Here is a 72,089-nt window from a genome sequence, read left to right on the forward strand (position 1 = left end):
CTCCCCACAAGAGAAGATTTCCATGCTGGTCCTGACCCCCACCCCTTCCCGTGAGTTTTCAGGGAACTCTTCAGTGGCCCCAGAATGTACTTTGAAAAAGCCAAGCTTAGATTTGTATGTATTTTCTCTTCAGACACACCGGTACGTGTGTCTCCGTGACAGAGAGATCAGCTTGTTCCCAGCGACAGCAGCGATCAAATATGCAACAGTAAAACAGCTTTGAGTCAGGTTCTAGTTGCGGGGGGGGGGGAACCAGCACCTGCAAAAAAGCAGTCTCTCCATGCCCCCCCCTTCCGCTCAGAAAGCTGCCTCTTGTTCTCAAGAGTCTTTGCAAACCCAATCAGCGGTGAAAATAAACCACCTCAGCTTCTGTGCCCAAAGCAGCCCTCAAAACTTTTCGGTGACATGTTCCCAAGAGGGGGAAGGGAAGCACAGGCAGTGAAAAATAGAATAATAATAATAATAATAATAAATCTGTGTTGACTCCTTAGTTGTGCTACTAAACTTACGTTTATCCCGGTAACAGGTATGTTATTCTATGCAGCTCGAAGGGACGCTGTGTCACGATCTAACTCGGCTTCATATCAGGGGAGAGAAAAGGAGGCAAAGTGGAGTTTCTCAGACTGAAGGAGGGGAAAGAGAAGAGGGGATATTTATTATTATTATTATTGTTCTGAGCCTTTCCATCTCTTAATTCTAGACCCATGTTGGGTGTGAAAGCTGACTGGATAACTTTGGGCCAATCGCCAGGAGATTGGGAGTTCTAGTCCCACGTTGGGCATGAAAGCTGACTGGGTGACTTTGGGCCAGTCGCCAGGAGATTGGGAATTCTAGTCCCATGTTAGGCGTGAAAGCTGACTGGGTGACTTTGGGCCAATCGCCATGAGATTGGAAGTTCTAGTCCCATGTTAGGCGTGAAAGCTGACTGGGTGACTTTGGGCCAGTCGCCAGGAGATTGGGAGTTCTAATCCCATTTTAGGCGTGAAAGCTGACTGGGTGACTTTGGGCCAATCGCCAGGAGATTGGGAGTTCTATTCCCATGTTGGGCGTGAAAGCTGACTGGGTGACTTTGGGCCAATCGCCATGAGATTGGGAGTTCTAGTCCCATGTTAGGCGTGAAAGCTGACTGGGTGACTTTGGGCCAGTCGCCAGGAGATTGGGAGTTCTAATCCCATCTTAGGCGTGAAAGCTGACTGGGTGACTTTGGGCCAATTGCCAGGAGATTGGGAGTTCTAATCCCATGTTGGGCGTGAAAGCTGACTGGGTGACTTTGGGCAAATCACCAGAAGATTGGGAATTGTAGTCCCACTTTAGGCATAAAAGCCGGCTGGAGACTTTGCGCCAATAATTAGGACATGCTGAATTCTAATCTTGCCTTAGGCATGAAAACTGGCTAGGTGACTTCTTTCTCAGCCTAGCTCACCTCACAACAGTGTTGTTGTGGGGAAAATAGGAGGAGGTAGGAGTAATAGATACTGTATGTTCGGTGCCTTGAGTTATTTATAAAAATAATAAAGGCAGGAAACAAACAAACAACAGATATTTCGAGTTAGGTCTTTGAAGGAATGCTTGCTGTAGGAAACCAGTCAAAATGAGGGTCAACCCATGGATTTTGTCAATATTTTGACACTCACCTAACATACCTTCATTTTGCGTAATGCAATGCCGCTCAGAGTCACCTTAAACCATGGGAGGGGCAGCAAATAAATCTGATAAATTGTCATTGAACTTCACGCTACAGGTAGCCCCCAACTTACAACCATTCCTTTAGGCACTTGACCAAGTTGTACCCTTGCGGCCCCTGACCCGGTGCAGATCCCAGCGAGCTCCATGGTTTTCCGTGGAGCTTCAGGAGATGAAGCATCGGAGACGGGGCCTAGAGAGCTGTTGGAGGTCCAGCCGATCCGAATCCGACCGATTGTGACCAAGAACCTATATTAGGTCTTATCTCGCAGCGATAAGGGTGGCGAGGTCTAATCACTTCGCTACCCTTATCGCGTCCGCAGATAACCGCCCGGCCGCCCTGTTTAGGGTGACCTGCTCCCTCCTTAATCAGGAGGTGAGGAAGGAACCCTTGCAGGGTTGTGCCGAGGAGTTTAGTCAACATCTGTCGGACAAAATCGCTCGGATTCGGACCGGTCTGGACTCCGACTGGGCAGAGTCTGACGATCAGGACACGGGTGGTCTTGTCAATGTTATCTGGGAGGAGTTCGATCCTGTGACTCCGGAGGAAGTGGACAGGATTATGGGGAGGTTGAGCTCCACCACATGTTTATTGGACCCGTGTCCTTCCTGGCTGGTTTATGCAGCTCGGGAGGGGACACGAGGCTGGTTCCAGGTGGTTATATCTGCCTCTTTGAGTGAGGGTAGTTTCCCCACCGTCTTGAAGGAGGCGGTGGTGAGACCTCTCCTCAAGAAGCCTGCCTTGGACCCAGCTGTGTTAAATAACTTTTGTCCGGTCTCCAACCTTCGCTTTCTTGCGAAGGTTGTTGAGAGCGTGGTGGCGCATCAGCTCCCTCTGGTTCTGGATGAAGCGGATTATCTAGACCCTTACCAATCGGGCTTCAGGCCCGGGTACAGCACGGAGACGGCATTGGTCGCTCTGGTGAATGGTCTCTGGAGGGCTCGGGACAGGGGATATTCCTCTGTCCTAGTCCTATTAGACCTCTCAGCGGCTTTCGAAACCATCGACCATGGTATCTTGCTGCGGCGTCTCAGGGGATTGGGAGTGGGAGGCACGGTCCTTCAGTGGTTCTCCTCCTATCTCCTGGGACGCTCGCAGTCGGTGTTGGCAGGGGGGCAGAGGTCGACCGCGAGGCCTCTCGCTTGTGGAGTTCCTCAGGGGTCGGTCCTCTCGCCTCTCCTGTTCAACATCTACATGAAACCGCTGGGTGAGATCATTCGTGGTTTTGGAGTTGGGTATCATCAGTATGCTGATGATACCCAGCTTTTCATTTTGACCCCAAACCACCCCAGTGATGCCCTCGACGTGATGTCCCGCTGCCTGGAGGCGGTTTGGGTCTGGATGGGGAGGAACAGGCTTGGACTCAACCCTGACAAGACCGAGTGGCTGTGCGTACCGGCATCTCGGGATATTCAGGATATCCCATCTCTTTCTATGGGGGGGTGAGTTATTACCCCCCATAGATAGGGCTCGCAACTTGGGAGTCCTCCTACATTCACAGCTTTCTTTAGAAGACCATATAGTAGCTGTGACTAGGGGGGCCTTCACCCAGGTCCGCCTGGTGCACCAGTTGTGGCCCTATTTAGACTGGGATGCCTTACATACGGTCACTCACGCGCTCGTGACCTCTCGTCTGGACTACTGCAACGCTCTCTACATGGGGCTGCCCTTGAAGACCACTCGGAGGCTCCAACTGGTATAGAATGCAGCCGCGAGAGTTGTGTTGGGAGTTTCCCGACACTCCCATGTTACACCTCTGCTCCGCGAGCTGCATTGGCTTCCAGTTGTCTTCCGGGTGAGATTCAAGGTGTTGGTAATGACCTACAAAGCCCTACATGGCATGGGTCCGGAATACCTTGGGGAGCACCTGCGGCCGGCGTCAACTTCCCTCTGCCCAGTACGCTCCCACAGAGAGTGCCTCCTCAGGGCGCCACCGGTCAAAGAATGCCGACTGGTGGCCCCCAGGGGGAGGGCGTTCTCTGTGGGTGCGCCAGATTTATGGAACCATCTTCCGGTCGAGCTCCGGATGGCGCCTGACCTCCGCTCCTTCCGGCGTGATCTAAAAACTTACCTCTTCGAACAAGCTGGCCTGGCCTGATGGGATGGGGTTGGGTTTTATTAATGTGTTTTAACCTACTTTTTAAATGTGTTTTAACTTATTCTAAGAGTTGTGGGCATTTGTTTAATCTTTTTTAATTTTTGTATTTTGTCTTTTAATATGTATTGCCCTGTTCACCGCCCTGAGTCCTTCGGGAGAAGGGCGGTATACAAATAAAATAATAATAATAATAATAATAATAATAATAATAATAATAATAATAATAATAATAATAATAATAATAATAATAATAATAATAATAATAATAATAATAATAATAATAATAGTGACAGTTCACTGTTATCACAACACTGGAAAAAATAACTTAGGACCGATTTTCATCCTTAGGACCACTGCAGCATCCCCATGGTCACGTGATCAAAATTTGAAAGCTTGGCAATTGGCATGTATAGGGTTTCCTGCCTGAGCAGGGGGTTGGACTAGATGACCTCCAAGATCCTTTCCAACTTTCTTATTATTTGTCAACGCTGCTAACATTGGATGTTCCCGCTCTGACAACTGATGAAAATGCAGCCATTTTCTCTATTCCTTTAACATGCTTTTTCTTACTTTAGAAATTAGGTGCAGAGAGGGGGGGGGTTGGAATAGAAGCTCAGGTAGCCATAATAATAACGCTGCTGTGGGAACCCAAGGACAAGTTGATAACGTTTTGGTGGCTGTGGAGCTGAGAAAAAAGCCTGCGCTTTAAGCAAACTGGGGAATGTGATTTATGATAGTTCATTGGGGGTGGGAGTTGTACTTTGTTACTTTGTAAATTGGGGAAGGGAATTTAGTTTTTGGGTTCAACTATGTAGTGCCGATACTTTGTTTCCCGAATAAATGTACTTCAAGGAAGAATTTTGCCTCGAAGTTCTTTTGATGGGTTTCATCTATCGGAACCATAACATTATTATTATTGTTATTATTATTGTTATTGTTATTATTATTATTATTACTACTACTACTACTACTATTGATCATCGCACAGTCAGCCAGATGTTCAGACTGGATTTGGCATTTTTGTCTACCTATCGAGTCCTTACCAAGGACCTGGGATAGGCAGATGTGGATGTTTGATGATATTATAGATCTCGTTGCAGGATGGAAGCAGTTCCTAGTAAGGCCGCCTTTTGCAATTCACTAATGGTGAATTTGTCAATGCTGATGATGGTGTTCAAGTGGTGCTCCAGTTGTTTTGGGATTGCACCCAAGGCGCCTATGACTATTGGTACTACCCTTGCTTGCCTTTGCTACAGTCTTTCTATTTCTATTTGTAGGTCTTTGTATTTTGTTATCTTCTCCCGTTCTTTCTTGTCTATTCTGCTGTCTCCAGGCACTGCCACGTCCACTATCCAGACTTTTTTGTCTTTCTTATCGACAATTGTTAAGTCCGGGGTGTTATGTTGCAGGTGCTTGTCTGTTTGAATTCTGAAATCCCAGAGCAGTTTATCATTTTCTATGACTTTCTCTATTTTATGATCCCACCAGTTCTTGCTTACAGGCAAATGATATTTCTTGCAGTTGTTGTTGTTGTTGTTGTTGTTGTTGTTGTTATTATTATTATTATTATTATTATTATTATTATTATTATTATTAAACTTTTATTCATAAAACATGAACCTCAGTCAACTGAACATTCAAACTGACTGCCACTGATGGTTGACACGGGTTGCTGCCAGCATCCTAGGTATCAACCAGGTATCTCCTTAAAATGTAAGATGTTCTGAGTAGCGCAGTTTTTTGTAGCTTTGCTGGAGTTATTGCAGGAAGCTGCAATTTCTTGATGTATTATTATTACTATTACTATTATTATTATTATTATTATTATTATTATTATTATTATCAAGGGAGCCTCTTTTGACATGAAAAAATGTTTGTGGGCATCACAATAAATTGGTATGGTTTGAGGATATTATGCTAGTAGACAGTGGACAGGGAAGAAGAAGACAGACCAGCCAGCTACCACCGGGATCCGGTTCACCCAGCCTTGTCCTCTTCAAAAATTTGGAGAATATGCAGCTTTTTAGATCAGCGGTTCTAAGCCCTTGATCTTGGACAAGTGTGAATTCCTTTTGAAAGGGCAGACTCAATGAAACCGGAGAGATCTAAATTAAGCTCAAGGTTGCCTCAGGGATCATGCTAGTCAAGCAAGCAGCAATGAATCCCATTTTTATTTTTTTTTGCATGTGTGTACCAAAAGGAAATATTTAATTTGGAAATTTGAATGGTGTATACTAGTCAAAGTCCCATTGCACCATGAATTTAATTGGGATTTGTTATTTGGTTCTAACTGTTCAGCTAATTCGGAAAATTTATCCACATCTGCTCGTTGAATCGCATTATTTCTTCTTGGTCTTTTGTATCAATTTGGGTGGGGGGGGGAAATAAACTTTGTCCATGCACAGCAGTCTTCCCAGATATGGTGGGTTCAGTTCAAATGAAATAGGTGTAATGTATTGGGCCTTTTACTTGAACTGTTTTCACTTTGAATGCTGCTTGAGATTGCTTAATTAACGGTCACTGACTGCCCAGACATGCAGTCTCCAGGATGATCATTGGTTGGCTCTGGGGCGGGAATAGGTTCCTTTAAACCTATTGGCCGCCGCCTAGTGGCCAACTGAATAAGTAGCTGCGTAGAAGCCTCTGATTCAGTTTTTCCCCTGTTACTACAATAAAGCAATGTTCCTGTTTGAACCCTCTCGTCCTGCCTCCTGCTTCCCAAGAATCCACTACATAACAATAGGGTCCCCTGCTTGAGCAGGGGGGGGGGCTGGACTAGAAGACCTCCAGGGTCCCTTCCAGCTGTATTCCGATTGATTGAATGAATGCATTTTTGATAACATGGGTGATTTTCAGTTGCTGGTAGATGGGGTTTAATTTCTCCTTAAGGCTGAAGTCTTTCCCCTTCTATACATCTGGAGGAAGCTTTTGACATATCACGAATGGGGACAAAACTATCTTTAATCTGAGGCTCAGCTCAGAACATTTTTAACAACAGTCCTTGACTTACAACTGTTCGCTTAGTGACTGAAATTACAACAGCACCGAGAAGCGGCTTATGATCGGTCCTCACACTTAATGACCGTTGTAGCACCGCCACGGTCACGTGGGCAAAATTTGGGCGCTTGGCAACTGGTGTGTATTTACAAGGGTTGTGGGGTCGTGTGATCACCAAGCGCAACCTTCCCAGCCAGACTTGCACAAGCAAAAGTCAACGGGGCAGCTAGATTTGCTTAATGACTGCACGATTCATTTAACAACCGCAGTGACTCCTTTAACGACCGTGGCAAAAAAAAAGGTCTTACAGTCAAGCACCACTCGTTAAACAACAGCCAATGGAAATTGCGGTCCCAACTGTGGGTTGTTAAGTCGAGGATTGCCATTCCAGGGTGGCTGTATCTGTTATGTGTGTTCAGAATCCTCCGGGGGTTTGCATTAGGAAATAATGAGACTCTTTCTTTGGCCGTTTGTTTGTGATCAACACAATCTGGGCTGGCTTGCTGCTCAGCTATTGTTTAGACTACTCGAAGATCATCTCAAATACTGCATCCAGTCTTTTTTTTTTTTTTAAAAAAGAGCCTGGATAGAGTAGAATGAAATGCAAAAAAGGGAAATGATCAGAGGATTGAAAAGAAAAAACCTATAAGGAGCATGTTTACAGAATAACAGAGTTGGAAGGGGTCTTGGAGGTCTTCTAGTCCAACCCCCTGCACAAGCAGGGGACCCTATACCAGGGGTAGGCAACCTCGGCTCTTTTATGACTCGTGGACTTCAACTCCCAGAATTCCTGAGCCAGCTGGCCTCAGGAATTCTGGGAGTTGAAGTCCACGAGTCATAAAAGAGCCGAGGTTGCCTACCCCTGCCCTATACCATTTGAAACAAAAGGTTGTCCAGTCTCTTCTTTAAAACTTCCAGTGTTGGAGCATTTACAACTTCGGCAGGCGAGTCGTTCCACTGATATTTAAATTGTTCTGTCAGGAAGTTTCTCCTTAGTTCTAGGTTGCTCCTCTTCTTGGTTAGTTTCCATCCGTTGCTTCTTCTCCTGCCTTCAGGCGCTTTGACCCCATTTTTTGTGACAGCCCCATAGATATTGGAAGACTGCTGTCATGTTGACCCTATTCCTTCTTTTCCTTAAACTAGACATACACAATTCCTTCAACTATTCTTCATGTTTTAACCTCCATTCCCCTGATCATCCTTGTTGCTCTTCTCTGCACTTTTTCTAAGAGTCTCAACATCTTTTTTACATCGTGGCGAACATGTGTCAGGCAATGTCTGAATCAAATCTGCTGGTTGGGTGATTAAAAGAGGGCTTCCTTCAAGGCTCCCTCGTGAGAGGTCCATGCTACATGGACAAGTTGACTGGACCTCTTAACACTGGCCGTCTTTCCTTGGAAGACACTCCCAAGTGAAGTTCAACTAGTCCCAACCAAGCGTTTCTCAATATTGGTAACTTTGAGATGTGTGGACTTCAACTCCTAGAGATCCCCAGCCAGTACTCCCCAGTCCACCTCTCTTAAAGTGGCCAAAGTTGAGATTCCAAGGTCTGGAACAGGAGTCTTCAAACCTGGCCCTTTTATGACTTGTGGACTTCAACTCCCAGAATTCCTCAGCTAGCATGCCTGGCTGAGGAGTTCTGGGAGTTGAAGTCCACAAGTCATAAATGGGCCAGGTTTGAAGACCCCTGGTCTGGAATCTCAGGCCTAGTTCTAACCCTTTAGGTCAGACATGTCAAACTCGCGACGTCACGTGACACTGCGCGACGTATCGGGAGTTTTGCCATTGCCAGCAATGGGGTGGGCGTGGCTTCTGCGTGACGCATCCGGCACATGGGCCGGCAGTTTGACACCCCTGCTTTAGGTTTTCAACTGACCCTCCCAATGTGCTTTTAGTTTGTTTTGCTTCTTCGCTATTCGGTTTCTCGGATGGGTGGCCTTGTAAATTGCGCTCTGCTCATAGGGCGAGTTACCGGTTGACCTGCCCCGGTGGGCCATATTATTTCTAGTTGTCTCGCATCCGTTCGTGTGCTTTTGGATTCGGGAATCGTCGCCCCTCTCATTGCCACTCTCCCTGCCTGCCTCATTCATGTCTGAATACACGTTACTGCAAATTGGTCCCCTAATGTCTCTTGTCCTATAGCCGCTGCCCCCCCCCCATTGTATGTGTGCCATCTCTCGCCTTTGATTCTTGCACAAGACGCATTGGGGATTTCTCCCCTTTACCGGTCATAGTTCTTTGCTGTAGCATGGGCCAGCAGTTCAGTTCTTGCACTGGCGGTGCTGGTTGCACTCGTTGTAAGTTGTTATGTTGTTCCTCCCACTTCCTTAATGCCTGATAAGCAGGCAGTAGATCGATGTGGCGATTAACTGGGTGCTTGTCTGACAGCCAAGCGTCCTTCAGCAGCTGGCCACCCTTGGTGGAATCCTGGGCAATGGTTTCTGTACCTGCAAGGTGGAACGTGTGGTTGTTGCTGGCTGTATGGGCCCACACCTGTGATCGTTGTTCATGCCGTCTAATGGCCAGCTTGTGTTCATGAATCCTGGTTCTGAGCCGTTTGGTCGTCTCCCCAACATAGTTACAGTGACAGTCCTTACATTTCATTCTATATATCACGGAGGATCTTTCTTCGTTGGGAAGCGGTTCTTTGGGGTGCATTTTAGCACGTAGGGTTTGGTTTGGCTTATGGGCAATACTGATGTTGCATGGAGATAATATCCGTGCCGTTGCCTCTGACACACCGCTGACATACGGCAGTGTTGTCCATGCCATAGGTGTGCCTGTATGTTGATTCTTATGAGGCTCAAATGGTTGATCTATGAGCAGAGCGCAAAAACAGCAAGATTTGTCCAAGAACTATATCTGATCATAGTCCAGTATGGTTAGAGATAGAAAAAGATAATAGGGATAGACGGTCCTGGCGCTTAAATGAAAATTTGTTTAGATGTCAGGAAAATGTGGAAGAGTATAAAAAACAGATGAAGGAATTTTTTAAAATTAATATGCATAAAGGTACTTCTATTCAGATGGTTTGGGATGCTAGTAAAGCTTATATGAGAGGTGTATTAATATATTTGAACAATAAATATAGACGTAAATTGGAATTTAGGAGGAAAGAATTAGAGGATGAAATTAAGGAAAAAGAAAAGGCTTTAATTTTGAATCCATCTGATGGGAAGATTAAAGAGGTACTTTATTAAGGGGTCAGTTTGATAAGTTAATGGCAGATCAAGTGGCAACTAATTTACGGTATGCTAGACATAATATTTTTTGCAATGCTAATAAACCAGGTAGATGGTTAGCGTATTTGTTAAGGAAGAAGCAAAGGGCTTCTAATATAGATAGAATAGAATATAAGGGTAAGGTAGTGTACCAGCAGAGTCTTATCAAAAAGACTTTTGTTGATTTTTATTCTAAGTTGTATGCTAGAGATAAGATTAGAGACGCAGATATAGATAACTATTTGGTAAGAGCTAATATTCCTGTTCTTACGCAAGAACAAAAGGAAGGGATGAATCAATTGATAACTGATGAAGAAATTTTTTTAGCAATCAAACAACTGAAAGTGGGCAAAGCGCCGGGTACGGATGGATTGACTGCTGTGTATTATAAAAATTTACAGTTAGAGATGGTGAAGCCTTTAAGGGAATTGTTCCAGACAATTCAAATGGGAGGAGGGGTACCTCCATCTTGGAAGACTGCTTTTATTTCTTTGATCCCGAAGGAAGATCAGGATGTCACCCAAGCAAAAAATTATAGGCCAATATCACTTTTGAATACGGACTACAAGATATTTGCCAAAGTTTTGGCTAACAGATTAATGAGGGTAATACAACAAGTAATTCATGGTGATCAAACTGGGTTTATAAGTGGTAGACAAATGAAGAACAATGTGAGACATATAGTAGATTTGTTGGAATTTTTGGAAAGAAACAATCAGATCCCTGCAGCGTTGATCTTTTTGGATGCTGAAAAAGCCTTTGATCAATTGGATTGGCAATTTTTGATGAAAGTATTAGAGAAAATGGAATTTGGGGATACATTTTTACAACCAATCAGGGCAATATATCAAAAGCAAACAGCCCGCATAATAGTTAATAATAGTCTGACTGAAGTATGTAATATTGAAAAAGGTACAAGGCAGGGGTGCCCGTTGTCACCTCTATTATTTGTTTTAACATTGGAAGTATTACTGATTAAAATACGTGATTCGGATAAAATTAAGGGAATTCAAATTAGAGACCAAGATTATAGATTGAGGGCGTTTGCAGATGATCTGGTTGTTACAGTGACTCAGCCTGATTATTCAGTTGTAGAATTGATGGAGATAATAACGCAATATGGGAAAGTTTCTGGATTGAAGGTCAACATACAAAAAACTAAAATGTTGTCTAAAAACATGACAGTATCACAAAAGGCTGTTTTAGAAGAGCTAACGGGATTTGAAATAGTTAAGAGGGTTAAATATTTGGGGATATATTTGTCACCCTCAAATGTGAAGTTATATAAAAATAATTATGAAAAGTTATGGGGAAAAGTACAAAAAGAATTAGTTGGAAAAAATTACAATTATCCTTATTGGGAAGAATTGCAGCAGTGAAAATGAATGTTTTGCCAAAATTTTTATTTTTATTTCAAATGATACCTATACTTAAAAAGATTTAAATTTGGAGGAATGGCAAAAAGGAATTAACAAATTTGTTTGGGCAGGGAAAAAGCCACGAGTTAAATTTAAGATAATGCAAGATACGCATGAAAGAGGTGGTCTTAAAATGCCTAATTTCAAATTATATTATGAAGCTGCTGCTTTTTCAGCGATAAGTGACTGGTTTAATTTAACACTAGCGAGATTATTAAATCTTGAGGGTCATGATTTGTTATTTGGATGGCATGCATATTTATTGTATGATAAGAAGGTGGATAATGTGTTTAAGATACATATTTTAAGGTATGCTCTGTTGCGAGTTTGGAAAAAGTACAGACACAAGTTAAATTACAAGATACCTATTTGGGCAATACCTAAACACGCAATAGAAAATATAAATGTTGGATTTAAACATGATGTGATTACATATAAGGAAATTCTAAGTTTTGAGAGGAATGTATGGCAATTAAAGTCATATAATATTTTAAAAGAAGAAAAGATTGTACAAACCTGGTTTCAGTATGGGCAATTGCAGGCTAGGTGGAAAGAGGACCAGAAAACTGGTTTTTCAATGATTGATGAAAATTTGGTAAAGCAAATTAGAGATCAAGGTCAAGCACATATAAAAAGGATATATCTTGCATTGATAGAAATTGATTCAGAGACGGAGCTTGTTAAAGATTGTATGATAAAGTGGGCTCAGAATTTTCAAGAAATTATTACAATGGATACTTGGGAAAAGATCTGAGTGAGAAATGTAAATTTACACAGGCCCAAACCTTAAGAGAGAACTTTTACAAAATGTTTTATAGGTGGCACTTAGATCCTAAAAAATTAGCAAGTATGTATCCGAACTGCCATCCCAAATGTTGGAGGTGTGGTTGTGAGGATGCAACGTATTTTCATATATGGTGGACTTGTAAAAAGGTTAAAGCTTTTTGGATTAAAATTTGGTGGAACGTGCAAAAAATATTTAAGAAAAGGATAAAGTTTTGTCCGCAACTGTTTTTATTGGGTATTATCACAGATACTACTGTTGTGGACACTAAGTTGATGTTGAATTTAATTACGGCAGCGAGACTTTTAGTGGCGCAATATTGGAAGAAGGAAGAACTGCCAACTATAGAAGAATGGACTTTAAAAGTTTCCAATTTGGCGGAAATGGCAAAGATCTCAGCGTATTTGAAAGACCAATCGCAACAGAGAGATATTGTGGAGTGGAGAAGATGGATTGATTATATCCAGAATAAATATGGGACTAAAAAGTTTCATTTAGCATTTGAATAAGTAGTGGATTTATATGATGTATAATTAGCTTGTAGTTATTTTATTGAGAGTTAAAGCGATAGAATTTAATATTTTATTGTTGTTTGCATATTTTAGATTATGTTTGTTTGTATTTTTATACCCTGTATCTAGCTCTGGGAAGTCGGGGAGGGGGAGGGGAGAGTTGGGGAGGTTTGGGGAGAGGGGAGGGGTTTTGTATTCCAAAATGTACTGTAAAACTTTTCAATAAAAAAACAAAAAAACAAAAAACAGCCAGTTTCATAAGCTCCCAAACCTCCGGCATTTTTCTCTGACAACTAAGCTAAGTTTATTAAACAGTTCGTTTATATTCATCCTAGTGTTCCAACTAGTTTTCTCAACATGAATGTACCTGGGATTCGTATTTTGTTTGTGTGTGTCTGTGGCAGCCAAGTACTTTAGAGAATAAAGGGAAGACAAGAAACGAAGAAAACAGGAAAGAGAAATGTGTGTATGTATGTTTGTGTATATATATATGTGTGTGTGTGTGTGTGTGTGTGTATGTATGTATATATGTATATAAGGGACGCGGTGGCTCAGTGGGTTAGGACGCTGAGCTTGTCGATCAGATGGTCGGCAGTTTGGCGGGTCGAATCCCGAGTGCCGCGTAACAGAGTGAGCGCCTGTTACTCGTCCCAGCTTCTGCCAACCTAGCAGTTCTAAAGCATGTAAAAATGCAAGTAGAAAAATAGGGACCACTATGGTGGGAAGGTAACAGCGTTCCGTGCGCCTTTGGCGTCCAGTCATGCCGGCCACATGACCACGGAGACGTCCTCGGACAAGCGCTGGCTCTTCGGCTTTGAAACGGAGATGAGCACCGGCCCCTAGAGTTGGAAACAACTAGCACACATGTGCCGGGGAACCTTTACCTTTGTATGTATATATGCATATATTTATTTTAAAAAAGACATAAAGTCTCCTGTTTGGTTTTTCTTCCCCTCCACAAACTTATGCTTTTTATTAAATAAATAAATGAAGGGTATTCAAGGCAATATCACTTCACAGTGGAGAACCCTCCACAGCTTCAGCAGTGGTGGGGCAGGGAGAGAGGCAACCAAAAAATAGGATGAAAAAAAAAGGCAACAAAGATAAATGAATGCTTTGTAACAAAATAAAGGAATAAAGAAGCTGTCCTTATTTTCTTCTTTTGAGGAACAGCCTTCCTTCCTTCCTTCCCTCCCTCCCCATCACCACGGTATTCCTTAAAAAAAAAGATTCCCCCCCAATGTAAACAAACTTGGAAAATTCATAGTATAAATAAGACATTTTCAAATATTAAAACAGAAGGAATGAAATAGGGCCATTCCAAAGGAAGTGAGGGGACAAGATATATATATATATATATATATATATATATATATATATATATATATATATATATATATATATATATATATATATATATATATATATATATATATATATATATATATATATATATATATATATATATATATATATATATATATATATATATATATATATATATATATATATATATATGTATATTTTGAGAAAGGGTATTATGAACAAAGGGGATTGTATGGAGATCAGTGCTTCTTAACATATGTGGACTTCAAGTCCCAGAATTCCCCAGCCAGCATGGCTGGCTGGGGAATTCTGGGAGCTGAAGTCCACACGTTAAAGTAGCCAAAGTTGAGAAGCGCTGCATTAGATGGTGTTTGATTGGGGTAGGAGGATACATCCATCAAGAAGGGCCCAAACATATATGGCCCAAGACCCCTCTAACATATAGCAAAGGTCACACGAGGACTTCCCATTGCAATTGCAACTTTCTGCCAATAGGGGAAACCCGCCGGCAGACCTCTGCCCCCTGCTGGTAGAATCTAGGAATGCAGAGAAGAAAAACATTCTGGACATTGATCTAAAAGGGGAACCCTTTTGGGTGACCTACGGAATCACGTACCAATATACTGTCCTGGGTGGATTACGTGATCCTGTTGAAAGTTTCTGAGATCGCTGGACATATTAAGAAATCAAAAGTTGTTATGCCCCTCAAAATGACAGACCCAGCCCTTTGCAAAGGAATGGACAGGCATTCTCAAAACTGGGGGAGGGGTGTGTGTTTCACCCGACGGCATCCAGAACAATGATTGAACGTGTGAAGCCCCTTGAAAAAAAAAATGTAACCCTGAGAGCTACAAATTGACCGGCCTGGAGCAAGAGAGGGTGACCAAATCCAGAAGCTCCAGAATAGTCGAGGATTAAATGAGGAAGAGAAAGGCGGGCAGAGAAGTGGGAACTAAGAAAAGAAAAAACTATGGTGAAACTCAGTAGAAACCAGGGTTTGTTTTTTTGGGGGGTGGGTGTCACTGAATCCAGAGGAGCACTGAACGCTAACGAAGAACAGGAAGAGAAAAAAGAAATACGTTTCTCGGATAGTCCTAAAAGGGTTTTTTTTTAAAAAAAGTCTCTGCCGAGCTGAAAGGAACCTGTAATTGTGGGGCATCTAACTAACGCTCAGCTGAACTGGCCTAGGGCAGGCATTGCTGCTTGCTTCGCTCCATCCACCCACCAGCGCCGTGTCCCTGAGCGGATCCCACCATCTTGTCCTCCCCACTTCCATTTTGGAGCTGGCTTTCCTTCCCCGGTGACCTAGCGCCCCAGCTTTGCAAAACTCTTTTTTCCAGAGGCTCTCTCCAAGGTCTGTGGTGGGAGACGCGTGAGTCAACCAGCGACCTTCCGCTTCAAAAAGAGGCCGGGAAGATGAAGGACAATTAACTCTGTGACTCGATCCGGAATGATTAAAAATAAAAAAAAAATCAAAAAAAATCAAACCATTTCTGGCTTTTCCCCCCTGCACCCATCTTCGCTTCCCCGAAAACCATCCGGAGCAGAAACAGCCAACAAAGGATGCTGTGGTGGTTGGAATGGAAACGAGGTAGGGGATTATGGGGGTGGTGGGTGGTTCTCATCTCCCGCTTCGCTTCCACTTTTAACAGTTTTAAGGCTCCAGTTGTACAAAATTGGGGGATAACTGAAAAGCTCCCGCCATTTCTTATCGCACCGAGCTGGGAGGGGCAGGGAGGATATTATCCTTGAGGGTATAAATGCGATAACCCCCCCCCCCACACCCCTTTCAGGACTTCACAATTTAAAATTAAAAAAACAAAACAGGAAAGGATCCGACACCACAATCCAGTAACACCACCATGGAGAAGAGAGGTGTGTGTATGGCACTGTCTGTCCTTGCTAATCCTGCCAACATTTTTGACTGGTCGAAACAACCAAGCTTGGAAAGGGGGGGGGCGAACTCTATATGCTCACCTTCCCTCTCTTAGTCCTCTCTGACCCCCCCCCCCGCCCGCCCCCAAGTCTGTTTGGCACACCGAAGAAGCAGCAGTGCTAGAACTGCCACAAATGGACGACTAGGTTGTGAAAAATAAATCTCTCTAGCAAAAATAAAAGACATTAAATCAGGGGGGTGGTGGTGTTGCTTCCCCCCCCCAAATCTCTCCCTTGCCTGAAATTGCTCTGCTAATGTGTAATGTATGTTTTTTGGGGGGGTCAGTGGGTAAAGAGGTGGGCAAGGAAAAATCGGGGGGGGGGGCACTGAATACCATCCAAAGAAGTTGCTAGGCCAAATTCCTCTCCTCCCCCCACCCCCCCCGCTCCTTACTGCTTCGACTCCACGCTTTCGCCGACCCTTCACTAAATGTGGCTTTACCGTCACCGGAAAGCCTTGCAACCAATTAGTAACGTAGGGCAGTGTGTTTGAATTACGGCAACTTTTCAAGAGGCGTGGACTTCAATTCCCAGAATTCCCCAGCTAGCATGGGCTGGCTAGGGAATTGGAAGTTGCCAGGGTCGAGAAACACGAGGATCAGAGAGACGTGCCCACCCCCCCCCCCGTTTTTCTGCCCCAAAACTGCAAAACTGACTTCGAGGAAGCCCCCAGCAGATAAGAGGTCACAGGGAGGACAAACGGGACCCAACGGGGTTTCCACTCGTTCTAACGCAGGGCGCAGTCACAACATTTGGCAACCAAGTCGCCCCATGTACGCATGTGTGCCTGTGTGTCTGTGTAGCCACCACACTCAGACGCGCTCACTCACCCACCCGCACCCAATCGGGTGTACAGAAAAGACCCCAAACAAGAGAGGCACCAGTCCTGACACTGATGAAACTAAAATTTAGGTATTTTTCTACCCCAGGGGTCCTCAAGACTTCGTGGACTTCAACTCCCAGAATTCCTCAGCCAGCAAAGCTGGCTGAGGAATTCTGGGAGTTGAGGTCCACAAGTCTTAAAGTTGCCACGGTTGAGGACCCCTGGTCTACCTTGTTTTGTTCTGGGGATTAGGAACCCCGATGCATTTTACCTCTAGTTCTGCACTCCAGGATACCTTGCGGTCCACCCCGCTCCCGTCCAGCCCCTCCCTCTTCAAAGTGCTCGTGGTTAGCCTTCCTTCCTAGAGAGTGTCCATTCTGGGGCCAAAGCACACCCCTCCCACCCACCCCATCAAAAGTGAGGTGTTTGGCTGAATCTGGAGACGGCGCGTGGGGGGAAGACTCTTCTCTGTCCCACTTGGCTTTGGGGGTCCCCATCCGTGATGACCCCATGGGGGCCACAGTTCCCTTCTGCCAGCTCCTGGCATAGCTGCACAGGAGATTTTTGTGACGGAGGCGTTTGGTTTTGCTGGAGACACATTGGAACTTTTTGGGGGGGGGAAAGAGGGAGGCTAGAGGGGAACCGGTGCTCCTTGGATTTCGGAAGGGGGGGGTGAGCAGCAGCACGAGGTTTTTGTCACCAAGGGCCAGGAAAAGATCATCGCCAAGCCAAGATTTCCCATCTCTCGTTCCCTCGCCTCCCCCTGGAATCCGAGTCAGCTCCTGGCCTACGACGGAGCTCTCGGTGGCCGCTGTCACTGAGAGACTGAGTCTGAATGGGCCACGGGCGCCGGACAGGACGGCTGAGTGTCCAGGAGGCTATCGACTTCTCCAAGACCCAGGAGGCTGAAATCAGGGACGGCTAAGGACACTTGCGCGGGGGCCACCGATGTCTCTGGATCGCTCTCCAGTCCCGTGTGGCTGGAAATTAAAGGTAACCTTTCGGTGACGGTCTCGGGGAGCGGGGCGAAGTCCATGGGGATCGCTTCTCCCGAGCACCGCACGGGCTCCTCCTCCTCCTCCTCCTCCTCCTGCTTGTCCGCCCCAGCCACCTGGTAGAATCCAGGGTCGGGAGGATTGGGTGGGTGCTGAAGGTACATGGGGACACGGCTGGCGGGAGGCGCCTCCTCCGGGGGATCGAAGGAGCAGTTCGTTTCTGAAGGGGTGCTGCATTCGTAGCCATGCCCGGATTCGCTGGTGCTGCCCAGACTGCAGGCTGCGCTTTCGATGCTCAACGGCTCTGCAGGGGATGGGGGGGGGGGTAAGGGGGGGGAAAAAAGGCCCAATTCGTTCAGTACAGGTTGTCCTTGACAAAGGAACGCCACTGACTTAACAGCTGCCTTGCTTTCTGTTGTTAAGCAAGGCGGTGGTACAGTGATTTTCGCCCTGTTTGATGACGTTTCTTCTCACAGTTGTTGAGTTAGCAATACGACTGCCTAGTGCAGAGGTCACCAACTTTTGTTGGTTGGCGGACTGGAGGAAAAGGGAGGGGGAAGCATTTTACATGCGTGCGCGTGTATGCACGCGCATGGGGCCGTAAGCACGCACCGCCAACGGGGCGGGGCTAGCACTCGCGTGATATTCGCTAGCCTTGCCCTGTTCTTGCATGGCACGGTGCTTTCTTTCTGTGCCCTGTGGCGCCCCAGTGCCCGTTTTTGTGCCTTGCAGCGTGGCGGCATCCAGTTTTTGTGCTCTGTGGCAGAGCCCTGTTTTTGTGCCCTGTGGCGGTGGCCCATTTCTGCACCCCGTGGCGTCCATTTTTGCACCTTGCAGTGCGATGGCGGCCCATTTCCGCAACCCGTGGTGTGGTGGCGCCCCTTTTCTGTACCCTGCAGCGCGACGGCATCCCATTTTTGTGCCCCAAGGTGCAGCGGCGGCCCATTTTTTTGCCCTGTGGCGCGGCGTCCTGTTTATGCGGCTAGCATAATGTGATCCCACGATCCCAGGACGCTGCAGCAACTGTCACAAATATGAGCCACTTGCCAAGCGTCCGAATTTTGACCAAGTCACCACGGGGATGGTGCAAGGGTCGTAAGTGTAAAAAACAGTCATAAGTCACTTTTTTCAGTGTCCTTGTAACTAAATGATCACTAAACAAATGGTTGTTAAGTTGAGGACTAGCTGTACCACTCATTAGCCTGCAATTCATAAACTGCCTGACGTTGTTTAGGCCTGGTACCTAAGGCCTGAAAATGGTAGAGAGTTTCCTGCCTGAGCAGGGGGTTGGACTAGAAGACCTCCAAGGTCCCTTCCAACTTTGTTTATTCTATTCTATTCTATTCTATTCTATTCTATTCTATTCTATTCTATTCTATTCTATTCTATTCTATTCTATTCTATTCTATTCTATTCTATTCTATTCTATTCTATTCCTTATTCCTAATTCCTAATTTGAGGGAACACCTGCTGCCGGCATCAAACGCCCTTCGCCCAGTGCGCTCCCACAGGGAGGGTCTGCTCAGGGTCCCGCCGGCGGGTGACACCCAGGGATAGGGCCTTCTCAGTGGGGGCGCCTGCCCTCTGGAACCAGCTGCCGGTGGAGCTGAGGACTGCTCCCGACCTCCGATCATTCCGCCGGGGCCTGAAGACCTGGCTCTTTGAGCTCTCGGGCCCAGGCTGAGGAGACATTCATTTTAATTGGGGTTTTTAATAGTACAGGGTTGATTTAATATTTTTTAAATTGGGTTTTAACTTTTGTATGGTTGATTTGGGGGGGGGGGAAATTTTCAGTCTTGTATCCTGTTCTTAGGATACAAGCGATCCTACTTCCTCTTTCTTTCTGTGTACCCGCCACGCAGAAGTAACCACCCAGGTTGTCTGGGCTTGAGAAGAGGCGCCATCTTGTAAAGATGTACCTGTGGTCTCCATTGTTAAATGATCCGGGTTGAAACAGGAGTCCAGGCAGCTGGTGGCCGACGCGATGGGCGGGGAGCTTCGTGCGCGGCCGGCACTTTCCACTTCCCCACCATCCAAAAAATTATCCGCGTAATCCCTAGAGAGACCCAGAAGACAAAAGAGGGGCAAACATGTAGGTGGTTTTTCCACAGGAACAAAAACAGATTACAGGTAGTCCTCAACTTACAAGCACACTTGAGCCCAACATTTCTGCTCTTAAGCGGGTTCTGCTCCATTTTACGACCTTTTTTTGCCTCGGTTGTTAAGCGAATCGCTGCGGTTGATAAGACAGTAAGCCGGTTGTTAAGCGAATCCGGCTTCCCCACTGGCTTTGCTTGCCAGGAGGTCGCAAAAAGGGGATCACGTGATCTCGGGAGATAGCCACGGTCATAAATACGAACCAGTTGCCAAGTGTCTTGAATATTGATCACGTGACCGTGGGGGATGCTGCGAGGGTCGTTAAGTGTGAAATATGGTCCCAAGTCACTTTTTCCCCCAGTGCCGTTGTAACTTTGAAGGGTCACTAAATGAACTGTTGTAAATCGAGGACTGCTTGTAGTTTTCATAGGCTTCCACATTCCGCAATCCCACAAGAGTTTGTAGGATTAAACCAAAGATTGACATTTCCCATCGATGGGAGACTTGGCTATATTATGCCCCCCCCCCCAAAAAGGCCACATCAGAACTGGGTAGGAAAATATTTTAGATCCTTGACAGAGAAAGACCCTCTTCTCTCTCTCTTTTTTTAAACTATTAAAATAAATCTTAAATTTCTTCTCCCTCTTTCTTTCTGCCAGGGATCCCCTTAAGGGTGCCACTTCCCTCTTGTCTACAGAGGGTGCTGCTTTGGTGTATAATCAGGGGTAGGCAACCTTGGCTCTTTTATGATGCGTGGACTTCAACTCCCAGAATTCCTGAGCCAGCATGAGGGAACTATGGCCCCTTCATGACTTGTGGACTTCAACTCCCAGAATTCCTCAGCCACCATGGCTCAGCTTGGAAACCTCTCCCTTTCCCCTCAGCATGGCTGGCTCAGGAATTCTGGGAGTTGAAGTCCGCGAGTCATAAAAGAGCCAAGGTTGCCTACCCCTGCTGTATACGTAGTCCTCAATGTATAACCTGAACTGGGGGGCAAAGCTTTTGTGGCTAAGTGAGTGAGTTGTGCCCAATTTTACGACTTTTCTTGCCACAGTTACAAAACGAATGACTTGACGGTTGTTAAGTGAAACATGTGGTCCTTAAGCAAATCCAGCTTCCTCCACTGACTTTGCTTGTCGGAAGCCGGCTGGGAAGGTCGGAAATGGTGATCACAAGACCCCGGGGGACAGTACAGGTGTTATAAATACATTATCAGTTGCCAAGCAGCAGATTTTTGATCATGTGACCATGGGAACTGCTGCGGCAGTTGTAAGTTTGGACTGGTCATAAGTCTCAGAGGCTTGGTGGAGCAGTGGGCTAATGCCTCCTTAAGTAACACCAGCTGCCTGCAATTAGTGCAGGTTCGCATCCCACCAGGCTCAAGGTTGACTCAGCCTTCCATCCTTCCCAGGTAGGTAAAATGAGGACCCAGATTGTTGGGGGCAATTAAGCTGACTTTGTAATAATGCCGCTGGGGGGGGGCGAAAGCCCTAATAAGCAGGCATATACATAGAATGAAGGCTACTGCTAAGCTTGTAAGCCGCCCTGAGTCTTCGGAGAAGGGCGGGATATAAATGGAATTAAAATAAATAAAAAAATTGTAACTTTAAACGGTCACTAAATGGATGGTTGCAATGGCGATGAATATCGGTAGCTCGGGTGGAGGATGAGGGTGGATGTTCGTTCTCTGAGCTTGTGGGTTTGGTTTCTGAATGTTTCATTACCAGGCTAGGTAACATTTTCAGCGGACTTTAAGGGATGTTGGTGTTCTTCTGTTTGTAAGGGGTTCAGCTATGTTCAGTAAGCCTTGTGATGGGTCAGGTGTGGGTGTGTCACGCGAGGGTCTTGTGACGGGTCAGGTATGGGTGTGTCACGCGAGGGTCTTGTGATGGGTCAGGTGTGGCTGTGTCACGCGAGGGTCTTGTGACGGGTCAGGTGTGGGTGTGTCACGCGAGGGTCTTGTGACGGGTCAGGTGTGGGTGTGTCGAGGGTCTTGTGACGGGTCAGGTGTGGGTGTGTCAAGTGAGGGTCTTGTGACGGGTCAGGTGTGGGTGTGTCAAGTGAGGGTCTTGTGATGGGTCAGGTGTGGGTGTGTCAAGCGAGGGTCTTGTGATGGGTCAGGTGTGGGTGTGTCGAGGGTCTTGTGACGGGTCAGGTGTGGCTGTGTCACGCGAGGGTCTTGTGACGGGTCAGATGTGGGTGTATCAAGCGAGGGTCTTGTGACGGGTCAGGTGTGGCTGTGTCAAGTGAGGGTCTTGTGACGGGTCAGGTGTGGCTGTGTCAAGTGAGGGTCTTGTGACAGTCAGGTGTGGGTGTGTCAAGCGAGGATCTTGTGACGGGTCAGATTAGGGTTGGGGGGGCTTTTAATTTTCCTATCCTGGCTTCCTGTTGTCAATTGCCTATTTGCAAATTTCTGGACACCCCTCTCCCCCCAGGTTGGGATCTTGTCAAATGCTCTGGGCACAACTATATATTTTTTTTGTTTTAAGCACCCTGTAAACCGCCTTGAGTCCTTCGGGAAAGGGCGGTATATAAATGTAATAAAATAAATAAATAAAATAAATAAATAATAAATAAATATGGGGATTCAGGCTTGGCCGCCTACGGCCAGCAACACCAGACATCATTCTCTGACAATCAGGAGGACGTACTTCTTCCTTCCAAACCGTGTCTGTTGGGTGAAGTAGTCGTATCGCTCCGACTTCTTCCATATGTAGTAGTATTCTACGCACTCACCCACCGACCGGGTCCGGACCTGCAAAAACAGGAAGAAGGGTGAGGAGCAGTTTGGAAAGACCGGCCTTCCAGGGACCTGCTAGGAATGGGAGACAAGATACCAGGATCCTTTAAAACAGGGGTCCACAACCCCAGGTCCGTGGACCGGTACTGGGCCGCAACATGCCAGCAATCGGGCCGCGCAAACAAGCAAAGCCCCATCTGTGGGATGCAGGCAGCACACAAAACCACGCACTCTCTGGTCTGCGAAAAAAAAACCCTTCTCCACGGAATGGGTCCCTGGTGCCCAAAAGGTTGGGGACCTCTGCTTTAAAATGAATTTTCTCTTCAGGCCAACCAAGGTATGGGAATCCTCCTGCAGGGGGCAAGGATCAGTATAAAAAAGTAATCTTCAAAAGACTTGCGACGACCCGTTACGACTCACACTTCTGACTGTGATGGGCAGGCTTTGTTACGGCCGTAGGCCAAGGGTTACCTGTATTCCAATTTGGGATTCTGTTATACGGCTGGTCCTCGGCTTACGAGTACAATTGCTAAGCCATTGCTAAAGCCGATACCATTTGTAACTTCAAATGGCGACTAAACAAATGGTTGCAGGTTGAGAACTACCTATGTAAGGTTTAATATTTTCATGTTTTAAGCTGTCCATTGTCTGTCGTCAGCATGCAAATTGCAATAATTAATAAACAGCAAATGAATAAGAGCAACTGTGGTTTGTTAAGCAAGGTTTAGCGCAGGGGTAGGCAACCTCGGCTCTTTTATGACTCATGGACTTCAACTCCCAGAATTCCTGAGTCAGGAATTCTGGGAGTTGAAGTCCATGAGTCATAAAAGAGCCGAGGTTGCCTACCCCTGGTTTAGCGTGACCTGTTATAGCCACAGAAGCCACTTTGGAAACCTCGGGGGCTAAAGAGTAGAAAAGGGACAGATGGAGATAAATGAATGTGGTTTCCTTTTAAATTTATCTGCAAGACTTATAATCCACCTCGGTCCTGGAGAATTCTGAATGGTGTTCAGCAATACACATTAAAATGCATTATCATTAAACTGAGAAGTCAAGTAAAGAGGATCGACACAACTCACTCAGTACCTCTAGTGGCCAAAGGTTTGCTGAAATAATACAGCCTTGGCTTAGAACAGAGGTCCCAACCTTTGTCCATTGGTGGACCGGAGGAAAAGGGAGGGGGAAGCAATTTACATGCATGCGTGCGTATGCACTCCGTTTTTGTGTGGCGCAGTGTCGTTTTGGCGTGCAGTTTTGGTGCCCCGTGGTGTGGCGGCGCCCCGTTTTTGTGCCCCGTGGCATGGCGGTGGCCAATTTCGGCACCCCGTGACGTGGTGACATCCCGTTTTCATGCCCTGAGGTGTGGTATCCCGTTTTTGCACCTCAAGGTGCAGTGGCTGCATCCCGTTTTCGCGCCCCAAGGTGCAGCATCCCATTTTTGTGCCCTGAGGCGCAGCGACGTCCCATTTTCGCGCCCCAAGGCATCGTGGCCTGTTTTTGTGCCCCGAGGTGCGGCATTCCATTTTTGCACTCTGAGGCACGGCGGTGGCATCCCGTTTTTGCGCCCCGAGGTGTGGCGATAGCCCGGTTTTGCACCCGGCTGCTGCGCTAGCGCAAGTGAGGGGGTGTGTGCGCACATGCGCGCACACTGGCCACCTTGTCCCCCAGCCTGGGGGCCAGCAGGCCACAGCCCCCTACCAGGCCACGGCCCACAGGTTGGGGACCCCTGGCTGAGACGATAAATAAAGTAAGGTCTACATACAGGTTGGGTAGTGCAATGGCTGAGCAGTTAAGACAATGGGCTTGTCGGCTGGAAAGCCGGCAGTCCAGGTTTGAGACCAGAACATCGCGCAACGGGGTGAACTCCTATTCCCTTGCCCATCTCCTGCCAACCTAGCAGTTCAAAAGATGCAAATGCAAGTAGATAAATAGGTACCACTTCAGTGAGAAAAGCAACAGCATAGTCCAGGGGGGTCTTCAAACTTGGCCCTTTTATGAGTGGACTTCCAACTTCCAGAATTCCTCAGCCAGGAGGAATTCTGGGAGTTGGAAGTCCACGAGTCATAAAAGGGCCACGTTTGAAGACCCCTGACATAGTCCTTGACTTCCAACCATTCGTTTAGCCACTGTTCAAAATCACAGCAGCACGGGAAAAAGTGACGTACAGCTGGTTCTTACGCTACTGATTGTCACAGCATCCCCCCATGGTCACGCGATCAAAATTCTGGACTCTTGGCGAACCGACATCTATTTACGACAACTGCAATGTGCTGGGGTTATGTGATGGCCATTTGTGAGTTTCCCAGACAGCTTCTAACAAGCAAAGCTGAGGAGGGAAGCTGGATAGCTTAAGGTCCATTGGATTTGCTTAATACCTGAACTAATTGCCTTAACCACCATGGCAAAAAGGTTGTAAAAATCAGGCATGACTGACTTAAAACACCTGTCATGCTTAGCAATGGAAATTCTGGTCCCAATAACGGTCATAGGTTGAGGACTACTTGTGTATCTCTGGGAAGAGACAGTTCCCTAAAGCTGGAGCTGACTCAGGAGAAATTTCCTGACAGTGAGAACAAATAATCAGTGGAACGACCTGCCTCCAGAAGTTGTGGGTGCTCCATCACTGGAGGGTTTTAAGAAGAGACTGGACAGCCATTTGCCTAAAATGGCATCGGGTTTCCTGCCTGAGTAGGGGGTTGGACTAGATGACCTCCAAGGTCCCTTACAATTCTATTATTCTGCTTTGTTATTGTACGATTCTTTCTATGATTGTGTGTATCCATCCCATCAAGCCCAAAGGAGGTCTGGAATGGTATAGATCTCCTGGCATGGACTGGCGGGTTGGACTAGAGGACCTCCAAGGTCCCTTCCAACCTTATTATACTATGTTCTATATTCTAGGTTTTAGGGTTTGGAAAGTGGGCGTGCCATTCCAGATCATCTGAGAGCACAGGAGAAGATCCATCAAAGCCAGTAACTGTCCATAACCTTGGGCCCCTCAGGCTAAACCAAGGATTTTCAACCTTGGCAACTTTTAAGACCTGTGGACTTCCAACTCCCAGAATTCCCCCCCAGCTGGGGAATTCTGGGAGTTGAAGTCCACAGGTCTTACACTTTGCCAAAGTTGGAGATGCCCTTGGGTCTAAACCAGGGCTCTTCTGTTGTGATTCAGGGTCAGCCTGTGGGTTCGGCAGTTGGGTCGGATGACTCAGAGGAGGAGGGGGGTGTTGAAGACCTTGCTGAGGGGGTTGAAGATCTTGATGATGAGAGCCCTCAGCCAGGCCCACTTGGTCACCACGGAGACCCAGCTGTGTGAGCCTGACAGTGTGGATGAAGATGACCCACAGCTGGCCCTGTTCAAGGACGCCCGACGCAGGAGGCAGTCAATTAGGAGTAGACAGAGGAAGGCAATGGGGCTTCTCGGAAGGAGGCAGAGAGAAGCCACGCCCTGAACTCTATATAAGGGGAATGTCTGGGAGGGCTGGTTTGCTGAAGGCAACCGCTCGGATGGTTCATGTTTCTTAAAGCTCCGGTTTCTTGCTTCGTGTCTTGTTTGTTTTTGTAGCTATAAATTTGGCAGGCGTAGTTCCAGCCTCTTGCCGTTTGTGGAGGGGTCGTCCCTGCCTTTTCTGCAGGGCCGGTAGCAGGCTGGTACAGAACATCTTCAAACCTGGCCCTTTTATGACTTGTGGACTTCAGCTCCCAGAATTCCACGGCCAGTGTGCCGATGGCCAAGGAATTCTGGGAGCTGAAGTCCACAAGTCATCAAAGGGCCAGGTTTGAAGAGCCCTGGTCTAAACTGTCCTCACAATGCCCATATTTGCCAGGACAACCAAGAAGGCAACAAGGGGTGAGCAGCCAAGTCAGCCTCCTGCAACCTGGCCTTTTCTTCTGCGCCTTTGTGAAACCCCACTTGGAGTTCACCTGCCTTCACACAGGACGCAGAGTGGCTTCCATTTACCTTGTTGGCTTGGATGAGGTGGAAGTTCTTCCCATGGACCCGAAATCCATGTTCGAAGTTTCGACATTCTTCTTCGCTCCAGGCACAGAGCTCATCTGCAAAGGGGGGAGAGGGAGGCAATCAGGTAGTCCTCGACTTACAACAGTCCACTTAGCGACCGTTCAAAGTGACAACGGCATTGAAAAAAGGGACTTAAGGACCGTTTTTTTCACACTGACGATCTTCGTAGCATCCCTGTGGATTATGTGATCAAAATCCGGATGACTGGCAGCTAGCTCATACTTACGACCGTTCCCGTCTCCTAAGGCAGGGGTCCCCAATCTTTTGGGCACCAGGGGCTGGTTCCGTGGAGAGAGGTTTATGACCCAGACTTAGGGGACAGTATCACTTGTGAATACGTGCAGATGGCCCTGCTCTCTCTGGCCACTTGCAGACCCATGAATGCAGGTTCATGAAAGGACAGCAAAGGAAACACCCAATATTCTAACCCATCTGGGAATATCTGGTGTCTTGGGGGAACACCCGAAAGGGAACATCTGGTGTCTCCAGGGAACACCCCAAAGGGAACATCTGGTGTCTCGAGGGAACACCCCAAAGGGAACATCCGGTGTCTTGGGGGAACACCCCAAAGGGAACATCCGGTGTCTTGGGGGAACACCCCAAAGGGAACATCTGGTGTCTCGAGGGAACACCCCAAAGGGAACATCCGGTGTCTTGGGGGAACACCCCAAAGGGAACATCTGGTGTCTCGAGGGAACACCCCAAAGGGAACATCCGGTGTCTCGAGGGAACACCCCAAAGGGAACATCCGGTGTCTTGGGGGAACACCCCAAAGGGAACATCCGGTGTCTTGGGGGAACACCCCAAAGGGAACATCCGGTGTCTCGGGGGAAACACCCCAAAGGGAACATCTGGTGTCTCGAGGGAACACCCCAAAGGGAACATCCGGTGTCTTGGGGGAACACCCCAAAGGGAACATCTGGTGTCTCGAGGGAAACACCCCAAAGGGAACATCTGGTGTCTCGGGGGAACACCCCAAAGGGAACATCCGGTGTCTCGGGGGAAACACCCCAAAGGGAACATCTGGTGCCTCGGGGGAACACCCCAAAGGGAACATCTGGTGTCTCGGGGGAACACCCCAAAGGGAACATCTGGTGTCTCGGGGGAACACCCCAAAGGGAACATCTGGTGTCTCGGGGGAACACCCCAAAGGGAACATCTGGTGTCTCGAGGGAACACCCCAAAGGGAACATCCGGTGTCTCGGGGGAAACACCCCAAAGGGAACATCTGGTGTCTCGGGGGAACACCCCAAAGGGAACATCCGGTGTCTCGAGGGAACACCCCAAAGGGAACATCCGGTGTCTTGGGGGAACACCCCAAAGGGAACATCTGGTGTCTCGAGGGAAACACCCCAAAGGGAACATCTGGTGTCTCGAGGGAACACCCCAAAGGGAACATCCGGTGTCTCGGGGGAAACACCCCAAAGGGAACATCTGGTGCCTCGGGGGAAACACCCCAAAGGGAACATCTGGTGTCTCGGGGGAACACCCCAAAGGGAACATCTGGTGTTTGGGGGGAAACACCCCAAAGGGAACATCTTCCCAGTTGCAATGTATGGCTGTGAAAGCTGGACCATAAGAAAGGCTGAGCGCCAAAGAATTGAGGCCTTTGAACTCTGGTGCTGGAGAAGACTCCTGCGAGTCCCTTGGACTGCAAGGCGATCAAACCGGTCAGTCCTAACACACACACACACACACACACACACACACACACACACACACACACACACTACAGTTCGTTTAGTGACTGTTCAAAGTTACAATAGCACTGAAAAAAGTGTCTTATGACCGTTTTTCACACTTAACGACCATTGTAGCATCCCCACAGTCACGTGATCCAAATTCAGACACTTGGTAACTGACTCATATTTATGACGGTTTGCAGTATCCCGGGGTCATGTGATTCCCCTTTTGCGACCTTCTGACAAGCAAAGTCAAGCGGAAAGCCGGCTTCACTTAACAACCGTGTTTCTCTCTTAACAACTTGCACTGCAGCGATTCACTTAACAACTGTGGCAAGAAAGGTCACAGAACGGGCCAAACTCACTTGAACACTTCTCTCTCTCTTAGCAAAAGAAATTTTGGGCTCAACTGTGGTGATAAGTCGAGGACTGCCTGTACTGCTCTATAAACAACAACAAAAAAGACAGCTGGGAATTTTCCTAAACTTTCAAAAATGAGCGGACTCCATGTAGGTGTTTTTTTTTTAAGCTGTTCAACAATTGAGGCAGATCTTTTTATTTTTTTTTTAAAGGAGAAATACGCTTCAATCCCCAAGCACTGACAGTTCTTTTCGTCTGGTTTTTGCCGGATTGTTCCGCAATGAGAATCCTGACTTTATTGGAAGTGATGGCATTTAATTGTTCCATCGATCTCTGATCCACGACTCTTTCTTTTCAAGCCAGGGGACACATGACTGTCTTGGAAACTGTCCGTTCTCTGACTTCTGCACAAAGTACACAAGATCTGCTTTAGCAAGATCTCCCGAAAGCGAGAGGCGAGGTTACAAGAATTCTAGCAACTGGATTATTTCCCATTTGCCACCAATAATCCACCCGCATGTTTGGTTATGGCCAACTTTCGTTTTACTTATTTTTATTTTTTTATTTTAATTCCATTTATATCCCGCCCTTCTCCGAAGACTCAGGGCGGCTTACGAGCTTAGCAGTAGCCTTCATTCTATGTATATGCCTGCTTATTAGGGCTTTCACACACACCCCAAGCGGCATTATTACAAGGTCAGCTTAATTGCCCCCAACAATCTGGGTCCTCATTTTACCTACCTCGGAAGGATGGAAGGCTGAGTCAACCTTGAGCCTGGTGGGACTCGAACCTGCACTAATTGCAGGCAGCTGGTGTTACTTAAGGAGGCATTAGCCCACTGCTCCACCAAGGCTTTACTTCTAATTTGACCAAAGTTAGTTTTACTTCTAACCGCCTTCTTCCTCTGTGGCCACCTTCACTAACGGAGAACCTCGCAAGAAGCCATTGACGTACAGGTTGTCCTCAGTGTACAACCCTTCACTTAGCGCACGGGACGGCATTTTATGACAGTTTTGCCGAAACCTGGCATTTATGTTTTTCCACAACGCCGGCTCATGGCGAACCGTGGGTTCGCTTGACAACTGCTGCGAAAAAGGGAGTAAAATCAAGTTGGTTATGTGACCAACTCGGTTTACAGACGTCACGAGTTATGACTGTGATAGACAGGCTCTACTGTGGTCATAAGTTGAGGACTACCTGTAAAACAGACCAGAGAAGGGAGAAATACTGTCGTCTTCCTCTCCTCATTCTCAAGGTTTTCGTGATCATTAAGGGACTGGAGGCTAAAACACGTGAAGAACGGTTGCTGGAATCGGGTAGTCAGTTTAATGAAGAGAAGGACTAGAGGTTACATGATAGCAGTCTTCCAATATCTCAGGGGCTGCCCCAAAGAAGAGGGAGTCAAGCTATTCTCCAAAGCGCCTGAAGGCAGGACAAGAAGCAACGGATGGAAACTAACCAAGGACAGAAGCAGCCTAGAACTAAGGAGAAACTTCCTGACAGTGAGAACAATTAACCAGTGGAACAACTTTCCTCCAGAAGCAGTGAATGCTCCAACACTGGAAGTTTTTAAGAAGAGACTGGACCGCCATTTCTCTGAAATGGTATACGGTCTTCTGCCTGAGCAGGGGGTTGGTCCCCCCTTCCAACTCTGTTATTCTGTCACACAGAAGCTGGAAGAAGAAATGAACTTCTGATTGACATCAGACATAACCTACGTCAGACCTCCACGATGAGTTAGAGCAGGGGTGTCAAACTCGCAACGTCACATGACGTCTCGCATCGTATCTTGACTTTTTTTCCATTGCCGGCAATGGGGTGGGCGCGGTTTTGCTATGATGCATCTGGTCCGCGAGCCGGCAGTTTGATACCCCTGCTCTAAGTCTAAAACAAAGCATGGCTTTCTATTGTGGTCAACCCTCTCCATCTTAATCACACTACTGGTGTGGATGACGTCTTAAGAGTCAAGTGTAATATGGCCCAGTGAAGTGTTCAAGCTCTCCCTTAATTAATTCTTTATTAACTCTTGCCCTTGAATCCACCTGGATATTGGGGTTGACGGGCTCATACTTTCAACCACGTCTTTTGTAAATCCAGCGGGCCTCTTCTTCAAATTAAGGGTTTAGATTAATCTGGAGAGCCAGGTTTAAAACTCTGCTCAGGGGCGAAATCGATCCATGTGTAACCTTTACCTTTAATCTACCCCTTTTTCTTCCCTCCCCCACAAACTTTCTCCCCCCCCACCCTTTTCTTTCTGTTTCTTTTCCTTTTTAATCAATGACCAATATGAATTTTATTACAATATTTAATATCTAGAGATTTCTAATTGAGATTGTGTAACAAACCTAGTCCTATACTTCAGTAATTAATTAATGAGATGAAATTAATTCACGAGAGAGCCCTGGTGGCGCAGGGGTTAGAATGCAGGATTGCAGGCTGACTCTGCCCACTGCCGGGAGTTCGATCCTGACCGGCTCAAGGTTGACTCAGCCTTCCATCCTTCCAAGGTTGGTAAAATGAGGACCCAGATTGTTGGGGGCTATAGGCCGACTCTGTAAACCAGGGGTCTCCGACCACTGGGGAGAAATGGGCAAGTGCACACGTGAGGGGGGGAGGCAAGCTCACACGCCAAGCTCTACTCGTGTGAGCAGAGGGCGCTTGCGCCAGTGGAGCTTTGCAAGAGAGCACAAGCGCCCTCCGCTTGCATGCAAACCTCCATTTGTGTGAGTGGAGGCCATGTGTGCCTGCCACTCACACACACACCCCAAACACCGTGCCAAGCCACTAGGCTGCCAAGCTAGAAAGCTTGGGGACCACTGCAGTAAACCACTTAGAGAGGGCTGTAAAGCACTATGAAAAGATATATAAGTCTTAAGTGCTATTGGCATTGCTATAAGGAATTTAAATTTGGAGATATTTGCAAACACTTTGTACATTTACTGTTACTTTATTCTATAGTCCAGGGGTAGGCAACCTTGGCTCTTTTATGACTTCAACTCCCAGAATTCCTGAGCCAGCATGGCTCAGCTTGGAAACCTCTCCCTTTCCCCTCAGCATGGCTGGCTCAGGAATTCTGGGAGTTGAAGTCCACGAGTCATAAAAGAGCCAAGGTTGCATACCCCTGTTCTATACCTACTAAGTCTCTTTATGTATTTTTTATTTCTTTTATGCATCTATTTATCGTTTCTTTAAATGCTGTAATAATAAATACACTTAGGACCACAGCCGGGCCCAAAATTTCTGTGGCTAAGCAGGACAGTTGTTAAAGTGAATTTTTACCCATTTTTACGACCTTTCTGGTCAAAGATGTTAAGTGAATTGTTGTTGTTAGCTGCGAAGTCGTGTCCGACCCATCGTGACCCTATGGACAACGTTCCTCCAGGCCTTCCTGTCCTCTACCAGTTAAGTGAATTACTGCAGCTGTTAAGGTAATAACACGGTTGTTAAGTGAATCTGACTTCCCCAGCTGGCCTTGCTTGTCAGAAGGTTGCAAAAGGGGATCACGTGACCCCCCCCGGGGGGGGATACTGCAACGGTCGTAACTGTGAGTTGTCAAGTGTCTGACTTTCCATCATGTGACCATGGGGGTGCTGCAATGGTCGTAAGTGTGAAAAACGGTCACATCGGGGTGGTGATGTTTTTGAATGCCGTTGTAACTTTGAACTGTGACTAAATGAATGGTTGTAAGTCGAGGACTACCTGTTCTCCTGAAAGTCGCCAGGTTTGAAAAGATGAGATTGGGAAATCTGGGTGTGTGTGTGTGTTTGTTTTCAATGGGACTACAGGGCCTCTGCTGAACAACAGAAAGACAGAAAGGTAGAAAGAAGAGAAAGAAAGATAGAACTGCCTTATATGTCTCACCTCGAATGACCTTCACGTTGAACCGGAGTCGTCGCAGGGCTTCTTCTGCGTTGAAGTTACATTTCACCAATTCGTAGAGGGCCTGTGGGAGAAATAATAATAATAACAATAACAATATTACAAGAAAGAACTGGAGAAGATAACAAAATACAAAGACCTACAAATAGAAATAGAAAGATTGTGGCAAAGGCAAGCAAGGTTAGTACCGATAGTAATAGGCACCTTGGGTGCAATCCCAAAACAACTGGAGCACCACTTGAACACCATCATCGGCATTGACAAATTCGCCATTAGTCAATTGCAAAAGGCGGCCTTACTAGGAACTGCTTCCATCCTGCGACGAGATCTGGAATACCCTCAAACATCCACATCTGCCTATCCCAGATGTCCTTGGTAAGGACTCGATAGGTCGACAAAAAAGCCAAGTCCAGTCTGAACATCTGGTTGACTGTGCAATGATCAATAATAACAAGAACAAGAACAATAATAATAACAACAATAGTTGGAAGGGACCTTGGAGGTCATCTAGTCCAACCCCCTGCTCAGGCAGGAAACCCTATACCATTTCAGGCAAATGGCTGTCCAGTCTCTTCTTAAAAACCTCCAGTGTTGGAGCATTCACCACTTCCGGAGGCAGGTGGTTCCACTGGTTAGTTGTTCTCACTGTCAGGAAGTTTCTCCTTAGTTCTAGGTTGCTTCTCTCCTTGGTTAGTTTCCATCCGTTGCTTCTTGTCCTGCCTTCAGGCGCTTTGGAGAAGAGGTTGATCCCTTCTTCTCTGTGGCAGCCCCTCAAATATTGGAAGACTGCTATCATGTCCCACCCCCCCAGCCCTCGTCCTTCTCTTCATTAGACTAGACCAGGGGTAGGCAACCTCGGCTCTTTTATGACTCATGGACTTCAACTCCCAGAATTCCTGAGCCAGCTTGGCTGGCTCAGGAATTCTGGGAGTTGAAGTCCATGAGTCATAAAAGAGCCGAGGTTGCCTACCCCTGGACTAGACACAATCATTAAACTAGATACAACTGCACAGGGATGCCTATTATTAGAAATCAGCTCTGGCTATGGGGAGAAAGAAAGAGGCTACTGAGAAACAGGAACCTGAGCCAGGGAAGGGGATGGGAAGAAGAAGCAAGGCCTTGTCATTGTCACCGCGCACAAAAAGTATGGAATAACAATGCCTAAGGAGGGACCCAGCTCAACTGCAGCATCCCTAATTGGCATTATTAAAGAAACATCTCCAAGGAAACAACCAAGCTCGGAGAGCACCAAGGACCCCACAGTCCTCCTCCTCCTCCTCATTTCCTCCACAAACCCCTCTCCCTTCTAGCACTGATGATGTTATCTAGTTGGGTCATGAACCATCTGCAAGAAAACAACAAGTTCAGAGAGTACCAAGGACCCCACAGTCCTCCTCCTCCTCCTCCTCTCCCTTCTAGCACTGATGATGTTCCTTAGTTGGGTCATGAAAGGTCTGCAAGAAAACAACCAAGCTCAGACAGCACCAAGGACTCCACAGTCGTCGTCGTCCTCCTCCTCCTCTCCTCCACAAACCCCACTCCTTTCTAACATTGATGATGTTACCTAGTTGGGTCGTGAAATGTCTGCAAGAAAACAACCAAGCTCAGAGAGCAGCAAGGACTCCATAGACCACACTCCTCCTCCTCCTCCTCCTTTCCTCCAGAAACCCCACTCCCTTCTAGTACTGATGATGTTACCTAGTTTGGGTCATGAAACATCTGCAAGAAAACAACCAAGTTCAGAGAGCACCAAGGACCCCACAGTTCTCCTCCTCCTCCTCCTCTCCACAAACCCCACTCATTTCTAACACTGATGATGTTACCTAGTTGGGTCATGAAACATCTGCAAGAAAACAAGCAAACTGGGAGAGCACCAACCACCCCACAGTCCTCCTCCTCCTCCTCCTCTACTCCACTCTCTAATAGCCCTGATGACATTACCTAGTTGGGTAACGAAACGTCTGCAAGGAAACCCCCAAGCTCAGGACCTCTCAACTGGCATAGTGACACTTGATGCTAAAGACTTTGACATCTCCAGGCAGGGCTTGGAAATAGGCTTCTCTCCAAGGCAATATTTGTAGCTCCGGATTGAACTGTGGAGTCCTTGATGCTCTCTGAGCTGGTTGTCTGCCTCCCCCCCCCTTCCCATTATCCAACCAGGTAACATCATTCCCAATCAAGCATCTGCCAACTGCAGCAGGTAAAGCTTTGTCTGACCTAGGCAAGTGGAAGTTAAGGGCCACTGCGATGGCTGAAAAAGACCCTTTGGGGACAGGCTAATCTACCTTATTGTTGCCCTAGTTATCCTTCTCTGCTGAGGGGAGATTTGAGGCCGCATCGGGATTTTTAAATGAACTCTTGATTCATTAGTCTTCCCCGTAAGGAGCGCTTTCCTGAAAGCAATCTCACCGGCGACGGGGGAAGAGTTAGCCACGCAGCACTCACTTGTTCGTTATCCTTTACCACCTCTCCTTCTGGAAGCCTGGCGTTGGAGACTTCATCCCATCTCCTCTTGATGGCTCGGAAAAGGAATTCCTCCACCTCTTTCTCCGGCAGGATATTTGGGTCCCACAACAACTGGTCGTCGTTTTCATAGACTAGATGAAAAAAGAGTGAGGGAGGGAGGGAGGGAGGGAGGGAGAGATGGAGAGAGAGAGAGAGAGAGAGAGAGAGACTGAATCCAGAGTTTAGTGTAGTAGTTAAGGTCCTGGCCTAGAAACCAGGAAGTGTTGTGAGTTCTAATCCCACTTTAAGCATGAAAACCGGGTGGGTGATGTCAGGCCAATCACAAGATGCAGTGAGTTCTAGTTCCACCATAGGCATGAAAGCTGGCTGGGTGACTTTGGGCCAATTACCAGGAGATGGTGAGTTCTAGTTCCGCCTTAGGTATGAAAGCTGGCTGGGTGACGTTGGGCCAATCACCAGGAGATGGTGAGTTCTAGTCCTGCCTTAGGTATGAAAGCTGGCTCGGTGACTTTGGGCCAATCACCAGGAGATGGCGAGTTTTAGTCCCACTTAGGTATGGAAGCTGGCTGGGTGACTTTGGGCCAATCACCAGGAGATGGTGACTTCTAGTCCCGCCTTAGGTATGAAAGCTGGCTAGGTGACTTTGGGCCAATCACCAGGAGATGGTGAGTTTTAGTCCCGCCTTAGATATGAAAGCTGGCTGGGTGACTTTGGGTCAATTACCAGGAGATGGTGAGTTCTAATCCCATTTTAGGCATAAAAGCCGGCTGGGTGACTTTGGGTCAGTCATTCTCTCTTAGCCCAACCCACCTTACAGAGTTGTTATGTGGAAAACAGGAGGAGGAAGGAGTATTAGGTACATTTGCTGCCTTGAGAGAAGAAGACAAAAGTGTTCAAGCAACGAGGCTTGTTCTTTCAACTTTTTGCCAAACACGGCGATTTTCCACTCGCAGTGGCTATTTCTTTCCTTTTTCTAAAACTCCCAAATCCTCAGCCGGTATTGTCCAAGGACAGCCCGATTTGCACAGCTCCTGGACCACACACACACACACACACACACACACACACACACACACACACACACACACACACAGAGACAGTACTGCCAAAGGTTAAAACGACAAGGATCCACACGAGGAAAGTTGCTCACCTTTTTCGCCCTGCCTGCTCAAGTGCAAGAGAGGGACAGCTGCCTGGTACTGGGGTCCCACCATAATCTCCTGAAGGGAAGAAAGGAAAATGGGTGGATAGGATAAGCGGAAGAACGAACCGCTTTGAGGAGGGAACCTGCTCAAAAATTCCATCTGCAAAAGGGATACATTTTGCCTGAACTGAAATCTCGGCCTGAGAAGCTCCAATGCTACAGGTAGTCCTTAACTTACGACCAGAGTTGAGCCCCAAATTTCTGCTGCTAATCAAGGCGGTTGTTAAATGAGGTAGCGAGAAAAGCCTCAGATATTACAGCACTGGTGGGGGCAGAAAGACACCAAATGGTCCAAGGAAGCTAATGAACTGCAGGTAGCCCTCGACTTGAAACTACCTGGATTTGAAGCCTGCTTATGATAACTGGGTTGGGGAGGGAGGGACCTTACATTCAGAAGTCAATCCAGGTTTGTTAGTGTGAAGTTGGAAAAGGACTCAGAAATCGGGGTAGGGGTAGGCAACCTTGGCTCTTTTATGACTCGTGGACTTCAACTCCCAGAATTCCTGAGCCAGCCATGCTGAGGGGAAAGGGAGAGGTTTCCAAGCTGAGCCAGGTTGGCTCAGGAATTCTGGGAGTTGAAGTCCACGAGTCATAAAAGAGCCGAGGTTCCCCACCCCCTGCTATAGACCAACACTCTATCCGGTGGAACTACTGGTTTGTACCTTTAGAGCAGGGGTTCTTCAAACTTGGCCCTTTTATGACTTGTGGACTTCAACTCCCAGAATTCTTCAACCAGCCCTGGCTACCTGTGTTGTTTGCCGTTTCCTTGAAGGACTGACACCAGGTCAAAGTAGAAGCATGGACGTAGAACCTGTGGCTATTTTTATCATTTCCAAAGTCTATGGGTCTTCAAACTTTGCCGTTTTATGACTTGTGAACTTCAACTCCTGGCTGAGGAATTCTGGGAGTTGAAGTCCACAAGTCATCAAAGGGCCAAGTCTGAAGACCCCTGAGCTTGAGCCTTAAATCTTCCGCGGCCGTCTGAGCCAGAAGAGCAGAATTAGCTGTGCTAATGAGGGATGACAATTATGGGATGCCAAAGCCTTACCTTCTTGCAATCGTTGGGAGTGATGGAATCTTCTTCGGAGTCTTCAGCTGAGAAGGAAGCACAAGGGGAGGAGCAAGGCGCCTTGTCTCCGTCTGCCACAAAATTAGCTTGGAGGAAGGAAAAAAAAAAGACCATCACTCTTTCCGCTTTAAATTGAGAAAAAAATGTTTTTCTGGGGATCTTTCTTGGTGATCTCTGAGATTGATTGCTTTTTTTTTTGCAGACTTTTCATGACTCAACTAAATAACCTCTTCAGTGCTAGATGAGAGTGGGGTTTGCTGAGAGCATGTGAGCCGAGAAGAAATCCTACTGCCTCCCTGCGCTGATGGTATTACCTAGTTGGGTTATGAAACATCTGCAAAAAAAAAAAAAAAGCAACCCAGCTCAGACACCACAAAGGACCCCACAGTTCAAACCTGAGCTACCAACTTTTTCTTCTAAAATTGGTTTTGTCAACAATAAAGCAGAGAATAAGCCGAGGACACTTAACAACTGTTCTAAAGCAGATAAGGACAATTTGGAGTCAAACTGAAGAATTATTTTGTCTAGAAATGAAAATATCGACTCTCTTCAGGTAGATATTTTCTTTGTTTTTTTTAAATCTTTTAGTCCGTTTTTAATTTGATGTTTCTTCCGATTCTTTTCCCACTGATTCTGTAATGGTTCTGTAGCTATTCTCTAGCTGTAGCTAACTACTGTATATTTGTATACAGTTTTAATTTTTTTATATTTCACTTGCGGATTGCAGAGATTTGGCCTGTAAAGGAAATGGGTGGTTTCTAACACACACACACACACACACACACACACACACACACACACAAAACAAACACACAAAATTGTAAGCAGCTATAGTATTTTCAGCTATGTCCTATGTGGACATAGAATATAGAATATACATAGAATGTAGAATATTCTATACATAGAAATATATTGAATAAACACTATAAAAAGACAGATGAAGAAGTAAATGTCTGTTTTGCTTTTATAAAAAAACAGTATGCATCCCTCTTTTAAAGCTTCCTCAACCCCAAACTTGTAAATTGTAGTTTTGGACTACAATTCCCGTCATTCCCAACTGGCATGCTATGCTGGCTGGATATTCCTTGGCAAAATGGTCCAACACTCATTCAGGAAAGGTGAGAAAACCTGCTGTATTATCCTTTTCCCCCCAATATTTTATTAATTTTTTATAGCCATAAATCTTTTAATATTTTACCAGCAATATATTGTCTGGGTTCCAGTGTTTACTAATACATGTTAAACTCCTTTCTCTCTACCTCGTTTTTCTAGCCATTGATAAAATGTATCCCGTGTTCTAAAGTAATCTGAATCTTCTTTCTCTTTCATTTTTAGTGTCAGTCTGTCCATTTCTGCACAATCTAAAATTTTCTTAATTATCTCTTCTTCCGCTGGTAATTCTTCATCCTTCCAATCTTGAGCGAATACAATTCTCGTTAATACATGTAACATTAAATATACACATTCCTTCTCATAAAAAGGTAAAGGTAAAGGTTCCCCCGCACATGCGTGCTAGTCGTTTCCGACTCTAGGGGCCGGTGCTCATCTCCGTTTCAAAGCCGAAGAGCCAGCGCTTGTCCGAGGACGTCTCCGTGGTCATGTGGCCGGCATGACTAGACGCCAAAGGCGCACGGAACGCTGTGACCTTCCCACCGTAGAGGTCCCTATTTTTCTACTTGCATTTTTACGTGCTTTCGAACTGCTAGGTGGGCAGAAGCTGGGACGAGTAACAGGCGCTCACTCTGTTATGTGGCACTCGGGATTCAACCCGCCAAACTGCCGACCTTCTGATCAACAAGCTCAACGTCCTAACCCACTGAGCCACCGCGTCCCTTTTCCTTCTCATAATTTCCTACAATTATACCTAACAAAAATAATTCTGGTTTAAAATCTATGTAATTTTTAGTCATTTTCTCTAAACATATATGTATTCTTGATCAAAATCTTTTGGCTTTAGGGCACGTCCACCGCCTGGTTTTTGTCTACATTTCCAACAATTGCTAGACATATTTTTAAACATTTTCACTAACATCACAGGTGTATTATCTTGTCAGTGCAGTTTCTCTTAAGTGTTCTGCATCTGGATGACGTTCTTTCCATTATGTGTCATCCTTTAAACATCTGCAGGAGCATTTGGTTTGAAGCCTGCATATTACCGGCCTTTTCTCTCAAAATACAGGTAAGTCCTCAACTTACAACCGTTTAAATTTACAACGGTGCTGAAAAAAGGGTCTGATGACCTTTTTTCACAGTTATGACCATTGCAGCACCCCCATGGTCACAGGATGAAAATTCAGTTGCTTGACAAATGGCTCCTACTTATGACGGTCGCAGTCTCCTGGAGACAGGTGATCCCCTTTTGCGACCTTCTGACAAGCAAAGTCAACGGGGGAAGCCAGATTAACTTAACAACCGTGTTACTAACTTAAAAAATGCAGTGGTTCACTTAACAATTGTGCCAAGAAAGGTCGTAAAATTGAGCAAAATTCGCTTAACAAATGTTTCATTAGAGCAACAGAAATTTTGGGCTCAACTGTTGTCATAAGTTGAGGACTACGTGTATCTATTTCTAAGCACACTTTTAAGACCCAAAAGCCCATGAATTGTCCCCTGTTGCAGCAACTAGTCCAGGGGTAGGCAACCTCGGCTGTTTTATGACTCCTGGACTTCAACTCCCAGAATTCCTGAGCTAGCTATGCTGAGGGGAAAGGGAGAAGTTTCCAAGCTGAGCCACGCTGGCTCAGGAATTCTGGGAGTTGAAGTCCACGAATCATCAAAGAGCCAAGGTTGCTTACCCCTGGTCTTGTCAAACCTCATCTAAGGAAACCAGTTGCTCCATAATACAGATAGTACTCAGCTTACCATCAAAATGGAGCCCCAAATTTCTGTTGCTAAGCTAGGCCGTTGTTAAGGGAGTTTGGGCCCATTTTATGACCTCTTTGCCATAATTGTTAAGCAAATCACTGCAGTTATTAAGGGAATTATGTGGCCATTAAGCAAACTTCGTTGATTTTGCTCATTGGAAGCTAGCTGGGATGGTTGTCAAGTGGGAATCACACGACCTCCGGACAGGGCAACTGTTATAAATATGGATAGGAAGCGAAACGTCTTCAAGGAAAAGCAAAGGAAGTCCAGTTGCCTCTTGAAAAAAGCATCTTAAATGGAGTGTTGGGTTTTTACTCTTGCATTTTGTATTACTTGTGTTATTTGTTAACTGTCCAGGGTTTGTTTTATGTAACGTACAAAATTTGCAAGTTTAAAAAAAAAATCACAACTGAAAGGAAAAAAAAAAGTAAAACTGGCGGACGGATTTGTTTTCTCGGGGTGAGGTAGAAATGAAACGGGAGGCATGCTGGAGAAAGAGAGATGATTAATCCCAGGAAAAAAGGAAGTGGCCAATTTAGGCAAGATCATGAAGGGTAAGGATATTTCTATGACAACCAGGATCAGAAGAGTTAAAGCGATGGTCTTCCTGGGAGTAACGCTTGGCTGCGAAAGCTGGACATTAAGAAGGAATTAAGAGGAAGGTGACAAGACATCTCTGAGTTATGGATTTGGAGATGGTTACTAAGTTACCATGGACTTCAGGAAGAGTCAATCAATTGGGGCAAGAGGAAATAAAGGCTACCCTGAGGTGATTATTAGCAAGTAGAATCTCACATATTTTGGACATGTGATGCAGACCACACACACACACACACACACACACACACACACACACACACACACACAGAGAGAGAGAGAGAGAGAGAGAGAGAGAGAGAGAGAGAGAGAGAGAGAGAGGGAGAGAGAGAGAGAGAGAGAGAGAGTTGGAAGGGGCCTTGGAGGTCTTCTAGTCCAACCCCGCTTAGGCAGGAAGCCCTACATCAGGGGTAGGCAACCTCGGCTCTTTTATGACTCGTGGATTTCAACTCCCAGAATTCCTGAGCCAGCATGGCTCAGCTTGGAAAGCTCTCCCTTTCCCCTCACCATAGCTGACTCAGGAATTCTGGGAGTTGAAGTCCACGAGTCATAAAAGAGCCGAGGTTGCCCACCCCTGCCCTACACCATTTCAGACAAATGGCTGTCCAGTCTCTTCTTGAAAACCTCCAATGTTGGAGCACCCTCAACTTCTGGAGGCAAGTCCTTCCACTGATAAATTATACTGTCAATTTCTCCTTAGTTCTAGGTTGCTTCTCTTGATTAGTTTCTATCCGTTGTCCTGCCTTCAGGCGCTTTGGAGAATAGCTTGACTCCCTCCTCTTTGGGGCAACCCCTGAGATATTGGAACGCTGCTATCATGTCACCCCTCGTCCTTCTCTTCATTAAACTAGTCCAGGGGTTGGCAACCTGAAACAGTGAAAGAGCCACTCGGAACCGGTTCCATCACACACACAAAAAAGTGGGAGCCGCAAAATGTGTGTGTGCATGCGTGCATGCAGGCACATGGGCAAAACAAGCAACAGCTCTGCCCCCATTTCTTTCAAACACGAAGGCAGCAACTCTCCAAACAGGGCACCAGAGGTTTGGAGAGTTGCTGCCTTCGTCTGCATTTCTTTCATAAGCGGACAAAGGCAGCAGCTCTCCAAATGGGGCCACGGAGGTTTGGAGAGCTACGCAGTTCTCCAAACCTCCACCAACCCATTTGGAGAGTTGCTGCCTTCGTCCGCATTTGAAAGAAACGTGGAAGAAGGCAGCAGCTCTCCAAACGGGGCGCCGGAGGTTTGGAGAGCTGCGCAGATCTCCAAACCTCCTCCGCCCCTTTGGAGATCTGCCGGCTTCGTCCATGTTTGAGGAAGCCAGCAGCCCTGCAAACGGGGAGGAGGAGGTTTGGAGAGCTGTGCGCGCAACTCTCCAAACCGCCGCCGGCCGTTTGGAGATCTGCTGGCTTCCTCAAACATGGACGAAGCCGGCAGCCTTGGAAACGGGGTGGAGGAGGTTTGGAGAGCTACACGCGCAGCTCTCCAAACCGCAGTTGCCCCGTTTGGAGACCTGCTGCCTTCGTTTGCATTTCTTTTGGCCCCGAAAGGCATCAGCTCTCCAAAACTCCGCCGCTCCATTCTCTGAATGGGACTTTTTTGCAGAACAGCAGAGGAGGACTGGGAGCCGCATGAGACGGCTTAAAGAGCTGCATGCGGCTCCGGAGCCGCGGGTTGCCGACCCGTGAACTAGTCATTACACCCACAACTTCTGGAGGCAGGTTGTTCCACTGATTAATTCTTCTGTCAGGAAATTTCTCCTTAGTTCTACGTTGCTTCTCTCCTTGATTAGTTTCCATCCGTTGCTTCTTGTCCTGCCTTCAGGTGCTTTGGAGAATAGGTTGACAAACCCCCCCCCCCACTTCTTTGTGGCAGCTCCTTAGATATTGGATGGACTAGAAAATTATAGTAGCTGTGATTAGCAAGCTTGAATGAAGGAGAAAGAAGGGCAAGTCAATAAATAAAATGGATGAAGAAGATCAAAGATGTCTCTGGAAAGTTTTCAGAAGAATTGTGGATCATTGCTGGAGATAGGGGAAGATGGAGATCATTGTCCATAACATTGCCAAGAGTTGGGCCTGAATTGAAGACACCTATTTAACTTATCGTATTTATCTAAATCTACCACTATTTATGTTGTTGTTAGTTGCGAAGTCGTGTCCGACCCATCGCGACCCCATGGACAACATTCCTCTAGGCCTTCCTGTCCTCTACCATCTTCTGGAGTCCATTTAGGCTCACGCCTACTGCTTCAGTGACTCCATCCAGCCACCTCATTCTCTGTTGTCCCATTTTCCTCTTGCCCTCAACCTTTCCCAGCGTTAAGCTCTTCTCCAGTGAGTCCTTCCTTCTCATTAGGTGGCCAAAGTATTTGAGTTTCAACTTCAGGATCTGGCCTTCTAAAGAGCAGTCGGGGTTGATCTCCTCTAGGACTGACCGGTTTGATCGCCTTACAGTCCAAGGGACTCGCAGGAGTCTTCTCCAGCACCATAGTTCAAAGGCCTCCATTCTTTGGCACTCAGCCTTTCTTATGGTCCAACTTTCAGCCATACATTGCAACTGGGAAGACCATAGCCTTGACTATACGCACTTTTGTTGGCAGGCTAATGTCTCTGCTTTTTAGTGTGCTGTCTAGATTTGCCATGGCTTTCCTCCCCAGGAGCAAGCGTCTTTTAATTTCTTGGCTGCAGTCCCCATCTGCGGTGATCTTGGAGCCCAGGAAAATTAAATCTGTCACTACCTCCATTTCTTCCCCATCTATTTGCCAGGAATTGAGAGGGCCGGATGCCATGATCTTGGTTTTCTTAATGTTTAGTTTCAACCCAACTACCACCATTAGATTATTTTTATTGATTTATTGATTTTATTTATTTATAAAACCGCCCATTCCAACTACACAATGCTGGGCAGCTTATCATATTAGAAAAAGCGTATGTGCATGTATAGGCGTGTTATTTTTATCATTATTTATTAAATCTATTTGCTGCCCATCTGGTAACAAAAGGACTGTGGGTGGCTGGCGGCATAAAACATATACATATATGCTTGCACAGGCAGTCCTCGCTTAATGACCAGTCACTTAGAAACCATTTGAAATTACAATGGACCCCCCCCCAGAATTTACAACCTGTTTTTGAACTTCTGATGGTCCCTGCAGTCACGTGTTCGCATTTTAGGTGCTCTGCAACCAGTTTGCATTTTTAAATATTTGCAGCATCCCGCAGCCATGTGACTATGTTTTTTTTAAAATGGGTTTTGTTCCTTCTGGTTTACAGGGGGGGGAAATGCCCACAGGAGGTGGAGAAAACAGGTGGGCTTAATGACTGCATTTGCTTAATGACCGCTGTAAAAATAGTTGTAAAAACAGGCACGGTCACATGGTGATCCATTTAACAACCACTATGACTTATGATTGTCATTCTGGGCTCAGGTATAGTGGTAAATCGAGGACAAGCTAGCTTGGTCTAATGGGAGGAAGTGGGAGACCATGAATCCTAGTCCTGCCTTGGGCAAGACAACTGACTGGGTGACTTTGGATCAACCACCAGGAGACTGGGGATTCTAGTTCCATCTTAGGCCAAAGCTGGCTGGGTGACCTTGGGCCAGTTGCTCACTCACTCTCAGCCCAACTTGCCTCACAGGATTGTTGTTGTGGGGAAAATAGGAAGCTTAGTGAGGTGTGTGAATCCCAACATCTGTCTTGAATCTGGCCTTTGTGAATTCAAAGGAGCTCCTGCTCCACCTGTGTTCTGGACATGACACCACCCACCCCACCCACCCACACAAATACTGACTGGGTTCTCCTGATAGACTAGTGCAGGGGTCTTCAAACCTGGCCACTTTAAGACTTGTGGATTTCAACTCCCAGAATTCCTCAGCCAGCCCTGAGGGCAGGCTGAGGAATTCTGGGAGTTGAAGTCCACAAGTCTTAAAGTGGCCAGGTTTGAAGACCCCTGGACTCGCGGAACAATTTTTGAGCCTGTTAAATGAGTTGTATGAATAAGGCCTCGACCGGTGACCACAAAATTCGGCGGATTACTGAACTGCTGCAGTTGTTAAGTGAATCACAGAGTCATTAAGCTAATCCAACTTCCCCCGTTGACTTTGCTTGAGGGAAGCTGGCAGGGAAAGTTGCAAATAGCGATCACCTGTCCCCGGGATGCTATAACTCTCGCAAATACATGCGGATGGCCAGCGCCTGAATTTTGTTCACATGATCTTTGGGGATGCTGCAGTCAACGTGAATGTGAGAACCGGTTGCAAATCACGTTTTTTTCCAGTGCTGCTCTAACTTTGAACAGTCCTTAAAGCAATGGTGGTAAGTTGTGTGAAGAAGCAGGCTGTGGACAACCTTTTATTGAGGTGCTATGGCCACCAAACTGCAGCCTGCTGTACCCACAAAGAGCTTCTTCCTCTTTGCCCGCCTCTGGGAGTCCTAGAGATGCTCAAAATCAAACTTACAGCTGGTCTGATTGGGGAAAAGGTCTGAGGCATCGTGAGAAGTGACCGAAGGGGTCAGGTCATCTGCTGAAGACTGCGTCTCTTCCTCTTCTTCTCCCGAAAGCAGGTCTTTTGCTATCTGCTCCTTCATTCAACAATCAGAAAAAAGAGGACATTTAAAAAAAAAACACAAAAAGACAAGATTAAATAGAGTCAAAGATTGGGTTATCTAATTGTTGCAGTGTGACAGAAATGTGTGTCTTGACTATGCTAGGTTGTTTCCGATCTCCTGGACCTCTGATGGAAAGGGAGGATAAACACACACACACACACACACACACACACACACACACACACACATGTTACTTCCGTGGCAAAATCCTCTTTACAGTTTTGCATACGAGATGAAGCATCTTCCACATTTTTTTTAATCCCATTTATATCCCGCCCTTCTCCGAAGACTCAGGGCGGCTTACAATCTAAGCACAATCAATGTGCTTAGCAATAGCCTTCATTCTATGTATATGCCTGCTTATTAGGGCTTTCGCGCCCCCCCAGCGGCATTTTTTACAAAGTCAGCTTATTGCCCCCAACAATCTGGGTCCTCATTTTACCTACCTGGGAAGGATGGAAGGCTGAGTCAACCTTGAGTCTGGTGGGACTCGAACCTGCACTAATTGCAGGCAGCTGGTGTTACTTAAGGAGGCATTAGCCCACTGCTCTACCAAGGCTCTTAAGACAAGGCTCTTAAGTTGTCCCACTTAAGACTGGGACAACTGGAAATTATTATTATTTTTTTCCCGGCAGCCAGCTGCCCAAACCTTTTGCTTGCTTTTTCGTTCAGGGGGCTGAGAGACATAAAAGGCAGGCAACGATGAAATCATGTTCCCAAAACAGGTGGGCAGAATTTCCAGCGTATTCTTTTTCCTCCATGTTAGGAAAGTTTGGAAAGAGTGGGAGAAATGATTGGGGTTACCAGGGAACACCTCTCCTCTTATTCCATTTGATCTAAAGCAGTCTCTCTTTCACATAATCAGGCTTAATACAATTTTTTAATAATAATAATAAGGGCTGTCAACAATTCCCGCAAACTTAGAAGAGGAATTCCAAAGATTAGAAAGAGAACTACAATACAACCCCCCAAATGAAAGCCTGAAACAACAAATGGAAGTGATTAAAACAGAAGCTGACCATTCTTGAGAAAGAAGAACTAGCACAAGCAAATTAAAAGCAGTGGCCAGAATTTCTTTGAGAATGCCAACAAGCCAGGGGGATGGCTATCGTATAAGCCAAAGAAGCAGAGAGAAAGAAGCTGGATTAATGAAATTACAGGACGAAGAGGGAAATATACAAGCAGAAAGTGAAGAGAAGAAAAAGATCATTCAAAATTACTATACGAAACTATACGATGAGAATTAGTGGGCTACGGATGAAAAAAATGCTTCAATGTTTTAAAAAAGCTGATCTACCAAAAATTCCGGATGAAACAAAGTGTATGTTAAATGCAGAGATAACAATGATTGAATTAATTGAGGCATTGAAAAAAACAGAAGAACAATAAAGCACCGGGCCCAGACGGACTGCCAGTAGAAATATACAAAGAATTTCAAGATTCATTTGGCAAAATATTACTGGAGACATTCAATGCAGTCCTAAAAGAGGACCCAGATTGTTGGGGGCAATAAGCTGACTTTGTAATAATGCCGCGGGGGGGGGGGGGGGGGGAAAGCCCTAATAAGCAGGCATATACATAGAATGAAGGCTATTGCTAAGCACATTAATTTGTGCTTTAAAATTGTAAACCACCCTGAGTCTTCGGAGAAGGGCGGGATATAAATGGGATTAAAAAAAAGAAAGACAAAAGAGATGGTGTTAGACTTCCGGAGGAAAAGAGAGGAACCTGCCCCACTTTACATCGGGGGGGGGGGGGGGAGGAGGGGGCCTGTGTGGAGAGAGTTTCCTCCTTTAAATTTCTGGGAGTCTACCTCTGTGAATATCTTACCTGGAAAGTCAATACAACCCAGGTGGCCAGAAAGGCCCAACAGAGGCTTCACTTTCTCAAGGTCTTGCGGAAGAACAGGGTAGAACAACGGCTAATGACCCTCTTTTACCGGTCTACCATAGAGAGCGTCCTCTTGTACTGTATTGTGGTTTGGTATGCTGGTCTGACAGCCGCGGATAGGAAAGTATTACAGAGGGTGGTGAGCACAGCACAAGACATTGTGGGCTGTCCCCTGACACCCCTGGATGACCTCGCCAGGGCCCGCTGCCTTGGAAGAGTGAGGAAAATTCTCAGGAACGACTCACACCCTGGTCGGTACCTCTTTACTCTCCTACTATCGGGTAGGAGATATAGGAGTATAGCCAGCCGCACCAACAGGCTGAAGAACAATTTCTATCCATGGGCTGTCAGGCTCTTGAACGGGAAATAATTGTATAATTTTATGTATGATTGACTTGCGAGGCCAGTGCGTTGGGCAATTAGCTCACATGGTGTAACAAGATGGTGGGTTTGTTGTCACTGTGAGTTGTGGTGGTGGTGGTGGGGGCACGAAGGGAGGCTCAGCCAATCTCAATGTATACATGGTTGTACTTTGACAATAAAGGTTCATTCATTCATTCACTCTTGGTGCTCTCTTGAGTTTGGTTGTTTTCTTGCAGACATTTCATGACCCAACTAGATAACAACTTAGGGAGCACCTGCTGCCAGCATCAACCTCCCATCGTCCTGTGCGCTCCCACAGGGAGGGCCTCCTCAGGGTGTCGCCGGTCAGGGAGTGCCGGCGGGCGATCCCCAGGGGGAGGGCGTTCTCTGTGGGTGCGCCTGCCCTATGGAATCAATTGCCGGTGGAACTCCGGATTGCCCCCGACCTTCGTTCGTTTCACCAGGACCTAAAAACCTGGCTTTTTGAGTTATCTGGCCTGGACTGAGGGGTTTTAAGGTTTTTTAAATTCTAATTTTAAACTTTTTGGGGCTATTGATTTAATTTAATTTAATTTTAATTTTTATATTAGGTATTACCCCCCGTTGATAGGGCTTGCAACTTGGGAGTCCTCCTGGATTCACGGCTCAGTTTGGAAGATCATATAGGAGCCGTGGCCAGGGGGGCTTTTGCCCAGATTCGCCTGGTGCGCCAGTTGTGTCCCTATCTGGACCGAGATGCTCTACAGTCACTCATGCGCTCGTGACCTCCCGGTTAGACTACTGCAATGCCCTCTACATGGGGCTGCCCTTAAGGACCACCCGAAGGCTTCAACTGGTGCAGAATTCAGCCGCGCGAGTTTTGATGGGAGCTTCCCGATACTCCCGTGTAACACCTCTTCACCGTGAGCTGCATTGGCTTCCGGTTGCCCTCCGGGTGAGATTCAAGGTGCTGGTAATGACCTATAAAGCCCTAAATGGCTTGGGTCCGGACTATCTAAGGCAGACATGTCAAACACAAGGCCCGGGGGCCAGATCCGGCCCGCAAAGTGGTTTCATGTGGCCCGCGAAGCCATCCTGGAAACAGTGAGGGAACGGCCCCCACTGCCTTGGCCCTGGCCCAGAGACCCTCCTTCTGCCAGAGACCCTCAGATCTGTCCCACTCCTGCCCAGGCCCCCATAGGCACCCTTGATGGGAACGATGTAGAGCTGGCCACGCCCACCCAGTAGGCCATATGCACTCTAGCCACGCCCACCCAGTAGGCCACGCCCACCCTGGCCATACCCACTCGGCCCCCTGAGGGCAACTGCCATACTGATGCGGCCCTCAATGAAATTGAGTTTGACACCCCTGATCTAAGGGAACACCTGCTGCCGGCATCATCTTCCCATCGTCCTGTGCGCCCCGACAGGGAGGGCCTTCTCAGGGTACCGCCGGTTAATGAATGCCGGCGGGTTATTCCCAGGGGAAGGGCTTTCTCTGTGGGTGCGCCTGCCCTATGGAACTAACTACCCACAGAACTTAGGACTGCCCCCGACCTTCGCTCATTTCGCCGGGACCTGAAAACTTGGCTCTTCAATCTGTTTGGTCCAGACTGTGGGGTTGTTAATTTAACTGGGTTTTAGATTTACTCTTGGGGCTTGAATTTAATTTAATTGTTTTAATTGTTTTTAATTTTTTGTATTCATGGTTTTAACTGCCCTGTAAACCGCCCTGAGTCCTACGGGAATAGGGAGGTATACAAATCCAATAAAATAAATAAATAAATAAATAAATATTGTACTGTTTTAATTTTGCCCTGTAAACCGCCCTGAGTCCTTCGGGAAAAGGGCGGTATATAAACTGAATTAAATAAATAAATAAATAAACAAACTTCAGAGCTAGAAGAGGAATGGGGTTTGCCCTCTGTTTTCACACAAGTGCCTTGTACTGTCAGTGTTGGTAGAAGCGTTTTTGACAGTTCCTTGATTAGGCTGTTGTTTACTGACTGCTTGCTGGTCTGATTGAATAGTGGCAAGCCACTGTATATAAACAGACAGCAAATCCCAAACTCCCTTCTGGTATTGATGATGTTACCCAGATGGATAATGAAACATCTGCAAGGAAACAACAAAACTCAGAGGGCACCAAGTACCCCACAGTACAATCTTGAGCTACAAATATTATCTTATATTGGTGGATGATGATGATGATATTATTTATTTATTTATTTATTTATTTATTTATTTATTTATTTATTTATTTATTTATTTATTTATTTATGGGATTTATATCCCGCCCTATCTCCCGAGGGACTCAGGGCGGCTAACAACAACAAAACTTAAAGGTCTCTGTACAGTAAATTAAAAATACAAATTTGAAATAAATTAAAATAAATTAAAGAATAGAGTTAGAATTGTAAATATAATTAAAATCCCTGTCAGTCTAGGTCAGCCAGGTGGAAAAGGAGTGTTTTGAGGCCGCGGCGAAAGGACTGGAGATCTTGGGCCATCCGAAGCTCAGGGGGGAGCTGGTTCCACAGGGCTGGTGCTCCCACAGAGAAGGCTCTTCCCCTGGGGGTCGCAAGCTGACATTGTCTAGCCGACGGTACCCTGAGGAGGCCTTCTCTGTGTGAGCGTACTGGGCAATGGGAATTCGTTCCCGGCAGCAGATGGTCCTGCAAGTATCCCGGGCCTAAGCCATGTAGGGCTTTAAAGGTAAGAACCAGCACCTTAAATCTCACCCGGAGGGCAACCGGTAGCCAATGCAGCTCACGCAGGAGGGGTGTAATATGGGAGTATCGGGTTGCTCCCATCACTACCCGTGCAGCTGCACTCTGCACCAGTTGAAGCCTCCGGGTGGTCTTCAAGGGCAGCCCCATGTAGAGAGCATTACAGTAGTCTATACGGGAGGTAACGAGTGCGTGGGTGACTGTACGTAGGGCATCTCGGTCTAGAAAGGGGCGCAACTGGTGTACCAGGCGAATCTGGGCAAATACCCCCCTAGCCACGACTCCAATATGATCTTCAAAACTGAGTCATGAATCCAGGAGGACGCCCAGGTTGCGTGCTCTATCAACGGGAGGTAATATCTCTCCTCCTATAATCAAAGATGGAACCTCTTGGACTAAACGAGATGTCGGTACGTAAAGCCACTCAGTTTTGGCCGGGTTGAGCCGGAGCCTGTTCTTTCCCATCCAAATCTGTACCACTTCCAGGCAAATAATAATAATAATAATAATAATAATAATAATAATAATAATAATAATAATAATAATAATAATAATAATAATAATAATAATAATAATAATAATAATAATAATAATAATTATATGTTGGAAGGGACCTTGAAGGTCATCTAGTCCAACCCCCTACTCAGGCAGGAAACCCTATGCCAGGAGTCTTCAAACTTGGCCCTTTTATGACTTGTGGACTTCAACTCCCAGAATTCCTCAGCCAGCGTGCCTGGCTGAGCAATTCTGGGAGTTGAAGTCTACAAGTCATAAAAGGGCCAAGTCTGAAGACTCCTGCCCTATACCATTTCAGACAAATGGCTGTCTAGTCTCTTCTTAAAAACTTCCAGTGTTGGAGCATTTACAGTTTCTGGAGGCAACCCGCGCAAAATGTCTTCTCTTTATGAAATTACTGGAAAATATCAACTTGTCCTTCGCTCTTATGAAGAGTGATAGACTCAAGGAGGTCAAAAGACAGACAGATGACCCTGGAAGTTCATAACATTCAGTGAAGTGTTGGTGGGTTGGACTAACATGCTAGCCTAAGCTAAACTGACTTTAAAGTAGTTGGCAGTTCAATGTATTGTGGGAAGCAGCTATGAAGTTAGGCCATATTATGGTTGATTACTTCGGGCACTGCGTGTCACGTCAACACAGCAATTGTGTTCAGTTAATGTAAGTTTAGGATATCTATAAAGGAAAAGGGAGTCGTCTCTTTCAGCCTTCTCCTGCGGCTCCCATTTGCAGAGAGAGACAGAGACAGAGAGAGGCACTTGCGCTTCCCTTCTCTCTCTCTCTCTCTCTCTCTCTCTCTCTCTCTCTCTCTCTCTCTCTCTCTCTTTCTCTCTCTCTCTCTCTCTGTATAAAAAACAGAGTGGCCTCACGCTGTTCTCTGAGAAGCTGAAAAGCTTATTGGGCGGGGCTCCTGCCTTTGCTGCGTCTCAGCAGGAAGCAGGAAGCAGCAGAGAGCAGGGCAGGAGAGCCAGCCCAATAAGAATGCGTGTCAGCTTGTCCAAGAACAGCGTGAAGCCAGCTTGCCAGGTGAAGAGAAGATCGGCGAGAGGGAGAGGGGGGGATAGAGGGAGGGAAGAGAGAGAGAGAGAGAGAGAGAGAGAGAGAGAGAGAGAGAGAGAGAGAGAGAGAGAGAGAGAGAGAGAGAGAGAACTCATGCACAGCAGCCTCTATTTCTTTTTAACTAAACTCTTCAATCAAGCTCTCCCCTTCGTGTGTGTGCGCGCGCATGCGCACAAGTTTTGCAGCTCCCAGTGTTTTTTTCCCTCTGGGAAACAGGCCCAAGTGGCTCTTTGAGTGTTTAAGGTTGCCGACCCCTGGTCTAGTGGTTAAGGCACCAGGATAGAAACCAGGAGACGGTGAGTTCTAGTCCCACCTTAGGCATGAAAGCCAGCTGGGTGACTTTGGGTCAATCACCAGGAGATGGTGAGTTCTAGACCTACCTTAGCCATGAAAACTGACTGGGTGACTTTGGGCCAATAATCAGGAGACGGTGAGTTCTAGTCCCGCCTTAGCCATGAAAGCCAGCTGGGTGACTGTGGGCCAGTCCCTCTCTTTCAAGCCAACTTGCTTCACAGGGTTGTTGTTGGGAGAGGAGGGGGAATAGGAGGAGGAAATTCTGGTGGATATGTCTGGAGTTATTTGTAAAAATAATAAAACAGGATAGAAATGAAGTAGAAAATAAAAACCCAGGAGCATCGAATCCTTACACACATACATCCCAACCGGGGCAAGGCAGTTTGGATCATCCCCTACCTACCTTATCCAGGGTCATGTCTGGGAGGTTGGGCGTAGTAGCATCGTTGCTCTCGCTCTCCTGCTCGGAGATGGCGTCCGAAGCCTCGTAGCCGTACAGGGCCAGCAGCTCTTCAAAGGGCATCTCACTGTTCTGAGCAGCAAGACAGAGAAACACTCCTTCAGTTCTGTCAATTGGGAAGTTCTGTCAAGAGCCTTGGTGGAGCAGTGGGCTAATGCCTCCTTAAGTAACACCAGCTGCCTGCGATTAATGCAGGTTTGAGTCCCACCAGGCTCAAGGTTGACTCAGCCTTCCATCCTTCCGAGGTAGGTAAAATGAGGACCCAGATTGTTGGGGGCAATAAGCTGACTTTGTAATAATGCCGCTGGGGGCAGCCCGAAAGCCCTAATAAGCAGGCATATACATAGAATGAAGGCTACTGCTAAGCACATTGGTTTGTGCTTAAATTGTAAGCCGCCCTGAGTCTTCGGAGAAGGGCGGGATATAAATGGGATTAAAAAAAAAAAACTTGCAAATCAGTGACACAGTATATAGCAGCATACAGGTAATCCTTGAGCTGAAGAAGCTTCTTGAATGCAAAGCGAAACGTCTTCAAAAAAACAAACAAACCCACACCCATAAAACAAGAAAGTCCAGTTGCCTCGTGAAAAAGCATTAACTATGACCTGAATCAGGGGTAGGCAACCTTGGCTCTTTCATGACTCGTGGACTTCAACTCCCAGAATTCTTGAGCCAGCATGGCTCAGCTTGGAAACCTCTCCCTTTCCCCTCAGCACGGCTGGCTCAGGAATTCTGGGAGTTGAAGTCCACAAGTGAAAAAGCAGCCTAGGCCTAGGCCAGGGGTAGGCAACCTTGGCTCTTTCATGACTCGTGGACTTCAACTCCCAGAATTCCTGAGCCAGCACGGCTTTCCCTTTCCCCTCAGCATGGCTGGCTGAGGAATTCTGGGAGTTGAAGTCCGCGAGTCATCAAAGAGCCAAGGTTGCCTACCCCTGACCTGGATGCTTGAGAATCTTCACAGACATTCAGGTAACTCTTGACCTACAACCCTTGGTTTAGTTCCAAGTTACAACGGCACTGACCTACGACCCTTTTTCACACTTACGGCCACTGCAGTATCCCCATGGTCACGTGAGCCAAATTCAGACGGTTGGCGACTGATAAGATGACCTTTATTGTCTGTTTTTTTTTTACTGCGGGCACACTGGCACACATTAAAAATGAATTTCTGTTGCCCGCTCTCAAAAGTGTACACCTACGTAACACATAAACAGGAGTGTGCCGGTGCCTGCTTTTTCTAAAATCAACAACAATCTCTTTTGTTTTTTCCAGTATTTAAAACTAGGCTGTTTTCCTTACATTAAAATTCATTTAAGAATTGTCTTGCTTTAGCAACGAAAATCTTGGGCTCGATTGTGGTCGCATATAAGTAGTTCTCGAATTATGACCGGTAGTGTAGCAACTGTTTGAAGTTCTGACTGATACCCCACCCCCCCTCACCCCAAAATATTTACGAGACAGTTCCAAAATTCTCACTTCTGCTCTGCAGTCAGATGACCACATTTTTGAACGCCAGGGGAATAAAGTGGTGGTCTCTTATGGAAGGAAGTGGCAAAGCCCAGATTGCAGTTGGTCCTCAGTTTACAACCCCAATCGAGCCCAACGTTTGTTAAGTGATATTTTGCCCCATTTTATAACCTTCCTTGCCACAGGTTTTTTTTTTAATCCCATTTATATCCCGCCCTTCTCCGAAGACTCAGGGCGGCTTACAATCTAAAGCACAAACCAATGTGCTTAGCAATAGCCTTCATTCTATGTATATGCCTGCTTATTAGGGCCTTCACACACACCCCCAAGCGGCATTATTACAAAGTCAGCTTAATTGCCCCCAACAATCTGGGTCCTCATTTTACCTACCTCGGAAGGATGGAAGGCTGAGTCAACCTTGAGCCTGGTGGGACTCGAACCTGCACTAATTGCAGGCAGCTGGTGTTACTTAAGGAGGCATTAGCCCACTGCTCCACCAAGGCTCTTTTAAGTGAATCACTTCAGTGGTTAAGTTAGTATCATGATTGTTCAATGAATATGGCTTCCCCCTCCACTTCGGTTGTCCGAAGGTCGCAAAAGGGTGTTCAAGGAAAAATCTTCATCAGGGTCCAGTCCAAGCCGGGAATATACAAAATGGAAAGTGCTTTAGAAAGAAGGTTGTAGTTTATTGGAGAGAAGAGCCAGACAGAAAGATGGCTCTGGAAAAAAAACCCTGACCAAGTGTAGTAGGGAGTGGTGGGTTTTTATACCCTGTTGGGCTTTTGTTTGGAGTTGTTCCTGTGGCGTGAACTTTGACCTGTGTCTGAGTGTGCCTTTCTGATATTCTGAAGGCGGTGGGTTAATCCTATTGTGTCCCAAAGGTCATATCCTGCTTCCCTAGGGCTGTGGCTGACGAGTGCTGCATTTTTTTGGTGTGAGGGATTGTCGATTCTAGGGATCTTTATCTAATCCCAGCTTTCTGGCTTTGATCTTTCTGACAAGATTATCACATCTAATCCCAGCTTCCTGGTTCCAATTGTTGTTGTCCAATTGTTGTTCTTGTCAAGCAATAACATTGTTTTTGTTGTTGTTGTTATTATTATTATTGATCATCGCACAGTCAGCCAGGTGTTCAAACTGGATTTGGCATTTTTGTTGACCTATCCAGTCCTTACCAAGGACCTGGGATAGGCAGATGTGGATGTTTGATGGTATTACAGATATCGTCGCAGGATGGAAGCAATTCCTAGCAAGGCCGCCTTTTGCAATTGACTAATGGCGAATTTGTCAATGCCGATGATGGTGTTCAAGTGGTGCTCCAGTTGTTTTGGGATTGCACCCAAGGCGCCTATGACTATTGGTACTACCCTTGCTTGCCTTTGCCACAGTCTTTCTATTTCTATTTGTAGGTCTTTGTATTTTGTTATCTTCTCCAGTTCTTTCTCGTCTATTTTCCTGTCTCCAGGCACTGCCACGTCCACTATCCAGACTTTTTTGTCTTTCTTATCGACAGTTGTTAAGTCCGGAGTGTTATGTTGCAGGTGCTTGTCTGTTTATTTATCATCATCATCATCATCATCATCATCATCATCATCATTATTATATAAAACTTTTATTCATAAAACATGAAACTCAGTCAACTGAACACTCAAATTGACTGGCACTAATGTTTGACACGGGTTGCTGCCAGCATCCTAGGTATCAACCTATTATTATTAATTATATTATATTATATTATATTATATTATATTATATTATATTATATTATATTATATTATATTATATTATATTATATTATATTATATTATATTATTACATTACATTACATTACATTACATTACATTACATTACATTACATTACATTATTATCTGTATTTCTGCTGACCTGGTTTCTGTTTGGGGAAGAGAGACTTGGGGTGGGTGGGTGTTGGTTTCTGCCTTTAAGATCCTTTGGGGAAATATAATATTCTGCCTTTTAATATTCCCAATATTAATATTTCTTTCTCGGGGGGGGGGCTGACTTCCCACAAGGGGATCACACGATCCCGGGACCTTGCAGATGCCATAACTACAAGTTGCCAAGCACCTGAATTTCGATCACGTGACCATGGGGATGCTGCAACGGTCGCAAGTGTGACAAACAGTCATAAGTCATTTTTCTCATTGCCGTTGTGACTTTGAACGGTCACTAAATGAATTGGCACTGGCTGTATTGAAGCATTTATCTGCCGGTTGCCAAGAGAATTTTATTTCTTTTTATTTACTTATTGTTATTTTAGGGACTGCAGAGAATGCAATAGAATATGTAGTTAGTCGGGCAAGATTCTTTAAATAAGTTATCAACCATAAAGAAGCTACTTTGACCTATTCGTGAAGTTGTTCTGGTTGACACCAGCCTGCGTTTACAACTGCACCCAAGTATCCCATGGTTACATGATTGAAATTTACGATGTTCTTCCTGACACCAAAACCCCCCCACCAACAATGGGTTTGACTGTGGTGTTCGCTTTACGACTGCAGCGTTTGCTATGTGCTTAACGCCCCCCCACAAAATAAGGTCGTAAAATCAGATTAGTTCTTGTGATGATCTGCTTTAATAATCTTTCCTTATTCAAAGAAGAGAATATATTTCATTTTGTTTCTATTTGGAAAATCGCTTTTGGATTTTGTGCTTGTGATGGGGGAAAAAAAATGAAACTCTTGATTTCGTTTTTGCTGGTTAGGTCGGTTTGTTGTTACAGAAGAATAGATTTGAAACAAGCAAGCTTAGCAAAATCATATTAAGTAAAGTACAGTTGCAAACTGCAAAATTAAGCATAGCACAGACTTTGGTTCAAATACTTTTTCCATGAGGCCTGATTTAGTTCACCTGGGCCTAAACCTTGCATAGGAGAACAATAGCCAATATTTTTGCTTTCCACACGTGCAAAAGTAAAAAAAACTCAAGTTGTAAACGTTATTATCTTCTACTGGGCTAAAGAAGACTTAGAAGTCAATGCTTTTTTTGTTCTACCCTTCCTACCTCACCATCTTCTCTTCTTCCTTTTTTTCCTTCCCTTAGTTTTCCATTACTTTTTATTTTCCTTTGTATTTTATATTTTGGCGAGCTAGTAAAATTTGTAAAACGAAAAAGGATCGTCATGGCTTACAACTTCAATTGCCAAGGCTCAGTTACGGTCAGTTAGCCTAGCTGTCCAAAGTCAGCAAGGCTACCTGCGTAAGAACATATAAAATTTTCAAGATGCTCAAAAACCTAAGTTGGGTAAGAAAAGAAGAGGCAAGAAAGAGGCTTCCAGCCCCCTTACCTGGCAGGCATTGAAACTCTTCTCTATCTCTTCCAAAGGCTTCGCTTTCTCCTCGGCGTGATCTGGTTCCTCGTCGGCCTCCTCCGTCTTCTCCTGTAGTCCGTAGTTCTGGGACAGGATCTCAGCCAGGTTGAATCGGTGGTCAGCTGAGCCCATAGACACCACTGCGTGGATTTGAGGAGTGGGCGAGGAGAAAAAATAAATAAATACTGTTAGCTACTTTGGAACCGAATTTTATTTATGTATTTATAAAATTTATAGGCCACCCATCTTACCTCAAGGTATAAACCTGAAACAACAACAACAATAATAAGAGTTGGAAGGGACCTTGGAGGTCTTCTAGTTCAACCCCTTGCTCAGGCAGGAAACCCTATACCAGGGGTAGGCAACCTTGGCTTTTTTTATGACTCGTGGACTTCAACTCCCAGAATTCCTGAGCCAGCATGGCTCAGCTTGGAAACCTCTCCCTTTCCCCTCAGCGTGGCTGGCTCAGGAATTCTGGGAGTTGAAGTCCACGAGTCATAAAAGAGCCGAGGTTGCCTAGCCCTGCTATACAAATGGCTGTCCAGTCTCTTCTTAAAAACTTCCAGGGTTGGAGCATTCACAGCTTCTGGAGGCAGGTTGTTCCACTGGTTAATTGTTCTGACTGTCAGGAAACTGTCACGTGATCCCCTTTTGCAACCTTCTGACAGGCAAAGTCAAGGGAGGCAGCCGGATTCGCTCGACGACCGTGTTACTAACGTAACAAGTGCAGTGATTCACTTAACAACGGTGGCAAGAAAGGTCGTAAAATGGAGCAAAGCTCATTTAAAAAGCGTTCCCCTCAGCAACAGAAATGTTGGGCTCAATTGTGGTCGTAAGTCGAGAACTATCTGTAGGTCCTGTTTCTGTGTTGATTTTCTGTTCAGTTTTGATGCCTACTTAATGGCTCAAATTTCCTGTCTGGTAAATTCCCCCAGAGGGAAATCCCTCTCACCTACCACCTCCATCGCTGGACTGGATAAAAGTCAAAGAGACTGTGCAACACTTGAAGACAGGAGCAGAATAACAGAGTTGGAAGGGACCTTGGAGGTCATCTAGTCCAACCCCCTGCTCAGGCAGGAAACCCTATACCATTTCAGACAAATGGCTGTCCACTCTCTTCTTAAAAACCTCCAGTGTTGGAGCACCCACAACTTCTGGAGGCAGGTTGTTCCACTGGTTAATTTTTCTCACTGTCAGGAAATTTCTCCTTAGTTCTAGGTTGCTTCTCTCCTTGGTTAGTTTCCATCCATTGCTTCTTTCTTCTGGTGCTTTGGAGGATAGCTTGACTTCCTCTTCTTTGGGGCAGCCCCTGGGATACTGGAACACTTATGACTGGTCCTCACACTTACGACCACTTCAGCATCCCAACGGTCACATGATTGCCATTTGCAACCTTCCCAGCTAGCTTCCAACGAGCAAAGTCAGTGAGGGGAAGCCAGGTTCGCTTAACGGCCGTGTGATTCACTTAACAACTGCACCGATGTGCTTAAAAACCGTGACAAAAAGGTCATAAAATTGGCCGTGACCTGCTTTGCAAAACACAAGCAACTGAAATTCTTGTCCCAACTACAGTCGTTAAGTTGAGGACTACCTACTAATGTCTTACTTCTGGTGGAGTTAAAAGCTGCTCTCTCTGATTGGGCAGCTGCAAAGTAGATCAGCCCACATTTACAGCTAGCTCTAAAGCAAGGGTCTTCAAACTTGGCCCTTTTAGGATTCGTGGACTTCAGCTCCCAGAATTCCTCAGCCAGAATGGCTCAGCTTGGAAACCTTTCCCTTTCCCCTCAGCATGGCTGGCTCAGGAATTCTGGGAGTTGGAAGTCCACGAGTCATAAAAGAGCCAAGGTTCCCCACCCCCGGTCTATCGTGTTTTGGTATTTCTTGGTGGATGTGCAGCAAGTTGGTTGCAGAGATGGAGAACCAAAGCAGTATGAGGAGGAATATTAACGAACAACCATAATTTAAAATGAATGAAGAACAATAATTTTTAAAAAGGTCAGTCTTAAAGACTGGAACGTCCCCTTACCTGCCGTGGTATGAAGACTGGATCGCCCAGAACATAGATTATGTGCAGGATAAGACACAATCCTTGGACTTTGCCTCCCGATCGAGGCCTTCAAAGGAAAAAGAAAATGAGTTATTTCACAAATGATTATTTATTGTTGTTGTTAGCTGCGAAGTCGTGTCCGACCCATCGCGACCCTATGGACAACATTCCTCCAGGCCTTTCTGTCCTCTACCATCTTCTGGAGTCCATTTAAGCTCAGATTATTTATATGACGTAGATTTTAAATTTTGTCTTTCTGTAAAAAGAATCCAGATTGCTTTCTGGCTCATGCTGTTCTAAATTCCTCAGTTGTGCTAGTCTTCATCTTTAAGATCAGGTAAATTATTAATAGAATAGAATAGAATAGAATAGAATAGAATAGAATAGAATAGAATAGAATAGAATAGAATAGAATAGAATAAACAATAGAGAATAGAATAGAATAGAATAAACAATAGAGAATAGAATAGAATAGAATAGAATAGAATAAACAATAGAGAATAGAGTAGAATAGAATAGAACAGAATAGAATAAACAATAGAGAATAGAATAGAATAGAATAGAATAAACAATAGAGAATAGAGTAGAATAGATAGAATAGAATAAACAATCGAATAGAATAGAATAGAATAAACAATAGAGAATAGAATAGAATAGAATAGAATAGAATAAACAATAGAGAATAGAGTAGAATAGAACAGAATAGAATAAACAATAGAGAATAGAATAGAATAGAATAGAATAAACAATAGAGAATAGAATAGAATAGAATAAACAATAGAGAATAGAGTAGAATAGAATAGAATAAACAATAGAGAATAGAGTAGAATAGAATAGAACAGAATAGAATAAACAATAGAGAATAGAGTAGAATAGAATAGAATAGAATAAACAATAGAGAATAGAATAGAATAGATAGAATAGAATAGAATAAACAATAGAGAATAGAATAGAACAGAATAGAATAAACAATAGAGAATAGAATAGAATAGAATAGAATAAACAATAGAGAATAGAGTAGAATAGAATAGAACAGAATAGAATAAACAATAGAGAATAGAATAGAATAGAATAGAATAGAATAGACAATAGAGAATAGAGTAGAGTAGAATAGAATAGAATAAACAATAGAGAATAGAGTAGAATAGAATAGAATAAACAATAGAGAATAGAATAGAATAGATTGAATAGAATAGAATAAACAATAGAGAATAGAATAGAATAGAATAGAATAGAATAGAATAGAATAGAATAGAATAGAATAGAATAGAATAGAATAGAATAGAATAGAATAGAAACAGAAACTGGAAAGGACATTGGAGGTCTTCTAGTCCAGCCCCCTGCTCAAGCAGGAGAACCAAACAGGTGATTGTCCTACTTTAAAAACCCTTAGTAAGACCACCCTTGCAATAGTGCATCCGGTTTTGGTCAACACAATATGAAAAATATGTAGAGACTCTGGAAAGAGTGCAGAGAAGAGCAACAAAGATGATCAGGGGATTGGAGGCCGAAACATATAAGGAACGGTTGCAGGAATTGGGTATGTCTAGCTTAATGAAGAGAAGGACGAGGGGTGACATGACAGCAGTCTTCCAGTATCTCAGGGGCTGCCCCAAAGAAGAGGGAGTCAAGCTATTCTCCAAAGCACCTGAAGGAAGGACAAGAAGCAATGGATGGAAACTAACCAAGGAGAGAAGCAACCTGGAACTAAGGAGAAACTTCCTGACAGTGAGAACAATTAATCAGTGGAACAGCTTGCCACCAGAAGTTGCGGGGGCTCCATCGCTGGAGGTTTTTAAGAAGAGACTGGGGGAAAATGTCAATGGGGAAGCCAGATTCACTTAACAACTGTGTTACTAAATTAACAACTGCAGCGATTCGCTTAACAATTGTGGCACGACAGGTCGTAAAATGAAGCAAAAGTCATTTAATAACTTTATCGGCTAGCAACAGAAATTTTGGGCTTGATTGTGACCGCAAGGACCACCTGGACCAGCATTTTGATTGTCAAAGGAGATTGAGAATCTTTCCCTCTAGTCCAGGGGTCTTCAAACTTGGCCCTTGTATGACTTGTGGACTTCAACTCCCAGAATTCCTCAGCCAGCGTGCCCGGCTGAGGAATTCTGGGAGTTGAAGTCCACAAGTCATAAAAGGGCCAAGTCTAGTCATTGGTTGAAATCTCACATTTCCCACTAGGACTTTGGGCATTCGTATTCATCCAAACTGGAGGAATTATTCATTTTTTCTTTTAATGTACCCCTGACACATCTTCAACTTCTGCTCTGAGGCAGAGATTTTTCCCATTCCTGCTTTGTATCTGTGAAATCGTAAGAAATCACAGGGAGAAGATTCCATCTCCACTCTGCGGTGTTTTTTTTTTTAAAAAAAATTCTAAAATCTCTGCTCATTTTGATATTTGATGCTTTGTGCCTTTCTTGACAGTGAGATGGGAAGCATAGACATTTAATACATAAAGAGCAAAAACCCCATCTTGCTCATGTAGGATATATTTCACTAATTTGTAAAATGCCTCTCTTAATAATAATAATAATAATGTTAGAAGGGACCTTGGAGGCCATCTAGTCCAACCCCCTGCTCAGGCAGAAAACCCTATACCATTTCAGACAAATGGACAGTCCAATCTCTTCTTAAAAACTTCCAGTGTTGGCAGCATTCACCGCTTCTGCATCTTCCTTGGTCCTTTTCATTATTCAGTTTTTTTTCCCCAATTCCCAAAACTTTCTTTATTTTTCTCCATTTTGGCACAGACATTAGACCTGGCCAATTTTAAGAGGACCAGGTGAAACTGGTGGTCACCTCCCATTCATAGCAAGCTATGAACAAAAATGTTAGGAATGGTAAAGGAAGTAACAATGGTGTGTCCCTCTTAGGAACAACAAGATACAGAGGTGGTGCTGGAGCACTGAATTTTGGGCTATACCTCAAGGAATAAAGGCAGTTCTCGACTTACAACCGCACAATTGATCCCCGAATGTCTGTTGTTCAGTGAGATATTTGTTAAGTGAGTTTTGCTCCTTTTTTGCCACAGTTGTTAAGTGAATCACTGCAGTTGATAAGTTAGTAACGCGGCTGTTAAGTCCCCCATTGACTTTGCTGATCGGAAGGTCGCGAAACGGGGATTACTCCGGGACCGACATAAATGTGAGTCGGTTGCCAAGTGTTCGAAAGTTTGATCACATGACCACGGGGATGCTGCAGTGGTTGTTAAGTGAAAAAAATGGTCATGTCACTTTTTTCAATGCTGCCGCAACTTTAAACGGTCGCTAAATGAACGGTGGTACTACCTTGTACAAGCTCATAGCCTATTAGGAAAATCTTGTGAGGCATGAGCACATGTAATAAGAAAGTTGGAAGGGACCTTGGAGGTCATCTAGTCCAACCCCCTGCTCAGGCAGGAAACCCTATACCATTTCAGGAAAATGGCTGTCCAGTCTCTTCTTAAAAACCTCGTGTTGGAGCATTCACCACCTCTGGAGGCACGCAGTTCCACTGGTTAATTGTTCTCATTGACAGAAAATTTCTCTTTAATTCTAGGTTGCTTCTCTCCTTGACTAGTTTCCATCCGTTGCTTCTTGTCCTGCCTTCAGGCGCTTTGGAGAATAGCTTGACTCCCTCTTCTTTGGGGCAGCCCCTGAGATATTGGAAGGCTGCTATCGTGTCATCCCTCATCCTTCTCTTCATTAAACTAGACATGTGTTGCAATGCGCTATTCCCACTGGGCTTATTAGCAAATTGTGGATCTGTTCTCATTAGAGACTGCTTGTTGGCTTGGAGAAAGAATCTAGTGAATGCCAGGACAGGAGAGCAGAACCACTTGAGGGACAATTCAGAATCCTAAACCAGTGACTTAACATACATACACATATACGTTTTGCCTTCCAAATTCTTTTGAATGGTATTACCCAGAAACAGAGAATTTGATGCCAATGCCTAGAAATCTTAAATAACCTTTTTCAGATCGGGTGCCAAAAAAGACATTTTAAAAGCTGGCTCAGTTATTGTCGCGTGTAAGAAATCCGGAGCCAGAGCAGTTCAGATGAATAGAATATCTTTATTGTCATTTTGTAACTCAAAATGAAATTTAAGTGCTGTCCACGGTGTATACACTACACACAAGTCAAAACCACAAAGAAGAACATGCATTGTATAGACATATCGTTCACATTCTATTCACCATTGCGCTGCCCCTAATATTGCACTTCAATGTTGCCCAACTACACATTTAATATGGTTACAGCTCTGGGATAAAAACAATTTTTCAGCCTATTTGTCTTTGTTTTTATTACCCTGTACTGTCTGCCAGACGGTAATAGTTCAAAAAAAAAATGTCTGGGATGAGATGAGTCTTTAAGAATATTTTGAGCTTTCCTAAGACAACAGGAACTGTACAGTTCGTCCAGGGGAGGGGGGGAGGAGAGGGCAGGCAATAATCCTCTGGGCGATGGTAATGACCCTCGGCTTTCCTATCTGCTACTGTACAGCAAGCAAACCACACACAAATGCAACACGTTAGAATGCTCTCTATGGAGCAACGGTAGAAGATCACCAGCAGTTTTTCACTGTTGTTTCCTGAGAAGTCTGAAGAAATATAATCTCTTCTGGGCCTTCTTAACCAATGCTATAACATGAGCACTCCAGGTCAGATCCTCCTGTAAGGTAACACCCACAGAGCCTCCGCTGATTATCAGGGGCTGAATACAGGTTTATTGCATGCTTAACACTCTCTACAACAGGGGTGTCAAACTCAATTTCATTGAGGGCCGCATCAGCATTGCGGTTGCCCTCAGGGGGCCAGGTGGGTATGGCCAGGGTGGGCGTGGCCTACTGGGTGGGCGTGGCTAGAGTGCATATGGCCTACTGGGTGGGCGTGGCCAGCTCTACATCGTTCGCATCAAGGGTGCCTATGGGGGCCTGGGCAGGAGTGGGACAGATCTGAGGGTCTCTGGCAGAAGGAGGGTCTCTGGGCCAGGGCCAAGGCAGTGGAGGCCGTTCCCTCACTGTTTCCAGGATGGCTTCGCGGGTCACATGAAACCACTTCGCGGGCCAAATCCGGGCCCCGGGCCTTGTGTTTGACATGTCTGCTCTACAAGAATCTGAACTAATCACGGTCAAAGCAAATGGGCGGCAGGGAAGGGTCAAGGGAATTTGAGTTCTCCGACCTACACGACACCGCCACCTGGAATCCCAACTGATCTTATACAGCAGGGCTCTTCCAACCTGGTCCTTTTATGACTCGTGGACTTCAACTCCCAGAATTCCTCAGCCAGCCACGCTGAGGGGAAAGGGAGAGGTTTCCAAGCTGAGCCATGCTGGCTCAGGAATTCTGGGAGTTGAAGCCCACGAGTCATAAAAGAGCCAAGGTTGCCTACCCCTGGCTGAGGAATTCTGGGAGTTGAAGTCCACGAGTCATAAAAGGGCCAAGTTTGAAGACCCCTGGGTTATAATGTCCTCACACGTATCTATCTGGCTCTTGAGAATATTGCTTTTATTGAATCAAGATATGTTTATGTTTATGTTTGTTTATGTTTTATTTAATTTATATACCGCCCTTCTCCCTAGGGACTCAGGGCGGTTCACAGGGCATATAAATAAAAATACAATACTATACAAAAGTTAAAACAAAGATTAAATCAGTGCCCAATTAAAAAACAATAATGCAATCTAAAATGACAATTTAAAACACAGCTCCCCCATCAGGCCAGACCGGCCAATTCAAACAAATGGGTCTTCAGACCACGACGGAAAGTTCGGAGGTCCGATGCCGTCCGGAGCTCCACCGGCAGTTGGTTCCACAAAGCCGGGGCACCCACAGAGAAGGCTCTCCCCCTGGGGGCCGCCAGTCGACATTCCCTGACCGGAGGCACCCTGAGGAGGCCCTCTCTGTGGGAACGCACAGGGCGGAGGGGAGTTGAAGCCGGCAGCAGGTGGTCCCCGAGGTACCCCGGACCCATGCCATGTAGGGACTTAAAGATCATAACTAAGACCTTGAACCTCACCCGGAAGACAACTGGTAACCAATGCAGCTCGCGGAGCAAAGGTGTAACATGGGAGTACCGGGAAACTCCCAAGACAACTCTCGCGACCGCATTCTGTACCAGTTGGAGCCTCCGAGTGGTCTTCAAGGGAAGCCCCATGTAGAGAGCATTACAGTAGTCAAGGCGAGAGGTCACGAGCGCATGAGTGACCGTGCACAGGGCATCCCGGTCCAGATAGGGCCGCAACTGGCGCACCAGGCGAACCTGGGCAAAAGCCCCCCTAGTCACGGCCATTACATGATCTTCTAGGGTAAGCCGTGAATCTAGGAGGACTCCCAAGTTGCGAGCCCTATCCACGGGGGGTAAGAGCTCACCCCCCATAGAAAGAGATGGAACATCTTGAATGTCCCGGGATGCCGGAATGCACAGCCACTCAGTCTTGTCAGGGTTGAGCTGAAGTCTGTTCCTCCCCATCCAGACCCGAACCGCCTCCAGGCAACGGGACATCACAGCGAGGGCATCACTGGGGTGGTTTGGGGTCGAAAAGAAAAGTTGGGTATCATCGGCATATTGATGATACCCAACTCCAAAACCACGAATGATCTCACCCAGCGGTTTCATGTAGATGTTGAACAGGAGAGGCGAGAGAACCGACCCCTGAGGAACTCCACAAACGAGAGACCTCGGGGCCGATCTCTGCCCCCCTGCCAACACCGACTGCGAACGTCCCAGGAGATAGGAGGAGAACCACCTAAGAACCGTGCCTCCCACTCCCAATCCCCTGAGACGCCGCAGCAAGATACCATGGTCGATGGTATCGAAAGCCGCCGAGAGGTCTAATAGGACTAGGACAGAGGAATATCCCCTGTCCCGAGCCCTCCAGAGATCATTCACCAGAGCGACCAATGCCGTCTCCGTGCTGTACCCGGGCCTGAAACCCGATTGGTAGGGGTCCAGATAATCCGCTTCATCCAGGACCAGAGGGAGCTGATGCGCCACCACACTCTCAACAACCTTCGCAAGAAAGCGAAGGTTGGAGACTGGACGAAAGTTGTTCAAAACAGCTGGGTCCAAGGCAGGCTTCTTGAGGAGAGGTCTCACCACCGCCTCCTTCAAGACGGTGGGGAAATAACCCTCACTCAAAGAAGCAGATATAACCGCCTGGAGCCAGCCTCGTGTCCTCTCCCTAGCTGCATAAACCAGCCAGGAAGGGCACGGGTCCAACAAACATGTGGAGGAGCTCAGCCTCCCCATAATCCTGTCCACTTCATCAGGGGTCACAGAATCAAACTCTTCCCAGATAACATTGACAAGACCGTCCGTGTCCTGATCGCCTGACTCTGCCCAGCTGGAGTCCAAACCGGTCCGAATCCGAGCGATTTTATCCGACAGATATAGACTAAATTCCTCGGCACGACCCTGCAAGGGATCCTCCCTCACCTCCTGATTAAGAAGTGAGCGAGTCACCCTAAACAGGGCGGCCGGGCGATTATCTGCGGACGCAATGAGGGTAGAGAAGTAATTACACCTCGCCACCCTCATCGCTGCGAGATAAGACCTAATATAGGTTCTTAACCGCAACCGGTCGGGTTCGGATCGGCTCGACCTCCAACAGCTCTCTAGGCCCCATTTCCGACGCTTCATCTCCCGGAGCTCCGCGGAGAACCATGGAGCTCGCTGGGATCTGCGCCGGGTCAGGGGCCGCAAGGGTACAACCCGGTCAAGTGCCTCAGTGGCTGCCCTTTCCCAGGTTTCCACTAAGGCATCCGCCGAGCTGTGAGCAATGGAGGCAGGTGGGGACCCCAGCGCCGCTTGGAATCTATCAGGATCCATTAAGCGTCTGGGGCGGTACCATCTAATTGGTTCCGTATCCCCACGGCGGGGGGTGGCAAAACGGAAGACCATCCGCAGGAGATGATGATCGGTCCATGACAGGGGCATAATAAATGGAGAGCCCCCACCAAGATCATCCAACCACCGTCTAGATAAAAAAATCAGGTCAAGAGTGTGGCCTCCCTCATGAGTTGGTTCAGAAATTACTTGCGTCAGGTCCATGGCCGTCATGGAAGCCATGAACTCCCGAGCTAGCTCAGATGAGCCTCCCAGGGATGGTAGATTGAAGTCTCCCAAAACTATAAGTTTGGGAAACTCAACCACCAACCCTGAGAGGATATCAAGCAGCTCGGGCAGGGCTGCCGCTGTACGACTAGGCGAAATGTACGTCAGCAGCAAACCCAACTGCGCCCCAGAACCAAATCTCACAAAGAGAGACTCACACCCGACTATCTGAGAAACGGTGGTCTCCCGCGGACATAAGGTCTCCCTAATAATAACCGCCACTCCCCCACCCCTACCTTGAGCTCTTGGCCGGTGCAGCACCCGGAAGCCTGGTGGGCAAATGTCAACCAAAGGGACCCCACCCTCTGGGCCCAACCAGGTCTCCGTGATGCAGGCCAGGTCCGCATGCTCACCCTCAACTAAATCCCTAACGAGGGGAGCTTTATTAACCACGGACCTGGCATTCAGATACACCAGCCGGAGCTCAGGAGGCTGCACATCCTCGCTCCCGGAACCTCGGGGAAGAAGCAGAGGGTCGGAGCGCCTCACCGCTTGCAAGTAGCGGAGATGGCCCTCCCGGTAGCGATACGGCCCCCTGTCTATCCGCCTGCTGCCATTCCCCGTCGTGGGAATTGGTACTACATCCACAGCGTATTCTAGGACAGAGGTCCCTGTATTCTAAGACAGAGGTCCCCAACCTTTTGGGCACCCGGGCCTGGTACCGTGGAGAGAGATTTTTCCACAGACCGGAGTGTGTGTGGTTTTGTGTGCTGCCTGCATCCCATGGAGGGGGCTTTGCTTGTTTGTGTGGCCTGATTGCTGGCATGCTGCGGCCTGGTAACGGTCCACGGACCGGGGGTTGGGGACCCGTTCTAGGAAGCGGAAAAACATTATTGGAGATGGCAATGACAACTCACTGTTAACAAGAAGAAGAAAAAATACAAAAGTATCCGCAGCCTCAACAGCATCTGAACTTTACTTTTAAAGAAAATAATCAGGTAACATTGCTCTGTATATCAAACAGGCCATCATATCAAACAAATTGATCAGTCTCCAAAGGGATCAACCTCTTCACAGAATAAATAGGAGTGGCAGTGCCTCAGAATGATTTGTTATCAGGGACATGTGATTTTAACCAAAATCTCTTTATACGGGAAAGGATACTAGGGAAGTATCCAAAGGAGGAAATGATACGGTCATGGGTGACTTTAATTACAGGTGGTCCTTGACTTAACAACCACCACTTAGCCCCAATTTTTTGTTGCCGAGACGTTTGATAAGTGAATTTTGCTGCACTTGAGGACAGTGTACAGAGTACAGAGAAGAGTAAAGAGAAGAGCAAGAAAGATGATCAGGGGACTGGAGGCGATAACATATAGGGAACGGTTGCTGGAATTGGGTATGTCTAGTTTAATGAAGAGAAGGGCGACGGGGGACATGATAGCAGTCTTCCAATATCTCAGGGGCTGCCCCAAAGAAGAGGCAGTCAAGCTATCCTCCAAAGCACCTGAAGGAAGGACAAGAAGCAACGGATGGAAACTAATCAAGGAGAGAAGCAACCTAGAACTAAGGAGAAACTTCCTGACAGTGAGAACAATTAATCAGTGGAACAGCTTGCCACCAGAAGTTGTGGGGGCTCCATCGCTGGAGGTTTTTAAGAAGAGACTGGGGGAAAATGTCAATGGGGAAGCCAGATTCACTTAACAACTGTGTTACTAATTTAACAACTGCAGCGATTCGCTTAACAAAACTTCGCTGGAAGTTTTTAAGAAGAGACTGGACAGCCATTTGTCTGAAATGGTATAGGGTTTCCTGCCTGAGCAGGGGGTTGGACTAGATGACCTCAAGGGTCCTTCCAACTCTCTTCTTCTTCTTCTTCTTCTTCTTCTTCTTCTTCTTCTTCTTCTTCTTCTTCTTCTTCTTCTTCTTCTTCTTCTTCTTCTTCTTCTTCTTCTTCTTCTGATTATGATTATTATTAAACATGAAACCCGGTCAACTGAACGCTCAAATTGACTGGCACTAATGGTTGACACGGGTTGCTCCCAGCATCCTAGGTATCAACCAGGTATCTCCTTAAAATGTAAGATGTTCCGAGTAGCGCAGTTTTTTGTAGCTTTGCTGGAGTCTTGATGTATTTTGCAAAGTTTTTGGACATAGTTCCCAGTGCCCTAATGACGATGGGTATCACTGTTACACGTTTCATCCATAATCGCGCAGTTTTGATGGCCAGGTTGCGGTATTTCATAATTTTTTCCATTTCTTTTTCTTCGACTCTGGCATCTCCTGGTACAGCAATATCAATCAGCTGTACGCTTCGGTTCTCTGCAACTGCGATATCTGGCGCGTTGTGTTCCTATTATTATTATTATTATTATTATTATTATTATTATTATTATTATAATATTTGCCACAGTTAAGTGAATTGCTGCTGTTGTTAAGTTAGTAACAGGGTCGTTAAGTGAATCTGGCTTTCCCCATTGACTTTGCTTGTCAGAAGGTGGCAAAAGGGGATCTCGTAACCCCCGGGACAGTGCAACCGTCATAAATATGAGTCAGTTACCAAGCGTCTGAATTTGGATCACGTGATCATAGTGTGGGAAGTCAGCCCCCCAGAGGAGGAAATATTAAAAGGGCAGAAAAATAGATTCCCTCAAAAGCATGCCCAGTTTTTCTTAATAGCCCCAAGTCTCCCTCCCCAAAGCAGAAACCAACTCTACAGAAATGCAGATGTAAACCATTCAGGAAGGTTGAAGCTAAGAAGACTTAAGACATCTAAAATCTACATACCCCACCCAAACTCTAAGACAGGACATAATAGGATTAACTCACAGATGCCAAAGGGCACACCCAGACCCAGGTCAAAGCACATGACACAGGAAATACAAAGCCTTAAACAGGAACAGGAAACAACTCCCCAAAAAAGGCTCCAGAGGGTATAAAAACCCACTCCCTACATGTGCTCACTCTCTCTTTTTTCTTCCAGAGCTATCTTTCTGTCCGGCTCTCCTCTTCAATAAACTGTAACCTTCTTTGTAAAGCATGTTGTTTATTCCCGGCTTGGACTGAACCATGATGGAAGACTTTTCTTTCAACAACAGTTGTAAGTGTGAAAAATGGTCCTGAAGTCACTTTTTTCAGTGCTGTTGTAACTTCGAAAGGTCAGTGAATGAACTGTTGTAAGTCAAGGCGTAACTCTATACCACGGGTAGGCAACCTCGGCTCTTTTATGACTCATGGACGTCAACTCCCAGAATTCCTGACTCAGCTATGCTGACTCAGGAATTCTGGGAGTTGACGTCCATGAGTCATAAAAGAGCCGAGGTTGCAGGCGAGAATTGTAATCAATAATGATGGATACTTGGGAAACAATCTGGGTCAGAAATGTAAAATTTACACAGGCACAAAATTTAAGAGAGAATTTTTATAAGATGTTTTATAGATGGCATTTTGATCCTAAGAAATTGGCATGTATATGTATCCAAATTATCAACCTAAATGCTGGAGGTGTGGTTGTGATGATGCAACGTATTATCATATATGGTGGACTTGTAAAAAAGTTAAAGCTTTTTGGATTAAAATTTGGTGGAATATGCAGAAGATATTTAAGAAAAAGATAAAGTTTTCTCCACAATTATTTTTGCTGGGTATTACTATAGATTGTACTGCTATAGAAACTAAATTGATGTTGAATTTAATAACGGCAGCAAGACTTTTGGTAGTGCAATATTGGAAGGAGGAGGATTTGCCTACTATAGAAGAATGGACTTTAAAAGTTTCAAACCTGGCGGAAATGGCAAAAATTTCAGCATATTTGAAAGACCATTCGCAACAAAGATATATCTTGGAATGGAGAAGATGGATGGATTACATTCAGAATAAATATGGGACTAAAAAGTTTTATTTAGCATTTGAATAAGTATTAGATTTATAAGATTTATTATTATTTAGTTATTTTTAAGGAGAGTTAAAGTGCGATAGGATTTAAAGCGTTATTATAGTTAGTTAGCATATTATAGTTTAAGATTGTTAGGGTCAATACCCTGTATTATGCTCTGGGAAGTCGGGGGGGGGGGAGGAGGGGAGGGAGGGGAAATTGGGTGGGGGTGAGGGAGGGATGGGTTTTATGTTTAAAATGTATCTGTAAAACTCTTTAATAATAAAAAAGAGCCGAGGTTGCCTACCCCTGCTCTATATACTCAAGGATGGGATGAATCCACATTCCACTCGCAAGGCAGATTTTTTTTTTACAGAGTTAAAGCCTTAAACTTTGACTGAGACCCGAGTGTCACTGATCCAATTGGAAGTGGTGACACTGTGCCAACCAAATTCAATTTATGCACGATTGAAAAAAAAAAATTTTTTTTTCAGGCAGCCCACAACCCACTCTGTCCACCTCTAGGCAGGAGCAGAAAAGTCCTTGAAAATGAAGCAACTGCTTCAAAAGCAGTTGAAAAGGAAAAGTTGAAGGGATCAAATCACTTCAGGATGCTTGTGTGTGTGGGTGTGTGTGTGTGTGTGTG

At 45.9% G+C, this 72,089-nt stretch overlaps 1 protein-coding gene across 1 annotated transcript; it reads right to left on the reverse strand.

Moving 5' to 3' along the window:
- Positions 1-17,148: 17,148 nt before the first annotated feature.
- On the reverse strand, positions 17,149-59,591 carry MIER2 (MIER family member 2). Its single transcript, XM_081321306.1, has 12 exons — positions 59,495-59,591; positions 57,445-57,608; positions 52,616-52,744; positions 45,232-45,355; positions 37,292-37,398; positions 36,190-36,259; positions 35,019-35,170; positions 32,556-32,637; positions 26,592-26,686; positions 22,542-22,645; positions 19,713-19,849; positions 17,149-18,097 (listed from the first exon to the last, which is right to left on the reverse strand). Exons 2-12 carry the CDS (start codon positions 57,598-57,600, stop codon positions 17,613-17,615), a joined length of 1,641 nt encoding a protein of 546 aa, XP_081177432.1. The 5' UTR covers positions 57,601-57,608; positions 59,495-59,591; the 3' UTR covers positions 17,149-17,612.
- Positions 59,592-72,089: the final 12,498 nt, after the last annotated feature.

This window comes from Vipera berus (genome assembly GCF_964194415.1).
Source record: "Vipera berus genome assembly, chromosome: 1".
Lineage (NCBI taxonomy): Eukaryota > Metazoa > Chordata > Lepidosauria > Squamata > Viperidae > Vipera > Vipera berus.

Bases quoted from the DNA above. Each gene is read 5' to 3' on its own strand.
- MIER2 (XM_081321306.1), bottom strand. From the start codon at position 57,600: ATGGGCTCAGCTGACCACCGATTCAACCTGGCTGAGATCCTGTCCCAG. The intron at 26,687-32,555 runs GTGAGACATATA...CCCCCTTTGCAG, and splicing joins CAACGTGAAGGTCATTCGAG to ATGAGCTCTGTGCCTGGAGC. The intron at 22,646-26,591 runs GTAAATGGAAGC...CTGTTTTTGCAG, and splicing joins ACCTCATCCAAGCCAACAAG to GTCCGGACCCGGTCGGTGGG.